The following is a 72089-nucleotide window of genomic DNA, read 5'->3' as shown; positions in this document are numbered from 1 at the left end:
GGAGAGCTTTCTTTCACGCTGTATTTACAAAGTGGTGCAAGGCCCAATGTATGCAAGGGGTCCTTTTCAAGGCAGCGAGCCCCGAATAAATGGTGCATTGAAATTTACAATATTTCACTGTGCCATTTTTTCAGTAATTCTTAACACCTGCTAAAGCAGGTGTTAAAACGACGCACCCATTTTAATCAATGGACCTCCCTGTACTTTGCTGCACTGGCATCAACATTTTTTACGCTAGTGCAGCAAAGCGCCACAATAGCGTCAAACATTTTGACTCTATTGTCCTAACGACCGACATGGTGCACCGTGTTGTAAATATGGCGCAGCCCTGGTGTTGTTAGGTGGGAAAGGGGCGACACACGTAAAGTGGCACATCGGGCCCGATGCGCCACTTTCTTCTAAATATGCCCCATAGTTTTTTTTTTCTCTTGCGCCCATGTTAATCACTTGTTTAATCTTGTTCTGATGTATTTCTGCTGCCAAGGATTTTTATAGGTCTGGGCGGTGTTCACGGAGTTGGACTCTGCCAAATTCTGTGGAGTTGAATAAAAACTCTGTGGAATTCCGCCAAGGCAGAGTTCTGTGACCCCCGGAGAAATGAATGCACCAGATCTCAGAAGCACTAAGCAGGGTCAGGCCTGGTTAGCCAGGCACGAGACTGCCTAGCACTTCTGAGATCGGGCGCATTCAGGGGGGTCATAGGCAGTGTAAGCTGTTTTTTCAGGCCTCTTGTGCACCGTCTTGTCCTGTGTGCAGTGCACACGGGGCAGGCTGGTATACAAGAGGCCTGAAACAACAGCTTTCTTTCGCTGTCTACGGCCCTGGTCTGAGTTCAGGCCAGGATCGCAGGCAACGAAAGCTGCCAGGGCTGATGTGCACCGGCCTTCCCCATGTGCACTGCAAACGGGAGAGGCCAGTGCATAAGGGGCCAGAACCAGCAGCTTTAACTGCCTGCGGCCCTGGCCTGAACCCAGCCAGGACCGTAGGCTGAGAAAGCTGCCGTTTCAGTCCTTGTTTGTGCACCAGTGTGCACAAACAACAACAAAAGAAAGAGAAGAGCTTACCTGAGTCTGCCAGGGGTACTCTTCTTTGTCCAACAGTGACGAGTCAGCAATGGCTGCCTCCCTCTGGCCTCTGCTTCCGGGATCCGGTGCACGCTGCAGCCCAGTTATGGACTGCACAGAGCAAGCACAGACAGTCTGTGCTTGCACTGTGCAGCCCATAACTGGGCTGTAGCACTCAGCAGGTAAGCTCGGCTCTGCTGGCAGGGCTAGTGGAGTTTTTGAACTAACTCTGTGCTCTGAGCAGAGCAAAGTGTTCCAAAACCTCTGTTAGCTCTGCCAGCAGAGCGGAGCTCCCACACACCCCTAGATGTTAATGCTAATAGAAAGAGCAAGGGGAGGGTCAGGGAATCCTCCATGGTGCCCATCAATATGTTAAAGGAGAAAGATGCGCATCCATTGCAGGCCATCATCGCTGATGGATCCCTTTGTATCTATTTCACTTTCCCAATAAAACATACATTCATCCAAACAATTTAACCCAATTCAATGAGCCAAACGCGGATTGCGCATCAAGTAATACAGCAGTTGTTTCTACCACAGTTTGCGAGGCAACCTTTTTCATTGTGAGGTGGAATACTGGCTGAGGACAGATCCAGCCTGAGAGGGGTGTAACAGGTGCGATATAATGGTTTTAGGTATGGTGGACAGTATTTTGGTTAGTATTTTTATATCTATAGTTAGTGGTGAGACTGACCTGCAGGTTAAGCAACTAAATGGGTGTTTTTTGCCTTCTACAATTGTTGATATGCTGGACATTTTGTGTTCCGGGGACGATTCTCTCCCCTCAGTCATTTTTTGAACATCTTACTCATCAGGAATACATGTTTTGAGGTATTTATTTTATACATTTACTGAGGGAACTATTGATTTCAAGTCCTATCCACTGGGGAGGTCCTGCGATGACACTCTAATTTCAGCCTCTGTTATGTTCTCTCTAGTGCCTGGTTTTTCCACCAAGTGTGTTCAAATTGTATTCACCATCTAATCTTTTATATTTAAATTGAAATGTTCAGGTTATATTCCAATATACAGAGCCTGTGTTGTTCTTCGTACAATGGATGCAAGCTTCCTTATTTCTTTCGACCACTGAGGGATTAGAGGAAATCCTGTTTCACATGATTTATCAAATTTCTTCGGGGGAAACAATCTTCTTCATTGTAAATGTTTCCATGAAACGCCAGCAGGAAAGCCTTGTTTTTTTTTCAAAAGACTGTTATTTGCTAAAGCAGACAGGTGACAAAGCACTGCTGTAACTTGTGAATCTAGGGTTCCAATTACAAAATTATAGAGCAGCCTGTGGGGAATCTGCCTATTGTTAACCTTGAGTAATACCAACACAGTGGAATATCCCAACCAAGTGTACGTGGAACTGCAATTACACATTACCACGTTGGTGTTTTTCTGCTGAGCGGCGCGAGGGGATTGTGTCATTTACCGCTGTTGCCTCTGCCTTCATTTGAACCAGGATGTCTTGCAAGCATTGACAACCATGTTGTTTCTAAGAGTCCCTATAATATGTAGGAGACCGTAATCTTCTTATAATGTATTGTATTTAAGTTTTGTATCATAGACACGTTCTAAAATCAGTAGTTTATAATATGTTAATAAAAACAACCCGGACGTGTTCCCACGGCGTCAAAAAAGTTGTGCTTGAACCCAAACTCCGTTTGTGTTTGTTCCAGCAGCGGTTTGTAAAATACACTTTCACATCACAGAGACGTGCCAGGGGGCCCAGAGTCCAGCTCCCCTCATTGGAAGAAATGCGGGTTATCATGGACAGCCTAAATTATTTTTGTTTCTTGGCTGGGCCAGAGCTGCTGATTCCAGGAGGCTGCTTAGGCACAGCTGCCAGGAGACCCCACATCATGTGTGACATCTACAGCAAGTCCTTCCTTTTCATCCAGCCTATAATGGGTCGTATTCTGGGACTTTTAGTTTTGTGTGGGCTAAAAATACAGGCTTAGCAGAAGTCGAGCATAACACGAGACCAATTGACAGCTCTAAACCAAGGTTTCCACCCGTCAGCACAGCTGGTGGCAACATTGTCACCCACTTGTAATCGAGCTGGCGGCAATGCTGCCACCGCAAAGTGCACCAGCACCCTCATAGAAGACAGTAAGCACTGCGAGGGTGCTGGGCTGGGGGACCCCTGCACTGCCGATCCCAAGTGGGGCTTTGACAGCAGCTCCCTGCTTGCTAATGCATTTCATCTCTGTCCCCAGCATATGTGCAGCTGAGAGAGATGAACTTTTGGATTTTGACAGCAGCACCTATTTTATAGGTGCTTCTGTCAAAACCCGAAGCGTTTGCTGTGGCTTGGCTGGTAAAGAAACCTTGTATCCTTCACTATTCCTGAAAAAGCTATAGCTGTGTAAAGTTTTGTGGAGATTCATCAACCTGGCGTGTTATAAGCAATATAAAATCCATAGACTTCTTATACCTGCCACTATCTCTCTCTCTCTCTCTCTCTCTCTCTTACACTGTGTGTGTATATACCTATATACTTATACACATTTAATAAAGGCATCTGTGTGTAAAGGTTTGCATGGTAAAGGCATGCGTGGAAAAGTCTGCATGGTGAAAGATGTTTCTGGAAACACCCACCTGGCAAAATAGTATTTTCCCTGCGTCTCCCTGAGTTATCTCTCATAGTTTTTGCCACCTGTTCAGTTCCAATGTTTCAGAGACATTTTACTTTGCCTAGTGGTATTTTTGTACATGTAATTAATAATAGTATCTGCATGTAACATAGTGGGTTTCATGGGAGTGAAAGTGAAATCCTACCCAACTAGTGAGCAGCCCTATGTGGTTTGCAGGTTCAAATTCCCTAATGCAAAAAAAACACTTGTGAAGGTGGTGAGCAAAGCAAACTAAACAAAAGATGCAAACATTGATGATGAGGTGTATAAATGCATTGATTGTATATTGTAAACATTCACAAAACACAGTACATTGTTCGAACAATATGAAAAATAGCCATCCATTTGTACAGTTTTTTGCAAAAATAAAAAAAATGTATGAAAGACATTCACAAACCAGTATCTTGAAATCTCATTAAATTGAAACAGCAGACGTGTTTCATGGATGGTTTATGTGATGTCTTAAGCCTTAAAAGTACAGAAATATGAAAGAAGACAAACATAGATTACAGGACAAAAAAACAAAAGGAAAACTACTTAAGTACCATTAAATATTTATTGTAAACAATTTCACAACATCTACACATTGCAATATGTTTCCAAAGCCTTAAAAAAATTCTAAAAATGCCATTCAACATCTGTAAATATTTACAATGCATTTGATAACTTTCAGGTAATACTGATAGGGATTAGCCCTAAAAATGCAGTATAGTAATTGTGGTATTTCATTACACTTTTCTAAATTTTGTGAACAATTGTTGTAGATGAAATGTTTGTGAAAAAACTATTTTTGACTTACTCTACTTCCTTTAATTATGAATTAGTAAAGGTCAAGCACATTTTAATAAAAAATGTATTTAAGCTGTGATTTCTTTAGTGATATTGTCTATTTTAGATTTTCAATCTTACACAGCTCAAAATTCTAATAGAGATAGATAAATTCTCCTACGTTTAGAAAAAACATGTCAGGTAATTATAAAATGAAGTGTTTCATTTTACAAGAAACTCCCTTAACTCTAAAGATTTTTCTAAAAATGTTTGTATTGAATTTTTGAAGGCAGGTAACAATCATGCTGAATAAAATTGGAAGGAAACAGCAAGGCAAATGCATACACATAAGCCCAATGAATCTCAGTATTCAGTGCATTAAGCAGTAGCAGCAGCTTCTTCTTTAAGAGTTCTACAGTGTCTCTGGAATAAGCCAGGGTGGTATTAATCAATGTGTGCCTCATTAATACAGTTGGAAGAACAGAAGACAACTGGGATCAAGGGTAGGTGAGATTGTGAGGGGCAAGTGGTCATGTATGTAAGGAAGTGATGGTGATGCAGTGAGTGGGGCAGGTGGGAAATTGGGCAGCAGCATTTGCTTAGAGCAAGATTAAGATGGGTGTGAAGTGGCATCAATGTTGAAATCTCTGGCAGTCTTGTTATGCATTAAGAGTGTGCTGGGCATGTGAAATCATAGCTGTGGGGATCGTTGCAGCTCATGCTAACCTCCTATTGGAAGTGTGTTAATATTGCAGCCCATTGGGGGGAATTGGGTGTTTCACAGGTGGTGCACCTCCTCGTATCGGATGGCATTTTTCATGACCGCGCTCCACTTGTGCACCACCCCATGCCAGGTGGTCACCGGGGAGATGGTAGGGGTCCTCCAATGCAGTTTTAAGGTATGCTTAGTGCGGAGGAGTGCTAAGGATGTGAATCGAGCTCACACTTTTAGCCAATTTCTGCTCTTAAAGATAGCTAGGGAATATACGTCTGTAGATCTGTGAGCTCTGTTACGGCTTGCAGGGTGGTATGAACCGAGCACCAATAGCTCTGGAGAGCTGGGCAGGACAAAACTATATGCTCAAGATAGACCTCCTGAGCCTGGAAGCGGGGGCAGTTTGATTGTGGGTCTGGAAAAAGTGGTTCAATTGCGCTAGTGTTAGGTATGCTCAATGGAGGATAAGGAGCTGTATGTTTCTGAAGCAGGAGTTTCGGGACACACTTTTAGGGAATAGGAGGGCTCTGTCCCACTCCTTGTCTTGTAGTACTCGACCAAAGTCCTCCTCTCACTTTTGGCACGGTGTTGTTAGGGAGATGTGTATGAGCTCATGTTTTGTGCTATTGATCCATGTAATTGGGTGGCAGCCCTCACTAGCAGAATGAAGTGAAGTACTAGGTGTTTGAGGGGCTTTCTTTCTACAGTGTTCCAGAGTGTTAGGAATGTGTGAGTGAGTTGCCTATTCAAGAGGAACTGCCCAGTTGGAAAACCATGCTCTTCCACCAGCTGTTGAAAAGGGAAGAGATGTCCATCTGAAAATAGGTTGCCTACCGTAAGCACTGAGTGGTCAGTCCATATATCAAGGTCCCTGCCCGTATAGAAGCCTGAGTGGCAGGGCAGTTCAATGAGGGGGGAGCGTCGGGGCATATAATGGGGCGTCTCAGGACAGGTGATGTACTCGAATCATGTGTGCACAGGCTACTGTGACTTACAAGGGCCATGTGTAAGAGGGCTGTGGCTTTGGAAAGAGGAGGCCCCGTAGAGCCGAAATTGGAATAGGTCCTAGTGAACTGGTGGCTTCCTCCAGGTAGCGGCATGCCATCCAACAGGAGTGACATTGGACTTCTCCCTAAACTATAAAGATGCCAAATACCTTGTTTTAAAGTATGAACTGCCAACCGGGTGTGTTCTTTTCGGACTTTTCATAAAGTAATTCCAGAGAAAAACTGATTTGACCAAAGATGGAAAAACAGAAGAAGGTGAGGTCTTGAAGGTTCTAAGTATAACTAATACTTTGATGATACAAGCAGGCAGTTGCGATAATTGTTTGTATCTTTAAAATGGCTAGTAAGTTACTACTTGTGTTTTGTACGATATCCATACTACAAAATATCAAAGTTAACAATCCTTTTGAAATAATATAATGAAAATGTTTCACAAACAGAATTATTCAAAATGTAAAGGAATCAATTCAATTTGCAAAATGATAAAAACAATATTTCATTTACACTCAAAGTCAAAATATTGTAGTAGTTAAAGTGAGGCCTACACATCAAATTGACATTTAATTCAAAATTGCCTTAAGAGTTCTATGTTTTTGTATGCCAGATGCACGTTTCTCAGCATTTCTTCTTTTTCTATTTATTTAACCAACACCGCATCTCTGATCGACAACCTCACCAACCTCGGCCTCAGACAACTCGTCACATCACCCACCCACATCGCCGGCCACACGCTTGACCTGATCTTCTCCGCAAGCACCCACGTCACCTTCAACCACACCATCGAACTTCACTGGACCGACCACCACTGCATCCACTCCACATTCAAGAAGAATTTTGAGCACCACCGCACCCAACAACCACCCCGCCGTCACTGGAGCAAAGTCACTGAAGACCAGCTGACCAGCACCCTTGCCCAGAACCCACCCACCGACTCCATCGACCCAGACACCGCCGCACTCAACCTCCGACGGTGGATCAACGACTGCGCCAACACCCTCGCACCACTCAAGAGATCCACTGTCAACCAAGAAAGAAAAAAAGCCGCCTGGTTCACAGACGAACTCCTCACCTCTAAACGCGTCTGCCAGAAACTAAAAAAGAAATGGATCCTCGAACACACACCCGACAGCCTTACAGCCCACAAGGATGCCACTCGCAAAAAGCACCACCAGCTAATCAGACTAGCCAAGCGATCCCACTTCACAGAACGCCTGAACAGCAACGCACATGACAGGAAAAGAGCTCTTCTGCATTGTGAAAGAGCTCTCCAACCCCAGCGCCAACGTCAACGACATCCCACCATCCCAAGAACTCTGCGACGCCCTGTCCACCTTTTTCTATCAAAAGATCGCCGACATCCACAACAGCCTCAACACCACTCCCACGACGAACCCCACCCCCGACAAGTCCACCTGCACCAACCGCTTGACCGCCTGGACCAACGTAGACGACTCAGAAACACGCAAGATCATGAATTACATCCACTCAGGATCTCCATCAGACCCATGCCCCCACCACATTTTCAACAAAGCTGACTCTTCCATCGTCCCCCAACTTCGAAAGATCATAAACATATCCTTCAAAACTGTGACATTCCCGGAAAGCTGGAAGCACGCCGAAATCCACGCCCTCCTTAAAAAACCCAAAGCAGACCCTAACGACCTCAAAAACTTCAGACCGATCTCCCTGCTCCCCTTCCCGGTGAAGGTCACAGAGAAGATTGTAAACACTCAGCTAACCCACCACCTTCAGGACAACTCCACCCTGGACCCCTCCCTGTCTGGTTTCAGACGTAACCACAGCACCGAGACTGCCCTTCTCGCCGCCACAGACGACATCAGACAGCAAATGGACAACGGCAAAACTTCAGCCCTCATCCTTCTGGACCTATCTGCCGCCTTCGACACGGTCTGCCACCGCACCCTGAAAACACGCCTCCACGAAGCCAGAATACAAGGAAAAGCCCTCAACTGGATCTCCTCATTCCTCTCCGGCAGAACCCAGAGAGTCCGCCTCCCACCCTTCTGCTCCGAAGCCACCAAAATCATCTGCGGCGTCCCCCAAGGCTCCTCACTGAGCCCGACGCTGTTCAACATCTACATGGCCCCCCTCGCACAACTGGCCTGTCAGCACAACCTCAACATTCTCTCTTACGCCGACGATACCCAGCTCATCCTCTCCCTCACCAAAGACCAGCGCACCGCCTAAGCCAACCTCCACGAGGTAATGAAGTCCATCGCCGAGTGGATGAGAAGCAGCCACCTAAAGTTGAACTCTGACAAGACGGAGGTCCTCATCATCGGACGCACCCCCTCCGCCTGGGACAACTCCTGGTGGCCCACCTCACTGGGAGCCCCGCCAACACCTTCCGATCACGCTCGCAACCTGGGCTTCATCCTCGACTCCTCCCTCTCCATGTCCAAACAGGTCAACGCAGTTTCTTCCTCCTGCTACAACACCCTCCGCATGCTCTGCAGAATCTACAAAAGGATCCTGACAGAAACAAGAAGATCGGTAACCCAGGCCCTCGTCAGCAGCAGGCTAGACTACGGCAACACACTCTACACAAGGATCCCAGCAAAAAACATACGACGCCTCCAACACATCCAAAACGCCTCCGCCCGACTGGTCCTCGGCGTACCCCGCTGCTGCCACATCTCCCACCACCTGAGAGACCTCCACTGGCTCCCCGTGGACAAGAGGATCACCTTCAAGCTCCTCAACCACGCTCACAAGGCACTCCACAACGCCGGACCAGCCTACCTGAACAACAGACTTAACTTCTACGCCCCCACCCGCCAACTCCGCTCTGCCAACCTCGCCCTCACCATTGTTCCCCGCATCCAGCGTAAGACCTCCGGTGACAGATCCTTCTCCTTCCTCGCCGCCAAGACCTGGAACACCCTCCCGACCTACCTGCGACAGACCCAGGACCTTCTCGCCTTCAGGAGACTTCTTCAGACCTGGCTCTTCGACCAGTAGCAGAACCACCCCCCCCCCCCAGCGCCTTGAAACCCTAACGGGTACGTAGTGCACTCTACAAATATTGTGATTGATTGATTGATTGATTTAACAATGTAAAAAAATACAAGATGCTGTGTCGGCCTAAAATCTACTTCCTTGTGCAAAACTGGGACACTTTTCACAAAGCCAGAAACATCTAAACCATGCATGAAGAGAGTAAAAATGTATTACTCATATAACTTCCTCATGAAAGAGTTACAGTAAAAGAACTGCACCACCAAGGGATACAGTCATTGCAGGGCAGAGAGAAGACTTGAAATAGAAATCTTTTAAAAAACTGTCTGACACATTGGAGTACTTTTGTAGGTATCCTATCACTGTCCTGCACAAACTAACAGGCCTATTTTTGTTTTTAAATGAGAGTCTTTGTTTGTTTCCTGGAGGACATCAAGTATCGGATTGCCAAAGATGAAAGGAAAGTTCAATCTAGAAGATACGATCCAGAAGCAAAGATTCTAGCCTGCTTTACAAGGTAATTGAAAGAGGACTAAGAACGAACACAATAGGAATAGGCATTTTATGGTTGCTCATCAATCCAGACAGCCAGGCAAAAATATAAGTAATTCTTTAACAGGAAAACGAATGCAAGACTATCCTGTCTGCTGCTAGGTAATTGCTTATCCTGCATCCAGTGACCAGATAAACAACTGCTTTCCTGAGATATCTAGAAATGTTGAAACTGAGTAACAGGCAGACCAGCAGAAAATGCATTGCAGTCATCAATCTGGACTGCTGTTCCTACCATGTGTGGCCTATTGGGGACAGATAGAAGAGGCATCATGTTTCTCCTTTGTAAGAACAATATACATACCACTGCACTAACATGGTAACTGGGGGATATGTTTGCCCCAAGAAAACACCTGAATTACACATCTGCCCTGAAAGACTAATATGCTAGCTAAAGAGATCCAGGGTTAAAGATCTCCCCTGTCGGATAGTCTTTCAGTCTCAAATGCAATAAGTATTATGTTAGAGAAGTTTATTTGGGGGATTGTTTGGCTCATCCAGCATTTAATTTCCTCCAACATTAGGAAAGTAGTGATTGAAATCAAGTCCTCAGAAACTCTAACCTTCTCCTGGCTATCATCAACATATGACTGTATGGACACAAGTTGATGATTTGAAAAAATGGCCACAGTTATTCATTAAGCAATACAGGGCAATGGATGGACAGTGGGGAACTTCACACCAAGGAGCAAGGAGATACCTCTTTGCAGGTGAAAGACTCCTGATTGACTCTCTGTGAACTGCCTGTCAACAATTACTGAAGCCAGACCAGCTCCTCAGTATTAATGTCCACTGCTTAGATCAGTGTTAAGAAGGATGTCTTGTTCCACAGTATCAAAGGACACAGAGAGATATATCATCAACAGACTCTCCTTTATCTTCAATCGTGAGAGCATTACCACAAAAATGAAACAATGATAACCAACGTAATTTATGTGTCTGATTAACAGTATGCCTTTTGAATTTCAGGTAAAAGTGATGGACTTTAAAAGTCTCTTTCTATAACCAGCAGGATGTAGGGACAGAGCAATAGAGGAAGGACTTAGCTCATGGAACTCACGCATAACACGTATACGCGCCAATTTAATTCTGTTTGTACTGCGCACCCAACAGATGAGCGTACTCGCGTCCGAAGGCGAACACAGCAACACAATATTGTTAACAATAATAGCTACATCTGGAAGGTAAACGGGTTGGGTGATTCGTAAACACACGGCCAACCTTATTGAGGATGGCTTGTAGATTAGTGATATATCATTGGATATGTAGTTTAAATGGCTGGACATTTTTAAATATAAATGCTGTTGAGTGATAACATTGTCAACATCGGCTATTCAGCTCTTTTTTCCTCTTTACAAGCAACAGGATACTATTATTATTAACGGGCAGTACAATCTGTGATAGTATTATATAATATCGTAGCACTCACGGCATTTTGGCCAATTTAAATTAAATTGTATTTAAAAATAAATTCCAGTCATTTAACTAGGGGGTGATCTATACTGGCAGCAAGTATCTTAAAGACTATTATCAATGCATTGTTAAAGGAAGTTATATTACTATTGATATTTTAGAGAAAAGGAGTGCAAATTATTGTGCACCCGGGTGACCAGTTACCTATGAATTAATAAAGTACGAGGATTTGAGGATTAAATACAGAGAATAAAGATTTTCATGAACAGGAAAGGTCAGTTCATATCAAACTTGGTGATATTCACATTGGTGTGCATGTACACATGATATGCACTACTTTACCTATTATAACTTTCACTTGATGGTATTCATGCGAGTAGCATTTAACAACAGTGTTGTATACATTATACTTTATATTATCACTTATTTTATACATGGGTGATTATTACATATACAGGTATATTTTGTATTCTGGAGAAACTATATTATTACCCACGGAACACCGCATGGTAAATTAATATGATTTAAACCATTGTGGCACTGCATATTTAATTCTTTTTGCTATACACCATCACAGCCCTGATGAAGTCTAGAGGGAGATACCCCTGACGAAACACGTGTTGGCTTAATTGTTGAAGATAAAGCTGTGAGCAAATTGATGAACACAAGGTCTCTTTACATTGGAAATTGGCTTTATTGTGAAACACAAGGCTGGGATCAAATTGATGAACACAAGATTTCTTTTCATTGGAAATTTAATGTGAAAGTCATACTATGTGAGTGGATGAACATTTGATGGAACTGTATTGGATGTACAGTGGACATTACTCACATGGATAGTGTAAAGAATTGCAATAAATATTGTATGGAATAAGGATAATCGATTAATATGATTTGTGTACTCTTAGAGTTACAAACTGTGTTCTAGTGCCGGGTGAGTGCCTGAGAATAGGAATTCATGGTTGAGAAGGTAGGCGAAGAGAGTTCTGGGAATTAAAGTCACTTCCTGATTAGATTGCGAACAAAATAAAAGACGTAAAGATGAAAATTTTCAAGGCTTGAAAGAGCGCTTTGAGGGGAGATGTATATATTACCATGAATGTAGGGGAGGTTACACCGCCAGAGGGTACGCCAGCTTATATTGTAATGGAGGAAAAGGGTGTCGCGCCATGTCTTTGGCTAAAGCAATGATGCAAAGCCACGGAGAAAGAGGGGTGCTTAGCGTTTCCTGAGAACGTAACGTTCAATTTGAGGGTTTTAGAAAATTTGCGGAGGATGCTAAATGAGCTGAAGCCACCTCCGAGACCAGCACAGTTTGAGGCGTTACCAATTTGGGAACTAATGGCAATACGGCAACAGCAACAGAAATTTGAGGGGAGAATGAGGAAAGCAGAAAAGATACTAGCAGAGGCCAAATGGGATAGTGCACAGAGAGTTTGGAGGAGAGAGACAATAGATGGAGTTAGGCTACTTCCAGCGATAACCCCAGAGGTTGAAGACAAAGGGAGGAAAGCTACCAGTAAGACTGACAAAAGTCCCTCCAGAGATAAAGAGGCTAGAAAGCCCTCAATAGGGACAGAGGACTCAGATGATGATGAATTCCTTAATCAGTTACTGAATGATTGACCACCCCCATATGCAATAGATGACAATAGACCGAGTACCAGTACAGGTCCTACAGGTTTGACACAAGAGAAGGTGTCAATGAATACGACACAGGTTAGTCCTGTCTTGACACAAGTCCCAATGCAGAGCAGTTTTGGAGTGTCCACCACCCAGGTTATGCAACCTCAGTTGCAACCGCCACAGGTTCAGAGGATTTACCCTGATGTACCCATTTTAGAGACTACCACAAACCTGATGGTGCCGACAGAGCCAGTATATGGGAGACCAAAGTTGATTCAGACTGAGCCAACTCCACCTTTACTGCCCCAGGTGCAGCCACAAATCATACCGAGATACACTTCGGTCACACGACCGCAGGCAGACATGACACCAGTGATGATCCAGAATATGGGAGTTAGTCTTCCACTGGTTTTGGGAACCAGACAGACACCAGATGCCAAAACTTTGCCTATTACGGTTGGTCCACCAGTACCATTGTATGCGCAGGTGAAAGGAACAACTCCAGTGGAACCGACATTTGAAGGATCTAGGGCCAGATGTAGCAAACGTTTTCGACTCGCAAACGGGCCGAATCGCAATTTGCGACAGTGCAAAATCAGAAATGGGATGCAAAAAGCCAATTTCCGACTCGCAAAAAGCGATGGGACCCGTTTGCGAGTCGCATCCGGTGCGACCCCATTTTGCGACCCGCAAATTGCAAGTCGCAATTTGCGAGTCGCAAACCATATGCAATTGCAACTCGCAAATTGCGACTAGTCGCAAAAAGCCCAGTTTGCATGTCCCATTTACCACTAACTCAGAGCAGGTGGTAACCATTACCAAAGTACAAAAGGGGACCCAGAAGGCATCTGGGTTACTCAAGATGGCGGAGATATACCTGATAGCAGTGAGGAGGAGAGTCTACGCAGCCCAGCAGAGGCGGAGGAGGGGGCCACAGACAGGAGAAGATATATAGAACCAGGCAGACTCTTTTTCAGCAAACTGAAGAGGAGATCTATGACAAATACCGCCTTAGCAGCGCAGCCATTCTAGAATTAATAGATTTACTCAAACCACAGCTAGAACACCAGACTCTGCGTGGCTGCGCCATCCCTACGCATGTGCAAGTACAATGCGCACTGCACCTCTTGGCCTCAGGGAGCTATCAGGGGGTCATTGCCGTGGCAGGTGGGGTATCCCAAAGTGCAGTGTCAAGGTTCCTCAGGGCATTCCTAGATGCCTTAGTCACGCACATGTCTCAATTCATATAATTACCAAGGAATGAGGCAGAAATTAACAGCACCAAGCTGGACTTTTACCGCATTGCCCACTTTCCCCATGTCATAGGGTGTGTAGATGGGACACACATTCAAATATGCCCCCCTGCTAATCTGGAACACATTTTCCGCAACAGAAAGTGTACCCACTCACTCAACATACAGGTTGTTTGTGATGCCCATTATGTCATCACGGACATCGTAGCTAAGTTTCCAGGCAGTACCCATGACTCATACATTTTTAGGCATAGTGGGATACATCAACGCCTGGAACGTGGGAAATTTGGAGACGGTTACCTCCTAGGTAGAGCCACAGACACTTGCAGACAAACACACAGGTCACTGTGCACGACTATCTGGACTTACTAACAGTGTACTTTTGTGCTCAACAGGTGACAGTGCCTATGCTCTCAGGCCTTGGATCATGACTCAGTTTTTAACACCCAGAACTGAATCTGAGAGGCAATACAACAGTGCGCATAAGAGGACCAGGAACCTGATAGAGCGCACCTTCGGACTCCTGAAGGCAAGATTCAGATGCCTCCACCGCAGTGGAGGCGCCCTCCAATACACCCCCATTACCGCATTCAAAATAGTGGTCGCATGCGCCATCCTCCACAACATAGCCACCCGACGTGGGCTACCTCTCACCCCTGCAGACCCAGATCCTGATGATGAAGAGCAAGAACAACCACATCGCCATCATGGGGATAGGAGTCTAGCTAATCAAGGCAGACTGAGACGGGACCACATTGCAACGCAATATTTTGGACGGTATGTGTCAACTCCCACCATACTCACCTATTAACCAAACACTCCATTTGTTAAGTGGAACAAAAATAACTGTTTTATTAATGTAATGAAGAAACTATATACAAGTTGAAATTGTCCATGGGCAGGAAAATGCCAACCAGTCATGTGGCACATTAACGCCATGTGCCACATTTATTTGTCCTGGGTGTCATCTATGATCTCCTGCCACTCCTGCCAGCCTGGCTGGTCCCTGCTGCGTCCGTGGTGCTCTGCCTACCACTCCTGAGCACCCTGCTGTCAGCGGCAGAGACACTGCTCACTGTTGAGCCCTCCTCACTGTCTTGGGGTGTTTCCCCGGTGGCCCTTGACATTTCCCGTGTCTCCATAAGTTCAATTATGTGGGTGAGACGTCCCAGGCCCCTGGCAACATCCCCAGCAAAATGGCCCATCTCTATTTGCAGGCCAACTGTCCTCCTCGACAGGCCTGTTGTATTAATGGCTAGCCTGCCGATCGATGTGGCCATCCTGTCCAGTCGTAGCATTATCTGGCGATCTCTGCGCCGCCCAGCCTCTGCCTGGCCCAGCAGTCCGCCCGCCAGTTCCCTAATGGCAAGGGCAAGGTCCCCAGTGTTCTGGCACATCATGTCCATGCGTCTGTTGAGGTGCTGCATGCTTGCATGGTTGTTTCTAACAAAGCGGTGCAGCACACCACTAATCCTGCCCAATATTCTGTTCTGCAGGCGCTGACCACGCAGCAGATGTGCCTCACTGATGGTTGATGGAAGGATCCCGGATGCAGACTGCAGCCCAGAAGGTCTTGCCCTGCGACGCCTGCGCAGCGGTGGCTGCCCTGTGCTCCCACCTGTATCCTCCCTGCCTGTTGCTGGGGCAGCTTCTGGCGTGATTGTTGCAGCAGGCGTTACTACTGCAGGAATGCTGCTGACTGTGCAGGTGGGGGTGCTGGCGGGTCCTGGGGTGTCCTCCTGGGCCTGGGTGCTTGGGGTGTTCGGGGTGTCTTGCTGGAGACCTGTGGGACATGGGGAACACACTGTCAGTGTCTAGTATCTATTGCACAATTCCTAATAAACATTTGCCTATGAACTGCCTATTTGACTACATTTCCCATAATGCATCATTCTGGCTTTTTCTACCCTGAAATGGAGTTAATTTGGTTGTGCATGCACCTGTGTACATGGTGGGTGGGGTATGACATTGATAGGGGTACAGGCTTATCACATGGTACTCACCGGTTGATGTGCTGGGCTCTGGGGTGTCCAGGTCCCCAAATCCACACACTGCCTCCTGCTCCAATGTTTCCTCCACCCTTTCTTCCAGGGGTGTGGGTGGTGGCACAGATGATGGTCCCCCTCCAGTGCCTCTCATCTCCCGGAGCCTTTCTGCCACCCTCTCCTTGGTCCGGGAGCGGAGGTCATACCACCTCTTCTTAATGTCCTCAATTGTCCTGTGGCTCACACCCAGGGAATTAATTTTTTCTTGAATGTCCTGCCAGAGTTTCTTTTTGGTGGCCTCAGGAACAGTGAGGGCTGCTCTCCCAAAAAGCTCATCATGGTGCTGACAGCATTCCTCTGTCAGCACCTCCAGCTCCCTCTCAGAAAATTTCAGTTTTCTTCTTCGTGGGGTTCCCTCCATGGCTGCTGCTGCTTGTTCAGTGTGAAGACTGGCAGTTATAAAAGGGTGTGGTCCAGCCTCCTCCCAGGTGTATTTGTTAACTTCCTGGCTGTGATGTCATCATCATGTGCCAGGAAGTGTTTCCAGAGTGTTCTGGTGTGCTTTCTGGAGTGTTCTGCTGCACCTGCAAGCCATTTTGAAGGTAATCGCAATTTGCGACACTTACTCGCTAACTGCGAGTTCGTTTTTTGCACACTCGCAAACAGCGACCTCGCAATCTGCGGACTCGCACACAGCGTTGCGAGTCCGGCTGCGAGTCGCAAAATCGGATCGTTTTTTTTTCTGGCATTCCAAATTGCGACTCGCATTTTGCGAGTCACATCAACTCGCAAAATGCGAGTCGCAATTTTTATTTTTGCTACATCTGGCCCTTAGGTCTTTGTTAGATTTCAGTCCGATTGGAGCTCCTCCAAATACCATGAGACAGTCGGGTTTAAGACTGCTGACACCGCAGATCTGGAATGCGAATGTGCCACAGACACCTTTAGTGCAGTCTGGGAATATCTCATTGCAAGGTTTAACAGCACAACAGCTGACCTGCTGGTTAGACAAGCTACTCCTGTAGCAGCAGGGAGAGCGGAAGGAGAAGAGTACCTGAACCATGTGAGGTTGGGTATGGAGGCCAATGAACTTGTTGAAGGGAGCATGTGTGTGAACAGACTAGAGCCATACACGGAAGCAGAATTGAGGTGCTTCTGCCCAAAGATAACTAGAGAAGTGAGCAGGGTGCACCAGAGGTTGGCAAATTTGGCAAAGTATGGCGTAGATTTAGAGAATACCAAACATTTGAAAAGAAGTTACAGATTAGATTTTGAGCCAAAGGATTTTGAACACATGAGGTCTACTGGAATGAAAGCACACCTCAAGGAGATTCTGCAAAGTGCACAAGTTTGGGGAGCTTTAGAGAAGTGGGAAGGCAGATGGGCGAAGAAAAGAGACAAAAGGAAGAGTGATTGCATAGAGCAGTCAGCAAAAACTTTACCAGATACGAGCACAGTGAAGATGTTACCAATGAGAGAGACTGCCGGAGGGGTTCTTGTCCATGTACCATGGACTAGAGGTGATATTCTGTAATTTACTAATGATTTCTCTTTTTGAGATCATAGTTCCAAACTGACTTATAGATTGAGTGCAAAAGGAACGTGGAACTGGCAAGGGACAGAAACACAGGGGCACCGTCTCCTGATTTGATGAAGTATTATTATAAAGTGATTGAGTTTCTGAAAATGAGAGTTTCACCGAAGAATATTGATTGGCAAATGATTAATTGAACGGCTCAGGAAGTCAAGAAGTCGATACATGCCTATTCTGAGAGGTTGTTGAAGGCGTTTAAGCATTACATCGGTACAGAGGTTATTGAGGCGAAGGACATGAATCACCTTGTGTTCAGGTTTGTGGCTGGGTTGAGACCTGAGATTGGCCAGATGATTAAGAATCATTTGATTTGCTGGCAAGCAAAGCCGATTGACGAGGTGTTGCCGTATGCAAAGTACTGCAGCAATGAGATTGAGTTGAAGCAGAGAAAGTTGAAGGAGAAAGCAATGGTGATGCAAATCAAGGCAGCACAGACAGGGATGCAAGGAGGTTTTCTACAACAGATGGTGCAGCAGCCGCAGGGAAACAGGGTGTTTCAGGCGCAAGTGAGAGGTAGAGGTTGAGGAGGTTTTGTGAACCGCAGTCCAGATTTGAACACTGTAGTAGTTCAAAATGATGCACAGGAAATGAAGAAAATGTTACCTTGCGGGGTCGTTGGACACTGGAAGCGGGAGTGCCCAATGATGGTGCAGGATGGTGTTTTTCAACAAAGCAATGATGTCAGTTCATTCCAAAATATGAGAGGGCCATGATTGAGAGGTCCAAATGCAAATTTTCAGAATAATGTGAATCAAATGCAAGGGTTTCAATCCATGCAGCAGGTGCAGATGCCACGTATACAGCCTATACAGTCACAACAAATGCAACAGCAGGTCCCCATGGTACCTAGACAACAAATGCAAGTGCCTCTAGCCCCAACGGAACAGCAATAAGTGATGCTTCCTCAACAGATCACAGGTCAACGAATGAGTCAGAATAACACAGTCCAACAGTACCCATTGCGTGGTGAGAATGGAATAAACGATGAATGGTCGGATGAGAGTTCAGACGGAGAAGAGTGCAGGCTTGCAGCATCCTTAGAGGTAGATCAGAGAGGACCCTATGTTCAGGGGAAGGTTATGGGTCACAAGGTTTCATTCTTGGTTGACCCAGAAGCTACACGCTCCACAGTCAGAAGTGCAGAGGTTCCGAAATTGCCCTTTCAACACAGACAGTTAAGGTAGTAGGAGTAGCAAACCAACTCCTGACTAACCCGATCACAGATCCGGTTCAGGTTGAGTTTGCCACTTTCCAAGGATTGCACAGCTTTGTGGTTTGCGATTCAAGTCCTGTATCCCTATTGGGAAGAGACTTATTGTGCAAGACGAGGTGTTCAATTAACTGCTCCAATGAGGGAATTGATGTACAGATGAACAGTGATGATGAAGAGGAGGAACAGAGTTCAGAGCCTGAAACTGAGAGCACCGATGAGGAATATCCTCTGACTAACTTCTTTCCGATGTTCACAGTGGCTGTTCTCCCGGCAGACTTGCAGAGAACAGTTCAAGAAAAGGTGTGGGATTTGACAGGGAAAGAAATAGGGCTGATAAAAGGAGTAGAGCCAGTCAAAGTCAGTGTGAAGCTAAACGCTGCATTCCCCCAGATACCACAGTATCATATGGCGCAAGATGTCCTTATAAAGGATGCGCACTTAGTTGCAGATTTTGTGAAACAAGGAGTCTTGAAAGAAGTGATGAACAGTCCATGTAATTCACCAATAATGGGACTGAGAAAGCCTTGTGGGAAGGTTCGGATTGTCCAAGATTTGAGGAAGATCAATGACATAGGGGGTCATTCTGACCCTGGCGGTAATTACCGCCATGGCGGAGGTCGGCGGTAGCACCGCCAACAGGCTGGCGGTGCACCGCTGGGCATTCTGACTGCGGCGGTTCAGCCGCGGCCAGAAACGGAAAGTCGGCGGTGTCCCGCCGACTTTCCGCTGCCCTTGAGAATCCTCCATGGCGGCGGAGCGCGCTCCGCCGCCATGGGGATTCTGACACCCCCTACCGCCATCCAGTTCCTGGCGGTTCTCCCGCCGGGAACAGGATGGCGGTAGGGGGTGCCGCAGGGCCCCTGGGGGCCCCTGCAGTGCCCATGCCAATGGCATGGGCACTGCAGGGGCCCCCGTAAGAGGGCCCCAAAAAGAATTTCAGTGTCTACCTAGCAGACACTGAAATTTGCGACGGGTGCAACTGCACCCGTCGCACCTTCCCACACCGCCGGCTCAATTCTGAGCCGGCGTCCTCGTGGGAAGGGTGTTTCCCGCTGGGCTGGCGGGCGGACTTTCGGCGGTCGCCCGCCAGCCCAGTGGGAAAGCCAGAATGACCGCCGCGGTCTTTTGACCGCAGAGCGGTCTTTCGGCGGGAACTGCGTGGCGGGCGGCGACCGCCGTCCGCCACGGTCAGAATCACCCCCATAGTATTGAAATGTTGCCCAGTAGTGCCAAATCCTGCTGTGATTATGTTTCAGAATCCATGTGATGCAGAATGGTTCACAGTAATTGATCTGTCCCAAGAGTTCTTTTCTGTGCCTCTTCATGAGGACAGCTAATTTCTCTTCAGTTTTAAATTTTTGGACAAGGTCTACAGTTGGTGTCGAATTTCTTAAGGGTTTTCGGAATCACCTTCCATATTCAATTAGATACTGAAGAAGAATTTGGAGTCATTGCAACTGCCTTTCCAATTGACTCCAGTGCAGTACATTGATGATTTGTTGATCGCATCCAAAATGAGGGACGAGTGCAAGTATGATTCGATTGCCTTAATGAATCATTTGGGAAAGAATGGGCACAAGGTGTCCCCAAAGAAGTTGCAATATTGTCAGAAAGAGGTGAAGTATTTGGGTCATCAAATTGAGAAAGGGTTGAGGAAGTTATCCAGATTAAGAATAACTGCATTATTACAGATGAATCCCCCGACAACACGGAGAGATGTTAGGATGTTTCTAGGAATGGTCGGATACTGTCATCAGTGGATCCCGAATTTCTCAGTCATCTCCAAGCCATTGGTGAGGCTGACGGTCAAAGAGGGGCCGGATGTTATAGTGTTGGGAGAGAAGGAAATGAGAGTGTTTACTGAGTTAAGAGAGAGTATGTGCAGGGCTCCAGCTTTAGGTATGCCTGTTTACACAAAGTCTTTTGTTCTGTTTTGTCATGAACGTGATGCATGTTCTTTGTCTGTCTTGACACAGGTCCATGGAGGTGTAAAGCGACCAGTAGCATATTTCTCAGCCACTGTGGACCCAGTTGCAGCAGCCTTACTGGGTTGTCTGCGTGCAGTAGCAGCAGTTGGACAAAGCCTCACACAGTGTGAAGGCATAGCGATGGGACATCCTCTAACAGTCATGGTCCCTCACTCAGTTGAAATCCTCCTAGCACGAACGAAAATGTAGCACATGACAAATGCAAGATTAACCAAATATGAAATGATTATATTGGGGTCACCAAATGTAACATTAAAGAGATGTACAGTGTTGAGCCCGGCAACTTTGCTTCCCAGTGAAAATACAGAGGTTGAACATCTGGAAGATGTAGAACATGATTGTCTTGAGGTAACAGAAATGTGCACCAAACCAAGGCCTGATATTAAGGATACCCAATTGGAAGAAAATGACCAAATTATCTTTGTTGATGGCTCATGTTTGAGAGACTCAGTAGGAGTGCTGAGCGCCGGATATGCTGTATGCACGATTTCTGGTATCCTGGAAGCGTTCTGGCTTCAAGGAGTGTATTCCGCCCAAGTAGCTGAGCTGGTAGCTCTTACCAGAGCTTGCCATGTCTCTGCTCAGATGAGAGTCACTATGTACACTGACAGTCGATATGGATTTGGAATTGTTCATGATTTTGGCCAGCTATGGTTACAGAGGGGTTATTTGACCTCTTCTGGTTCGCCAGTGAAAAATGGTGAAAGAATTAAGGAATTGTTGCATGCGATTCAGGTACCTTATGAAATTGCCGTGGTGAAATGCAGTATACACCTGAAGTCACAAGACTTTGTTTCAATGGGAAATGGATATGCGGATCAAGTCGCAAGGTTTTGCGCATTGAACTGTATATCGTTTAAGGGTCAATGGGAATTGTTACCTGAAAAAGAAAATGAGACATTTACAGGTTACGCATTGAGGGTAATCGACACGTTCGAAGAATTGAGATTGTCACAGGGATGTGCCAGCAAAGATGAGAAGCGTTCTTGGGTTAGGATGCAATGCGTACAAAGACCAGATGATTTGTGGGTTTCAGACGAAGGGAAAATGGTCTTGCCGAACAGTCTCTTGTCACAATTTGCAGGGTTTTATCATGGTCAAGCACACATTGGGAGGGATGCCATGATTAGGTTGTGCAAGATTGACTGGTTTAACGCGATATTTAGACAAGCTGCTGAGGTGATTTGCCATCATTGTGTTATCTGGCAACAGATGAATGCGGGGAAAGGGACAGTGGTGAATTTGAGCCACAATGGAAGAGCTGGAAGTCCATTTAGCCGAATGTAATTGGATTTCATTGAGATGCCTGTGTGTGGAGGTTTGAGGTATGTGTTGGTGATTGTGTGTATCTTTAGTCATTGGATTGAAGTATACCCTACATGCAGAAACGACAGCCTTACAGTAGCGAAGTTGCTGCTTATGGAATTGATACCACGTTTCAGTTTTCCGATCTCTTTAGAATCGGATAGGGGAAGGCACTTCAACAATGAGGTGGTTAGGTTACTGTGTACAGCATTGAACATTGAGCAAAAGTTGCATTGTAGCTACCGCCCTGAAGCATCAGGACTAGTGGAACAGATGAATGGTACCCTGAAGTCGAGAATGGCAAAAATGTGTGCAGCCACAAATTTGAAATGGCCCGACGCATTGCCTTTAGTGTTAATGTCAATGAGAAATACACCTAACAAGAAAACAGGACTGTCTCCACATGAGATTCTCATGGGTCGAGCTATGAGACTGCCCGCAGTGCCTGTGAATGCTCTTGTGAATATCATGGATGATATGGTGTTGGACTACTGCAAGGGTCTGGCTGATGTGGTCTGCTCTTTTTCTCACGAGGTGGAACACACCACCCTGCCACCGATTCATGATCCAGGACACAACCTAAGAGCTGGTGATTGGGTTGTCATCAAGAAACACGTAAGGAAGACGTGCTTGGAGCCACGTTGGAAGGGACCTTACCAAGTGATTCTAACGACTACCACTGCTGTGAAGTGTCCAGGAGTTCCGAACTGGTCCATGCCAGTCACACAAAGAAGGTGACGTGTCCAACTGATGAGGAAGTTGAGTTGTTGAAAGTACCAACAACAGACAAGGAAGTCTCAGGGCCGGAGAGTGATCGAAGGGGAACTGAGACAGAAGGAGAGCCCATTGAGGATGGCTTGGTCACTCCAGTAAGAGACGAAGGAAAATAGATCCAGAGGGGTGACGGTGAGCCTATCTCAACTGAGGCAGCAGGACAGCCTAGTTAGAAAGAGGTCCTCCCAGAGATAGACAATTATGAGAATGAGACAGAGCACTTGACAGACCCAGAAGGCGAAGGAGCCGAGGTGGAGGAGAGTCAGAGGGTCCAGACTCCTCCTGAGCAGATTGCAGGTCCATCAAGCGAAAACACTCTAGAGCAAAGAGAGGAAGAAGGGTTGCCACAGGAAAGATCAAAGACTAAAAAGATACAGAAAGGAGACAAGTGGCCAGAGTCGCAAGTGAAAAGGGGAGAAGTGGTTTTCGAAGATGCAATAGAGGAAGAAGTTGACACAACAAGTAAAGAAGATCTAAGTGAAGGAGAGTTGCAAGGTGATCGCAAGTTGAAAAGGAACAGGGTAGCAAATAGAAGGTACGTAGGTCCTGAATGGGTATATGCAATGACAGCTGAATGGCAACAGGAGTTCCTGGCGTTTTGTTTTGATTGAGAAGTCCCAGATCAATACTTTGGCACCTGAGTCTGGCTGAAGAGACTGAATTGGTGTAAAGATTTGAGCAAACATTGAAAATTGAGAAAAGAGACTGAGAATTTACCGGATGAGACTTTGAGAACCTGAATTGAGTTTTTGAAAACTGATTTTGACAAGCTGCTCACCTGAATTGACAAAGGATCTTGGGAGTGAAATTGAAGCTGTAAATAATTGCTGAAAGAAGATTTTGCTTGTTTTTGACTTTGCTGGGAGAGAGGGAATTGTTTTTTAACCATCCTCTGTTGTTGTTGATTTTAATTAACTATCCTTCACGTTCTGATTCTTTACAGATCATGGCTAACACTAGGCAGCATAATAGAGAGAGTAGACGTAAATATTTGAGCATTGGTTTAGGTATTGTGTGTGTGATATTGATCGTGGGTGTGATTGTGGGTATGACACTAATGGATAAGAGTGTGACTAACAATGCTACAGTTCCTGAAACTACTACTGTACTAACAGCTTGGGAGAGGTTTGAGCTGGATGAGAGATGCTTGCATGAAGGAACTAATGCAAAAGGGGAACTTTCTACTAACGTTTTCTATCGCTTGCTGAGTGAGTATGTTGAAACAATGGAAGCACAGGATTGCTTTGTGTGCACGCAGATTCCTGTTTTGGTACAAGAGGGGGTTACCTATCATAGCTTGCCATTAATGTATGGGATAAGCTATAGTCTGCTACTAACACAATTTTATAACCAGGAGGAGATTCAATACTTCTACTCTAATCATGACCTTGTGTTTTCTTATGTGCCTATAATAGAGGATTTGAGTGGTGTAGCTAGATACTACAATATAAAGTTAGTTAAAGGATTCTTTGAGCTGACATTGACAATTAGTACATCTTATGCACATCGCAATAATTTTACATGCTTGCTTACACCTGTAGAGAAAAGGTTTTTAGATCACACGGAGGACAGAAAGAGGGCATTAAAGGGTATATTGGAAAAAGGATTGCAGCAGCAAGCTTTTTCTAGAAGTGAAAGTTATGGTGCAATTAGGGAACACAGGAAGTTAGCTTTAGATGCATTACACGAAGGGAAGCTTTGTATATGTAGGCCGAAATAATATTATGACAATGTGTTTGTAGGAATGTGTGAATGTAAGCATATGTTTTTGTTTCAGAGTAAATAGACGTTCATGTTAAATGGACAGGATCCAGTGATCCCAGGGATCTAATATATATGTGGGCTTAATGCTTATTACCGTCTTCCAAAGGGATGGTATGGGACATATTATTTGGGGATAGTTTTCCCAAAGATATACCAAATTGACGACTTAAAAAAGTTTCCGAAATTGTCTGGATTACATTGTACTAGACAGAGGAGAGAGACCGCTGCTGATGTAGTGGGAGACATATTTGGGGCCATAATTCCTACAGTGGGAGTTATCTTGAGTTCAATAAAGATTCAAACGTTGTTTACTATTGTGGATAACATGCTGACAAATTTTTCAGGGGCTATACTCCTGATGGATACTGAACTTGCTGCGGAGAGGGCTATGACTCTTCAAAACAGGCTTGCTTTAGACATTCTTTTAGCGAAAAATGGCGGAGTTTGTAGGATGCTTAATGAGCGTCATTGTTGCGTATATTTACCAGATAATAGTAATGAGATTAAGAGAATGCTTACTAACTTGACTAAGGATAATACAGACTTGAAGGAATTGAAAGAACCAGGTGTTTGGCAAAAGGTTGGAAAAGGTTTTGCTTCAGTGGGGAATTGGCTTAGCAACATTTGGCATGGGATATTGTCTAAAATAATACAGGGGATAATGATTGTTATAGCTTGACTATTTGGAATGCGGGTGGCATTTACAATTAGCAAAAGAATAAAATTAAATATGGTGAAAAATATTAAGAGGAGGGAAGAAAAAGAAAGGGAAAAACTGTTTGGGGAAAAATCAAAGGGGAAGCCAATAAGGGAAGAGATTGAACTGACAGAATTTTAGCTGATGTAAAATTTGTGGGGAAAGGTTTTATGATGACAAGAGTCATCAGAGGAGGGATTGTTGAAGTGTGTCTTTTCAAAGCAATATTAATACGAAAAGCTTGCAATATATTGTGTGATGAAGCCGGATAGAAAATGTGTTAACATAGAAAAATAATGCACGCGTTTGAAATGTGCCCACGGGGAGTGGCTATCAATGTATACGAAGACTAATGAAAAGGCTTATTAATTCTGAATTATTATGCGATAATGTTTGAATTTGTATTAGTATATCATAGTTAGAGTTATGTGTTAAGAGTTTGCTTTATTAAATCAGAGGGCCTTAGCTTAGCGAAGGTCTGGGCCTAGCTGCCTTGCCTCATATTAAACTGTATTTTTCTGACGTGTGATGTGCTGTTTTCCTGAAGGACACAAAGCTGTACTTTTCCAGGTGATATTTGTGTAGCCGTAGTAAATTCTTTCTTATGAGAACCGGCTTGCCCAAGGCGATGTTCTTGCTAGCTGCAACAGTGTAATTTGTAACAGGTGCAAGGTTAACCGTACTAGGAGAAAATAATGAAGACACTGACTAGAGCTCGAAGTGTAACATTTTCTACCTGACATTTCAACCGTTGAAGACGTCAATAACATGGACCAATCCGTGACAGGAGAACTGTGAATTTTGGAAAATTCTAGCAAGGTGCTTACCAAATTATTGGACAGAGATAACGATGCACCAAACTTTATCCAATGAGGAATTAGAGAATAGTTTGACAGTTTTTACTTTATGTCCCTGCGCAAGGAGAAATCGGACATTCTTCCATTCTTCCTTTTGAGCTACTGACCCACTTCTTGGAGCTATTATTTTTCCAGCATTTGCTCTGATATTTTAAACCATCCTCTATCCCATTCTTGCCCGATTCTAACTTCTCCTCTAGCTGAGGGAAGTAATGTTCCTTAGTTATGCTATCTTGAGTCTTTGCCTTGTCCTATCTTTGCTGATGCCGATTAACTCATGTCCTGAGGACGAAGACTGACGCTGCTTGCTGATCTATTGGATTGGTAACTATCTGATGCAAATTGTGATTGTCTATTTGCCTTTCCTTTCTAGATACCAACTGCTATTTTGATAGAGGCCTTAGTATAAATGTTTTCTAAATTTGTGTTCACTAAAATGTTTTGCATGAAGCCCAACATGCTGATGCTAATTTGAGGTTAGTTAAGGTGTTCACTAATCTTATGCAAATAGACAAATAACTGAGTTCTTGCTTTGTTGAATCATGTACTAATGAGACTCTGCTAAGTTTATCCGTATTAATGATGTGCCTAAATACTGAATGAATATTCTATGCATTTATTAAGTTGTGCTTTAATTACTAATTAATAGTACTTCTGATGTGGTTTATTGATATTGAGATTAACAGACAAGATATTAGATTATTACTAATAGGGAAATAAATATCCTAACACTTGACTAAACTGGTGTGGTTATTCAAGACTGAAAGGTCATGGTGTGTTAAATTATTGATTCTCATTGATTGTTTAGTGATTAGTGATTGTAACTATTGATCATTAAATTTGATTTGTTGATTGATGATGCTAAGAAAATATTTCGTACTGAGAAGTCCCTAAGTGTGGTCCAAAGGTTTGTCGACCTAAACGCGTCTCCTTGTAAGTTTACTTATTAAGGCTCAGACGCGCTAACAAAAGCAACTATAGTTTAAAGCATTAAACATTTTTTGAATAAGTGGCAGTGCATTTGGGTTATGTACAAACGCAATTCTTATGCTTGTGCTCTCTATCGTGCCGGCTTTATGTGCTGCTTGCAGTCTCAGCTAAGCTTTTCATTTTGTAATCTAATCTGTTCTGATATCCTGTCAGGCTAAAATTGGGCTGTATATCTGATAAATTAAAGCAAGCTATGATTGCTGGACTACAGCGGTGTATTCCCCTATGGTCATATACTAGTCTCAAAATGGTTTTGGGGTCTTTTATGTTTGCTTCAAATATGCAGATTTGATGGAGCCTGGTCTCTGGAGCTTTTTAGCAGAGTCGACAATCCTCTGTTGTACTAGTTTATTTCCATGGTGGTAGGTGTAAGAGGGATGGTAAGCAACCCAAGCAATAGTTCAGAAATTATTTTTTAATCTGGGCTTTGGTGGATGTGTCCAGGTATGGTTGCAGGTTTAGCTTTTTAAAAGACGCCATTACAAGCCAAGCATGTCATCTTTGTGCATACGCCTCCTTGTCTGCCAGCAGCAAGTGACTCTTGACTTTTATTTGCAATGGCCTTGACTAGGGAGTAGTTGGAAAATGTTTCTCAGTCCTCTGTTAGTCCAAAAGTTATTAGAGCACCAGTGAGATAATCTCTCTCCGGGGAGTAGTTTCTGGCACACATTTCTTCCCAGTTTCAGGCTTCCCTTTTAGACTACTTTAACTTGTAGCAGAGCTTGATGAGAGTTCCTTGCCTAACTATTGATTACTTTACTAGGCCGAATTCCAGGCGGAGTTGGGCTGGGGACATCAGGGGCGGCAAGAAAAAGACCGACTTGAAGAGTCTAATAATAGCCTTTGGGGCTTCACTTTAATGAGCAATGGTTGGAGCCAGTTTAGTTTGTATTATTTTCAGAAAAAGTTAATAAACTATCATTTTTTTCAGAGCAATTCATTGAATCTGAAATTCTTGGCTTTACCTGGGCTTATGTGTGATATCCATTTCCTTGTACGCTGGTAGAGCTTGTTGGTGTGCACCAGACTGTGCTTGGACAAAGTCTCAAGTAAAGCCATAAGTTTACATACTCATTATTCACTTATCTATTTTGTCCCTGAAGTAGTGGTTAAGTTAAACACATGGCCAGTGTATAAAGAATATCGACTACTTATAGAAGGAGGATTTAAGGAAAAGGAAGCTAGTTTGAAAAGATAATAAGTCAGCCCAAAGCTTTGATGATTGTGTACTTCCAATATTTATTTTTTCCTTGACTAAGGACAAGCTTGTACTTTTCTACAGATCAGAGTAGGGGACTGTTATAGTACCTTTTTTTGTCTATCAATATGAATGATGTTTTCCTGTGGTGTGCATTGAAACTAACAAAATTTCTATACCAGCCCTGGCACTAGTACTGTTTTCTATAACTATATGCAATTAAGATGTATTTTTCATACCAAGCATATGACCATCATGTATATGCTGCAGCATTTTTTATTGTGGTTTTTATTTTTGGAACACCTGCTTGAGATTAAAAAAATTACCCAATGCAGCAGCCTGCAAGACTGTTTGATGTTGACAATGCTTTTTTAAATGGAACCTGGTGATGCAGAGAACTGCATAGGTCTTGCTGTTCAGTAGATGAATGCACCCAGAGCAAGAATGTGTGCCTTAAAAGCAAAAACGTGTCCTAATCTTCATGGGTGCACTCAGCTGTTCATCCTTCAACGGAGAATAATAGTGAGCATTATTTGCATAATAAACAATCATTAGAACTCAACACAGAGGAGTATTGTTTCCTATTCTTTTTACAGATGCAGTTCTGTTCCAATTAAACTAATATGAATGTGAAAAGTCATTTGACCTTGTCTGCTTTTGTCTGGTTTGACATAAGTAATTTAAATTTGAGGTTCCTGTGGAGAGGGACCGAACTCTGAGCAGCTCAGGAGGGGCCCCACCTGTAAGAAGGTCCCCTCTTTCAGCTCAAGGCCTGTGAATCGATCTGATCTATGGAAGTCTTAGGGGCACCTCTGTCGGTATCAGAGGAATCATAATTTTGCGTTACTCCATTGCATCGAGTGCGCTGTGATGTACGAGTCTGAATGAATCTCTGCACTGACTGGCAGGGTTAACGTCTGCTGCATAAGCAGGTCACTGGAATTATGCGATTAAGCACCTGTGATTTTCGCATAATAATAGATTTGCCGCATTTCACACAAAATTGTGTCTATCTCCAACAGTTCAAAAGTTGCTAAAATGCAGCAACCCGTGTTGCAACACAGTGGAATCCTCTTTGCAAATCTGGACTGGTCACCTTTCTGTTGCTTATTGCTATTTTTGGGGTTAAACTGGTACTAATGAGATGCTTAGAGTCAGGGCCGGCTTTAGGGCAGTGTGAGTGGTGTGGCCGCACCCGGTGCTGACCTGGATTGGAGGGCGCTGACCTCAGGGGGGCGTTGTGGTTAGCAACAAAACTTTCAATTTAAAAGCACCAGCTGAAAAGTTCCTTGTGCTTCCAGCCTTCAGGAGACAATTAAAATGTCAAGATTCCTCTTGTAATTAATATTCCTGCTAGGCAGAGAGATGGGAGTTTTGTCTAGTGGCAGCTTTGACTCACCATAAAGTAACACAGAGTGTTCATATTCCTGCTGCAAAGAACAAAACTATATTTTATGTGGATAGCTGAGTGTACTAGTAAAGCCAGCCTTTATGAGCGCTTTAAAACAAATGAATGTATGTCAAAGGGGGGCTATGGAGAGATGAGGGGCACATTTGCTGGGGGGTAGTGAGGGAATCCGAGGAGGTGGTCATGGGGTCGTGGGGCACCACAAGTGCTAAAACCGGCCCTGCTTTGAGTGTCACCAAGTGTAGAAGTGATTAAATAATAAAGTAATACTATTACAAAGTGTGACACATTACGCTGCATAATTTGCCTTTTCTTGCGGTATAATTTACTCAACCCAGCCACATAATTTGGCCCTCTCCTGCCGCACAATACCAGTGCCACTCCCATAGTGCAGAATCTGTTTACTGAACTGTACTTGGATTGTTCTTAAACAACCCTGGCAATCTTCAGCCACGTGGTTTCTGTTTCCGTAAAAACTCGCGGAAGCGTTTGAAACTTCCGCATGTACAATTTACGTTCAATCACATTTTGTTGGGAAATCCCAGACAGAGGTAGAACAATACTTTTAATTATTTAATTATTTTCCAAAAACCGCAACACCTAGTTCACGTGACTTGAAACCTGCTGATGAAATTTTTATCCAATTCTGCCAGCTTTTGTTCCGGAAAGGTAGGGGTTCTTCTGGTTATTGCATCTGTTTATTGCATCTTGTTCTGGGAAGAGAATGTGGTAAAGATATGTTCTCTTCCCAGTACTATAAAATGTTATAATTGCTATGTTGTTGTAAATAATTTTCTTCCAGCGCACAAAATACTTCAGTTGATATATAAATATGGTACAGACTGAGAGTGTCTCTTAACCTGAACAATGGGGCGTCTTTCTGGGCTGCTAACAGGCCATGCTGTACTATTTATTGTGTAATTAATGCTTCCATTGTGTCCCTTTTCACTGTTTCATATGACGGGAACTATTTTATACCTTTGGGATTATGGCAAAATCAAGGTCAGCTTTGCAAACCTGAAACTGATTGAACAATCTTTATTTGGCTAGCTTGAAAATATATCCAAGCTGAGCAGGCAAGGACTCTGAGAACATGTTATTAGACACTGCAGTGCTCCTTGAGTTACTTCAATGGCATTAGAGATTTCTAGGCAAAGCATCCTATTGGCCTTAAAGGACGTCGGACTTCCAGTCCTCTTCATGGACAATTTTGAGTCAGCGTAATTGATACTTTTGGCGGTCTTGGCTGCTTGAGGTAAACAGTTGTGTGTCAGCAACATTTAAGTATGTCAGACAGATATTTCTGTGCATTTATATTTTTATGAATCATTAACATTGTTCATGATGTATTATCGCACTTGATTACACACGTACACGCTTATGTTACTGGTGCTTTTGAAATAGATTTTCTATGATGTGTAGCGGTAGGTTTTCCTGACCTTTGCTAATTACTCCTCAATTTGCGCCTAGCCGAAATGATTTTCAAAATGAATGACACTCTTGTCTTCCCCCTGCACATATCACTGCCAGTCATTTCTTAGTATGTAGTCAAGTATAATATCATTTGTTCATATGCATTGTCATTGTTCATGCTGTTTTCAAAGAGCTTTCCGAGCTCAGTCACAAAAATGCAACTATTTCTTCAAAATCTTTCTGATATTCGGACGAATATGGAAAAATAAAATATTATGGGACAAAATATTGTGTCAAGAATATTGAAAACAGCAATCATGAAGGTAAGTTTCTATGAATATGCAAAGCGTTACTTTATATAACTCCACATCAATGTAGCTTAATATTTATTCCTTCGAGGTACGTGGATGTGGAGTTAAGAATAGTTAACCTATACTTACCTATTTGCACTTACCTTCTCAATATTATGCTCCCCAATATCTTTGACACAATATTCTGTCCACACAATATTTTTATTTCTGATCAATGATCTGTTTTTTGTACTAGATAACGGTGTCCTATTCATTGTTGATTATGCATCAGTTTTTCTAGCATCTTTGGGAGACATTAGCATAGAGGGAGCAGAATAATTATTAAATATAACTTTATTTTGACATACAATGCCAGAAAAGTTATTACACACAACACTAAATAATTAAAACATGCACAATACTACTAAAAATATAAACTATCAATATTAAAAAGGACTCTGGTAACTCCAAAAGGTATCCCATAACCCCATTAAATTGGGCATAATAAGAAACAAAAATAATATTTATATATACAGTACACACACAACAACCAAAATTGCACAATACCACTAAAAATATCAACTGTCAGCATTAAAAAGGACTCTGGCACCTCCAAAAGGTATCCCATAAGCCCCTCAAATTGAACATAATAAGAAACAAAAGGAATATTTAAATATAAAGTACATGTACAACAACCAAAAAAGACACAATTCATTTAAAATGCCAACAAGCAACACCTAAGAATACATTTGAAAACGGACAGAGTTTCAAGAACTTCCTCCTAATACCCCATACATGCCCTAAAAATATAGCAACTACACAGGCAAAGAAAGGGCTTGGATCTGATCTTAGTATTCTCAGAGCCGATGCTTGATCCTGCTGCATGGTTTCAATTGGTTTCAACTACTTAGCACAGAATCCAAACTGTCACAAAGAAGCGGATTGCATTGGCGGGCCTTTGGCTCTTTGGGACTGCTGCTGTATGTCTCATCCTTGGTGCAGAGCTCACATTCCTTGTTGAGGGCAGACTCGATGATGATGCTGGACTCCTTAGCACAGCCTCACAGATCCTTGGAACCAATGTATCAACCCGACTGGGCACCGTATCCTCGATACCTGACTTCACATCACAAGCCTTCATCGATGGGATCCATGATACACTCGAACACTCGCAATGCTCTGCAATCCAGGATTTGAGATACTTTAGCCGGCCCATGCTTCATTGGAGTTGGCCTGAGCTTATGACTTATTCCCAGTCCGGCGCGACCAGATATCTACATTTGGCGCTTTGTGGCTTTTGGCCCTATCTTTACTAAAAACATTAAACCTGCATATCTCCGGTTCTGTTGTGGTTTTGGTCTTGTTTTATTTATTAAAAAATACTCTGTTTTTGTCAACTGGTATGGGATCCTTTTGTGGTATGTTTTCACTGTGCTACTGTTTGAATTGTTGAACAAATATTTTACATATTGCCTCTGAGTTAAACCTGATTGGTCTATGTCAAACTACACAGGAGTTAAGCATAGGTTAATTTAGGGTTTGATTGTGACTTTACACTGAGAAGAATTGTGGTTACTGCTTAAGAAGGGTTTAAGACACCTCAATCACTAACCCAATTTCTTACATGGGCTGTCATTGGTTGGTTGCTGTTAAAGATGCTCTGTGATTGATTGACCTTTGGCATAGCTGCGCTTGGATAGGCTGTTGTTTGCTAATTTGTTTTGTGTGATTTTCAGGTTATTTTTGAGGGAGAATAATGGGTGCTGTTTTGAAAAAAGTGTAAGGCAACCAGCTTTTCTGCTACAGAGGAGTGGGCAGAAATTACCTTCAAAGGGTAGGCTTCTCTATGAAATAATGATGGACATTGGTTTTTATATGTGTACCTAAATTTCTGATTGGCATGAACTTACCTCTTCTGACAAGGACTCACAGTTTCTTTTGAGTGTAAATTTGATATTAGAAAGCTAGATTTCCTGAGACAAACCGCGCATGATAACAATTCAGTGTCTAGACCTACACATTTTGACATATTGAATAAATGGGGTCGTTTGGCTATAGAGAAGGAGAGAAAGAAAATAAAAAGCAGATGAAACATCTATTAAATGGTGTTTAGAAAGCAAGTCGGATTTAGAAGGGAAAGGTTGGAGGGAGGATATGATGGAGAGAGTGAGAGTTTTCCCTGTCATAGTCAAAGATATGACAGATAAAATGAATCCAGATAAGGGAGACAGAAAGAAACAAAACTAAGAAAGAGACTCAGATAAGGAGGATAACTTTTTAAATATTCTATCGAATTCCAGACTTCCTTCATATACAGATGAAATCCAGAGGCGAGGTAGGGTGCTGTAGTACTTGAAACGGGTGCATTTGCAGATGGTACCAGTGTACATTTACAGGGGTTAACATTGCAATTGAACCCTAAGAGGAAGATTCAGGGCCTGATTTAAATTATGGTGGTAACAAGTCTGCTGCCTCTTTTTCAACAGAAAGCCTGCCCGTCTGCTTGGCGATCCGCCCACCCAATTAGATGTTGGCAGCCCCATAGATGATAACCCGCCTGAGTCCCTCTGACTCCGCCCAGGTTCCCTATCCACCACCATGGCGCCATTGGAAGTAAAGGCTGGCAGCGGGACTCTAGCCACACTTACTGCAGTGCAAAAAGTGGCAGTCCAACCTCCACTTCGGACTTGGCGGATTGGGGGAAAAAGTGGTTCCACTTCTGTTTCTGGCTGGGCATGACTGGACAACATCCTCCCTTGCTGCTGCCACTGGACCACAGAGAAAACATGACCCCGCCATTGCTGGAAACAAAGGTAGGGATCCGGCATTGGCTGTGTATGTTGGGGGGTCACTGAACAAGAGTTCAGGACCAGTGCAGAATTATACATGTCACATTCATTTTTGGAAATTACTTTGACATGCATAAGTTGGGTCAAACAATTGAGTCAGACATGGATGGGAACACACAGGTATACAGATTACACAGATACACAACTGTCATTATGGTGTCAGTATTCATTGCCAAATGAATGCTGGCACCACAATGATGGTAGAGTCACACCTGTCAACTGTGTCCATGTGTGCACATTGCAAGGGGACATGTACCTGTCATGTGCTTCAAGTTGTGTGTGTGGGTCAATATGTGTATGTGCGTGTGTGATGCAATTGGATGGGTGAGCTGAAGGAAGGTGTTGTTGGTGATGTGGTTGCGTCAGGATGTGTGCCACTTGCATATGGCATTAATGTTGCTTTGTATGTTGTGTGTTGTGTTGCTGCATGCCATATTTAGGTGAGTGTTGTGTTGTGGTCTTTCTTGTGATGTGTGATGTTGTGTGAGTGTATTTGTGTAGATGAGTTTGCAGTTGTCTTGGTTGTTGTGGGTGTGTTGTGTGTGAGTGGAGCGTCAATAGTGTGTGTATGTTATGTCATAGATGTATGTTGATGTGTGTTTGTGGCATGTATGTGTTTTCTTGTGGTGTAATGGCAATGGCTACTAGTATGTATGTGGCTGTGTCATGTGTGGGTGCAGCATCAATAGTGTGTGTATGTTGTGTCATGGATGTTCGTTAATGTGTATTTGCAGCTTGTATGTGTTGTGTAATGGCAATGGCTACTTGTGTGAATGTGGTGTGTTGTGTCATGTGTGATGCAGGGGGACACATATGGCAAAGGTAAGGTCTGTGTGTGACTTACCTCTAATCAGTGGCCACTGCCATTGTCCAATGTCCATTTGGTCCAGCAACGTCATCCCTTCATCAAACAGCCACCAGTGCACCACCTGCAGAACAGTAACATCCAAATAGGGGTGGCGGGAAACCACCGCCATGATGGCTAGGATGAGCAGTCCATCCTGGTGGCCGGCGGCTCAACCACAATACATCTAGATATAGCGGAAGATGGAACACCGTTGCCTTGACGGTCTTCTTGGATCCGCGGCCGCAGCAGTTTAGCAGTAATACTGTCAAGATCTAAATCAGGTCCTCAGTGTTTAAAATTAAATCACAAGTCAAGAGTTAAGCTATTCACGCTTTTAACTAAAGAGGATTTACCTTATGCAAAGCTAAAGAACAGTTGCTTTCCTATGCTTTATAGCGAAACATTTGTGATTAACTTTCTGTCAATTTTATGTCACCATGTACATTTCATTTCTCCTCCCCTATATTCAATCCTCTTTTGCCTTCCCTTTCCCTCCCCCTTTCTATTGTTGTACTCTTGTTTTTGTGATGACATAAGGTTGAAAGATGACACTTGTCCTTATATTGGTGTGCCTCATAACTGAGCACTTCATAATGTTTCCTCTATGTATTCTTCCTTAACTGCCTTTTACTTTGTAATGCTTACTGCTCATCTCATTGTTGAAATGAATAAATGAATGATGAAAAAAAGATGATTTGCCTCTGAATTTAAGACATGCTTTCAAAGAAGAATTATGGGATTTCTCTGGTTAATTGATAGGATTATTTAAAAGTGCAAAGTCTGTCAAGATAAATGTGGATTCAAATGTGAAAAATGTGAGACTTTCAAAAGAGGCAGAAAAAGGAATGAAGCCGGACAGTGAAAAGTGATTGATGCTTCAAGAAGTGCTTGATAGTCTTTTCAAATCTCCTGTGATGCACAGACGCAGAATAGTATACAGTCATTGACATGCCAAGTGTTCTTCCCCATTCCTCTGCAAGACAACAACCAGTATCTTGCTGCGTTTCAATTCCAAAATAAACTTATTGTTTGGTGTCGAACCCCACAGTGGTAAACTGGAAGTTCTTCAATTTTTAGTCAGATCCTAAAGAATGATTTGAAAGATTTGCAGTTGCGTTATAACTCAGTCCTAGCATAATATGTAAAAACTATTGCACTGTTGAATGGTCATAAGGTTTTGACCCCACAAAGAGGAAGTATTGTAACCAACAAATGATTTGTCTTGGCCATCATGTTGCAAAAGGAGCAAAGAAAATCTCAAAGGAATGTGTTTCTGCAAGTCTGAAAATGAAACCTCCTGCCACCCAGAAGGAGATGAGGAGACTCCTGGGAATTGTTGTCTACTGTTGTCAGTCGATTCTAACATTTTGCTTAATTGGAAAGCTTTTAGTAAGGCTAACTCACGTTGATATCAAAGATCCAGAACAATTGGAAAATTAATAGTTCTGGGTGTTGAGAGAAAATTTGTGTAATGAATCCGACTTTGGAAAGCCTTGTTATAACATGGATTTTCTTATTTATTGCCAAGAGACAGGTGTTTGTGCTTTTTCTGTATTTTCACAGAAACTTGGAGGAGTCCTGAGTCCAGTATCCTATCTGTCAGCTGGGGATCCAGTACCTCCAAGTCATCCTGGTTGTCTGAAAGCAGTGGCAGCTGTTTGCATTTAAATTGAGCAACATGAATTAATTGTAATGGGACATGCTTTAGTTGTGTGTGTTCCACATTCGGCTGAACTGTCGCTGACCCGTACTTGGACTCAGTACATGACAAAGTTGTCTGACCAGTTATGAACAAGTAATACTGGCGGTTGACACTAACTCAATCAACAGATGTAGGGGCAGATATACTTACATTTCACACAACACAGTTAAGTGCATTTCTACTGTCACCTAGCTCTGGTGCACCGTGTGCCTCCTAGCACTAATGCAACATGGTGCAAGGGTACCTGTGTTACAGGACGGACTGTTTTTGTACAGGGTATAATACCTTCCTCTACAAAATCACACCTTAAAGACAATTCCTCTTTCTGTGCATGCTGCAGAATGCAGAATGCAGCATGCATAAAAAGAGGAAGTAACACAGAGAAATTAAGGTATTTCTCCTCTTTAAGCATGATTCAGGAAGGCATAGCATTTTTCTGCATTCCCAAGTTTACAAGTCTTTGAAAATCTGGAAATGCACCCATGCTTTACAGGGGCTTGTAATTTCCTAAATCCTGCAATGCTGCTTCCTGTTCCAAACAATAATGAATACAAAATAGGAGTGATGATAATGATGGTGATGGTGAGCAAGAACACGATTGCAACAGTGTCCCAAATTTAAGTACCAAACCAAATTCAGATATAAAATAAATTCTCCTTGAAATGGGTGATCTGATTCTTTTTGTTGACTGTTGACTGTTGATGTTTAAGAGACTTTCCTGCAGCACTGAAAGCTGCCTGTGAAGTATGTTCTTTTTCTGAAATTCTTGAAGTATCATACCTGAGGAATGTAAATTCAGCACAAGTGGCAGAGTTGGTTGCATTGACAAGTGCTTATTGCCTGTCAGAAAAATGTGAATGTGGCAATTTATACAGACAGACAATATGATTTTGGAATGGTCCATGACTTTGGACAATTGTGGTTGCAATTTTGGCATCTCTTGGAAACTCGATCAGGAACAGTTCTTAAATACTTGGGGCAGATTTAAGAGACCCTTGCGCCACATTGCCACATTAGAATCTTTTTTTATGCTAATGTGGTGATATTATCGCAAAAATGCCGCACCAGATTTAAAAAGTGGCACAATGCATGCATTCTCCCACTTTGTAACCCCTTGCGCCACATTATACCTGTGCCAGGCATAATGTATGCAAGGGGGGTGTTCCCCTGTTAGGGGGGCTAAAATAATGGTGCAAATTAATCTAAATGAAAAGCTCAGAACAGGCGTTGAAAGGGGGCACACCATTATATATAATGGGCCCCTTATGTACTGTTTAGGGTTTGTGCCAAACTTTTGGCGCTAACCCTAAACAGTACATCAATAGCGTAAAAAGTTCTGACGCTATTGCCCCCTACTCTGCGCCATGGTGCGCTGTATTTTAAATCCGGTGCACACATGGTGGCAGTAGTTGGGCACTAAGGGGCACAAGGAAAGTGGTGCTGCACCGGGTACAGCTTCACTTTTCTTAAATCTGCCCCATGATTTCCTGGAAGCAATACAGCAGCTTACAGAAATTCCTATAGTGAAGTTTGCAGCCCATAAAGCTGCAAAAGATGTGGTCTCACTTGGAAGCAAATATGCAGGCCAGATGACCAGATATAGTGCACTTGAAAATGGAACGGTAAGGTCAAATTAACAAATTATAATACAAGGAAGTGAACAAAATCAATCAAATGAAATTGCTGTGGAAGGTACAGAAAATTTAAATTATTCCTTGAAGAATCCAATTCAGACTTCTTTAGTCCTGGCCCATTGATATACTCCAAAAACAATTGTTGTCCAAAGATTTTTATTTTGCTTTGTGTTTTAGTATCATTAGAGACGTAATTTAGCCTGGATAGACATTGCTAATACAGGCAGATTTTTTCTGGGTGACATTTTTGAAAATGGCCGATGTGCTGCAGTGATGATGTAATATATTTCAGGAACCATGATACTAATATGCTTCATTTTCGTGTCAAAACATAGGTTTTGGGGGTCAAGTAGTCTTATAGAGATAGAAAATACCTCCTGAGAGCAACCCTTTCATAATTTTCCATAAATAGCGGCTCTATAATGAGGTGTTTTAGCCATCATAGTGGTAATTCATTTTAATATTGTTATTGTTTCAGGTTTTCTGTTGATTCAAATTTGTAAACATGAGTGAAGCAGGTGGTAGCAGAGGACCTTTACCTTCTGACAGACTGTTGCTAACTACAAAATCTGAGGACTCCTTCAACAAAATAAAATGTGTCATATGCCAAACTAATCTGAAAGAAAAACTAACATCAACTGCTGCTGGACAGAAGAGAGTTTGAAATGCTGCACAAACACAGCAACATGAAGTTCATGAAAGATTGAAACTGATGGATAAAGAGGCTCAAATATTTTATCATTGTAACAACAAGTGCTACCAGTTGTATACAATGGAAGAAGGCCTGGAAAAAATAAGTGAAAATATAGCAGAAACCAGTGAATCAAAACAAGAATCCGAGTTTTCTGAGCAAGAGACGACAACCAAACCCCATGCCCATCCACTTATAAGATCAATGGCTACCACTCATCCACCTCCAACAATTCATCCAAAAGCAGAGGATCTTCAATGTGTTATCTGTGATTTGGCCAGAACAAGGACCAAAGGGATTGATGAAAGAGCAAAGTACAGAGTAAAGGAATCTCAATGGGCAAACATGTTTTTTATCTGCAGCAAGTTTCTTCCAAGATGAAGTTTCTGCCGAGTAGCTGATCTAAACAGCGAGGTGAATGTATTTGCAGCAGGTTTGTATGCCCCCCGAACTGCATGCGTGCATACATTCGAAAATATGAATGCACAATGAGCTCTCAGCAGCACGGTAACCGCCAGCCTTCAGTTAAGTTTGCACTCTTTCAAAAAGCAAATTAAGTTTTAAGGACATTCTTGAGTGCTGGCTAAGGGTTCACACTCAGTGAGATCACAGAAATAATGGTCAACATTATTGAAACTGCATTGATCCATAATAATGAATTTAAGATATTTCTGGTGAGAATATAAAATGACAGAATTCGTTTTTGTCAATCTCCCAAAAAGAATGAACCACTTATGGTGTTCTCACCTGATTTGACTCCTGAAGTTCTTGCTGCCAAAATAAAATCACAGGATGCAGTAAAATCAGCAGGAACCATTTTAAGAAATGTCCTGAAAGGTTTAGATTTTTGACTTAATGACAAATTTTGTGATGCCACAGAGCTCCGCAAATCATGGGAGTCAACAAGAATTCCTGCTGTTGTCTTAACATTTTTTACATCATTGTTTAATAGCTGCAAAGCAAAACTGTTTCAAACTAAAGTTCTTGAGTTCGGAACAGAAGCCAACAATATTGATGATGGCATTGAAGATATAAGTGAAGAAGTGGAAGACAATCCCATGGACTGACAGGCTTATGATATGCAAATGTACTGTCTTTTCCTGATAATTTTTCATGAATTACCTCACAGCAAAAAGAACACTCTGCTAAACATTTTGACTCCCCAAACAATCTATGACAAGTCAAAAAGTGGAGAGTAAATCACTTCAATGAATAAGATTGTTGTATCAACAAGTTAACAGACATAGGGGGTCATTCCGACCCCGGCGGTCAAGGACCGCCGGGGCCGGGGATGCGGGAGCACCGCCAACAGGCTGGCGGTGCCCCGCAGGGCATTCTGACTGCGGCGGTTTGGCCGTGGTCAGAAGAGGAAAACCGGCGGTCTCCCGCCGGTTTTCCGCTGCCCTGGGAATCCCCCATGGCGGCGCAGCTTGCTGCGCCGCCATGGGGGATTCCGACCCCCTCACCGCCATCCTGTTCCTGGCGGCTCCGACCGCCAGGAACAGGATGGCGGTGAGGGGTGTTGTGGGGCCCCAGGGGGCCCCTGCAGTGCCCATGCCAATGGCATGGGCACTGCAGGGGCCCCCGTAAGAGGGCCCCACTTTGTATTTCAGTGTCTGCTTTGCAGACACTGAAATACGTGACGGGTGCCACTGCACCCGTCGCACATACCCACTCCGCCGGCTCCATTCGGAGCCGGCTTCCTCGTGAGGAGGGGTTTCCCGCTGGGCTGGCGGGCAGCCTTCTGGCGGTCGCCCGCCAGCCCAGCGGGAATGCCAGAATGGCCTCCGCGGTCTTTCGACCGCGGAGCGGCCATATGGCGGCTCCCTCCAGGCGGGCGGCTCCCGCCGCCCGCGGGGGTCAGAATGACCCCCATAGTATGGAGTAGGAACTTGTTATCAGCTCATGCTGTAAAATCCTGTGAATCCAACATCACACCACCACCAAGACACTTTACAGGGAAAGCATTTATAGTTGCTGTTCTTGATCATTTTGATTTTGAAGACAGCTCTTCTTTGTCTGGAACATCCAGCACACACAATACTGCGATGGTTCTTTTTTAAGACTGAACCAAGGAAGTAGCTGCTGGAAAAGAAGCTGTGTCAGCTGTAGGCATAATCAAACAAAGGTGCAAACTTATAATCCAATTGGCGTGCCAACATGTGCAAATCACCGCAAGCCATCAACACTTCCCAGTCTACCAGAAAGCTTCAAAGTGACTGAGGACATGGATCTGATGCTGCAGTCCCCTAAGCTGATTTACCAGAACAGTTCCTCCGTGGGCGGGAATTCATGCTCTGATCTCCCAGGATACTGTCTCACTGAAGAAGGTTGGGTTTTTACCAGTAATACCATCTCCAGTCACAAACTATGCAACAGTATACACAGCTATAAAAAAATCTAAAATGTGCGTGCTGAGCTTGAAGACCAGCCTATCCTGACAGTTTTCTGCAATGTATTGTAGTTGACATTTGTATGAGCAATCCAGTAGAATTTGATAATCTTTGTTCAATGATGGGCACTTTCCACATGACAAAAGGTGTGTTGCCATGTGCAACAAGTTACATCAGTGGATTTCGTATAGATGAAGGCTAAAATCTTTGAAAGCAAAACTGTCCAGTCAGTATTTAGTGGAACTCATTATGTTAATTTGTTAAAAGGTTTGCTCATCATATCTGAGGCAATAGAAACATGATGTTGTAATGCTTTATGTAAAAGGAATGACAAATTAGGTTTTGCAGATCTTATCTCAGAAGTTATCAAGCCACATGGTGCACTTCATTCAAAAGGCATGATGCAAAGCCAGGCAATGTTCAAAACACTCAGTTGAAAATCAGAAAACTTGAAAACCAAGTTTGTAGAGTTTGTCAAAGAATATGAAGAAAAATCAGAACTTTGTAAGTACTGGGGAAATGTTTTGCACATTATAGCTCTAGTAAGAAAACATGGTACGTGCTGATCGGGGTTGTGAATGGGAGCTGCACGTGAAGACTGTGGAGTTACCGATTACAAATTCGGTTGTATAAACTACCCTAGAGTTGGGTCCTGGTATGTGGAAAGAGTGAAGAAGCTAGAGGTGGAAAAACCATACCTCTCCAGAAAATTCATCCAAAGACATTTTGTGGTGAAAGACAAAGAGGGAAGGTTCAATGTTGTGCCTCCAGGTATGAAACTGGAACAAACAATCCAGAGATCACAGAAAATCTCCATGGGAGTTATTGATCAGACCCGTAAAATTGAATATGTTGCTGAGTGGCATGTAGTTTACCATGAAGTCCTTCCTATGTGCAGTGTTTTCAGAGAGATGACAAATTCAAAATGAATGGACCATTGGGAAACTGTTCCTCACCAACTTGTGGGAAAGAGACAGGAACGTTTTAATAAACATGTTGACAGCCTTTGAAATAACTGAGCATGTGCGACCAAACAACTTTGTGACCAAACAATATATGGATAACAATATAAAGACTCTTCTTCTAGAAGCTCTGTAACATGGATTGAAACTATATGCAGAACTAAAGCAGGGGAAATATGTATTGAAAGAGAAAAAGCTGTTTGACATAATCACTAAAGTTAAACTTCCATGCTTTAACTGCCATAGTAAGAGTTTCGTCCAACCAGCCACTACAAAAAAGTTACAAAAAAAAACTTTCTCTAGCACACAGAGTGATGGATGTAGCAAGAGAAAGGGGTGAATTTATCAAAGACATTCTGTTGCATGGTCCTCTTCCAACAAATGCATTACTTGATGGAGATGCTGCAACCAAACCAGTGAAGCACAAGCTTGTATAAGAGCTTGAAAAGAAACTTTCACCTGAATAATTTCAATTAAAAAAGGTGTCCTCATTGAAAACTGCTGTTGTTTTGAACTATATGTCACAATTGCAAAGATGTCAAGATTTCATCCATGCAAAACATCAGGGAGGTCGTTCAGACTGTTCTACAGATATCAAAGCCAGTGCACATCTTGCAAGAATGGCACATTGTCTTTGACAGTAATCTTGCTCTATCTGTCAAAGAATGTGAGAGAATCAGACGAATTACCTTGCCTGCATAACAAATTCGATACCTATACCTGTACAACTTAATAGATTCTGGTCATCAACATTGAACAAGATGAACTTGGAGATGTTAGCTCACCAAAACATTGCTGATGCTTCAGTGAACCTTGAAATTCCAATTATTGCAATTTGAATGATTGTCAATGAAGAGTTAGTGCCTGCAGAGATATAGGCCCTCATTACAACCTCGGCGGTCTTTTTCAAAGACCGCTGAGGCTGCAGGTGCCAGAATACTGCCAGTGTTGGCGGTATTTCTGGCTCCCTATGATGACTTTTCCGCTGGCCCAGCGGACGGAAACAGCTGGCCCAGCGGAAAAGTCACATCAACATTGCTGCCGGCTCGTAATAGAGCCAGCGGCAATGCTGATGCAGTAGCACCCATCGTGCATTTCACTGCCCAAAATTCTGGCAGTGAAATGCGCGATGGGGCTGTGCCTGGGAGCCCCTGCACTGACCATGCTAAGTGAATGGGCAGTGCACCCCGAGTCCCCCTTACCGCCAGCCTTTCCATGGCGGTGTTTACTGCCGTGGCCAGGTTGGCGGTCGGGGACTCATAATCCCCAGGGCTGCGGTGCTTGCACTGCTACCCTGGGGATTATGACCGCCTGGCGGAAGCCTGGCAGTATAGTGGAGGGGCCGGTGGTATAGCCGTGGCTATTACGCCACGGTCATACAAGCTGGCGAAACACCGCCAGCCAGTTGGCGGGGTTGCTGCCAGCTTACCGTCGGCCGCCAGGGTCATAATGAGGCCCATAGTCTACAGGTACAGGCCATATTGTTCAAGAATTTAACAGCAAATTGAAAGAAGTTCACCTTCCTGTTATTCCACATGTTGAGTGGGCTGTTCAAAATGGTTCCAATTGAGTCATTGTGCTGTCAAATGATACAGATGTTAATATTGTGCTACTTAGATTTGTTGCAATGTTCATAAAACAAGGAATTTCAAAGTTATGGATACGTTATGGAACAGGCTAGAAAAGGCACCTAATCTTGCTTCATATTCTGTACAAGAAAAATCATCCAGAGATGCCCAGTGTTCTTATCAAGGCACATATTCTTACGGGTGATGAAACTATGAGCAAAATTAGAACACAGCTTGGAGCTTTAACTGCTAAACCTGTGAAGTTTCTAAAAGGATTTGCTGAGAATGAACAAGAATGTGACTTTAGAGAAGTAGAACAATACCTTGTGCGTGGGGAAAATGAGTTCTGACTGTCACACATTTGACGATCATCAGTGCAGTGAGTTCAAGAGATCAGTCCTGCTAAGTAACCTTCCACTGACATCATATTCTGTACGCTCTACTTGATCAAAAGATGTGCAGATGTTTTGGATCATGCATATGTAGCGAAAGATTTGTGTGAATTTGGTTGGGAAGATATTGATCGGGGAAACCTATAAAATTTCTAAAGCCTCTACCTACAGAACTTACATGTACATGTACTAGCAAACCTGTGCTACAAAAAGATTTCCATGTCGATATGCTCCTCTCAAATGCTCAACATTCTGCAAATGTACATGAGCGATTGCCAAAACAAATAAATAAAGTGAACTAGGAAAATGTGTCTAAAGAGGAGTGTCTGGTGTATACATAAAAGGTTTAAAAACATTATTATTTGTTTCATGTCTATATATGTCTCTTCTTCCTCTATTATAGCTGCCATTATGGAAAATAGAGTAAGGGTTGCTCTATGGAGTTATTTTCTGTCTCTTTAAGACTGCTTGACCCCAAAACTTATGTTTTGAAACCAAAATGAAGTATATAGGTTTCATGGTTCTTGAAATGTTAATTCATCACTGAAACACATCTGGCTTTTTTTAAATGTTGTCAAGAAAAATTCAGACCGGATCAGCAATATCTACCCAAGCTAAATTAATTCTCCAGTAATCAAAATATCAAAAATCTAAATCTCTGGACAACAATTTTTTTTAAACGGAGGTAAATCAGGGGGCCAGGATTACTTTGAGTGAATTGAGGGACTTCCAAGAGGAAGCCCCATAATGAGAAAAAAAAGGGAAATGTTGCATTACAAAAAGAATTATCTAGATACACACTTCACTTCTGAGTATAAAAATGTTTTGAATGACACAATGTTGAATTGCTTGGATAGGCATTTTTCATGATAAGTCACAATCAGAGAGAGACATTGTGACATACACATTTAACAATTGCTGGTCAAACTCCAAGTTCAAAAGTGTTAAAGGCGATTTGTGCCAAAAATGCCTAATTTGTCATGGAAATAATCAAGGTAAAAGGGTTCCTATCCTCATAAAACATCATATTGATAAATCAGAGGGCCCAGTTATGAGAGTAGAGGCATATTTAATTGAGTTGCCAGTTTACATTGGCCTTAAATACATTTGTGTGACTGTTTATTCTCTAAATAGGTGGAAGCCTACCCCAACTGAAGATTGGACGCCTTGACAGTTCTTACTAAGAGAATTAGTATGCCGATTTGACCTGCTGACCTTCATTGAGACACATTGTGGTTCCCTTTTTAAAAATTAAATTTTAAAATGAATTTGCACAGCTCTCCAAATTGATCAATAGTTCCATTGTAGCTATTGTCTTAATAATGTGTAAATAATACATTTAAAATGTTTTACTAACATATTGAGACATGCTACAAATTGTTAAATTAATTTGCAACATCACTTTCAAAATGTTGTGTACAGGTACGTAAAAAAAACATATGAAATCTTACAAAGACATAAGATATGCGTTGATTTTAAAAAAAATGTTTCCACATTTAAAGATAAATTTCTATTTTTTCTTAAATCCAGACATATGAACCCAGGGAGACATAGAAGACCGCAGCTTAAAGTGGAAGAAGGAAGGAAGGAAGAAGGCAATAGTATCAAGAAAATCAGATTGAAGCTATTCTTGAGTTATGTCATCAACTGGAGCTAGATCTGCTGCCTCACAATCGGAAATTGGAAACCAATAATCAAAATCATAGCAATTGTAGGACCTGGGCTGTTTGCAGGGTTATCACCAAACTTTTAGCTTTCTTCCTCCTATTTTATTCTGACCTGTTTTTGCTGGCTTTCGGACTCTGGGCACTTTAACACTGCTGACTAGTGCTAAAGTGAAAGTGCTCTCTGTCTAAATTGTATTGGTGATTGGTTCATCTATGATTGGGATATTTTGATTTACTAGTAAGTCCATAGTACAGTACACTGTGTGTACCAAGGGCCTATATATCAAATGCTACTAGTGGGCCTGCAGCACTGATTGTGCCACCCACTCAGCAGCCATTTAAATACGGCTCATGTCTGCTATTGCAGTGTCTGTGAGTGTAGCTTTAAACTGCCATTTCAACCTGGCAAGTGCACCCATTTGCCAGGCCCAAACCTTCCTTTTAATTACCTGTATGTTACCCATAACTTAGGCCCAAGGTAGGCCCTTGGGCAGGGTACAGGGTATTTAAAAGGTAGGACATGTAATAGTGTGTTTTGCATGTCCTGATAGTGAAATACTGCTAATTTTGGTTTTCACTATTGCAAGGCGTATCTCTCCCAGCGGGGTAACATGGGGATTGTCTTGAAATATCTTTAAAATTTAAAAATACATCTTTCAGTGAATTTGGTTTTTAAATTGTAAGTTTGAAAATGCCACTTTTAGAAAATGGGCATTTTCTTGCTTAAACATTTTGTGCTTCTGCCTGGCTGTGGAATACACGTCTGAGTCAGGATGACAGTTGGGCTATTTGACAGTCACACAAAGGGAGCTGAGGTGTTCCCTGCATATCCTGGTGGGTCTTCCTGGGATAGAGTGGTGGGATGAGCTGACACTTGCAGCTGAATAGAGCTGTGTCTGTCCTTACACAAAGCAGTCTCCAACCCTCTGGAGTATGTCTGGAGCCAGGGCAGGAAATGGCAGGGTCTTGTGCACTACAAAGACTTCTCTTTGAAGTTTGCCTGCAGGAGTGGGTTCGGGGGGAGGATCTTTGAGGGGAAGGAATGCCACACAGAAACATGGTGGACATGCACCAACCTACACTTGGTATGGGGCTTGAGGTGCTTTTTAGATGGGCCTGGTTGCTTCAGCCTGGCACAAACTCACTCTGCAGCACTATTTGATCTGACCCCTAGAGACTTCTGTAGGGACGGACTCATGTCTACGGTAGTGCCATTTGTGGCATTATGGCATGATGCCCATTGATATTCAAGCTAAGGGATTGGATGTTATGGTTATTGTTTTTTGGCTATCACAAGGACTAGGCTGAGTGAGAATAAGATGAGGAGGGGGCTTTAGATCTCCCAGGGGGTATGCAACATCCACAGGCCCCAGGTGAGGGGCACCCAATATTTATATGAGGATTACATACAATGTGCTGACCTGGAATATCATGGGGATGGTAACTCTAGTGCATCAGCATAGGAATTATGACTATCTCAGGTGCTGGCACCTACACATAGCTTGCTTTCAGGAGATGCATCTTACTGCCCCAGAGCTAGTGAAGGTAGGCGTGGACAACTCTTTGGGATAGGGTACTCTGCATCTGTTAGGGGGGTCCTGATCTGGATTGCCCCTGGAGTCCCATTTGTGCAGCGCAGGACAGTACTGTACCCAGAGGGCCGCTATATCCTGCTAGAAGGGCTGTTAGATGGGTGCTTGCTCTCTATTGCTTCACTGTATGCACCTAACATGGTCCAGGGTGAGTTATTGCGCACGCTGTCCCTGTCCTAGCTCACTCCCAACATTTGAAGTGGGGACTTTATTTATGTTCATTGTTCCTCATTAGACAGATCGGTGCCCCCTTTACCTGGGACCCAGGGACTACAGGTTACCAAACACTTTCAACAGTGGACATCCATGATGCACCTCCAAGATAACTGGCTCTTCGGACACCCACGTGAGTCAGAATTCTTCTATTATGCTCCTGGTCATCAGGCACACACCAGGCTTGACTATTTCTTTTGCAATGCAGATTTTTGGCCCCGGGTACATAGCTCGGAATACTTAGGTTCATCCACCTCAGATCATAATCTGTTGAAGGTGATATTCCAGTGAGGAGAGGATACAGCCACGATTCCGACCTGGCGACTGCAGATGGAGGCCCTGATGGATCAGTTGTACATTGTTGGGACCCACTTGCAACACTACTTTGAGGAGAACGAGGGCTCTGCTGAGAATAGGGGCATGGCGTGGGACACCATGAAGGTAGTTATGAGATGCCATTGTATAAAGACCTCATGGGAGGAGCGGTAGGCCCTTCTACCCAGTATGCTGGCATTGTAAACTCAGGTGCGAGTCCTTGAGTGGGAGGTGATGACTGTGGTTGATGCATGTGCGCTGTTGCAAGATCTTAGGGGGCAACTGAGGATAAGAAACGTGCCGGATGCACAGTATTGACTATATTGCATCCCTTTCCAAGCACCATGTGGATGGGGACAAGCTGGGCCACAACCTGGCATGGGTCCTGCGCTTTGAATTGCTAAGGGCCATTATTGGTGTGATTCATGCCCCAGATGGAATGGTGGTGAATTCCCAGGCTGACCTCTTTGAGATTTTTGCCCAGTACTACAAACAGCTGTACTCTTCTCCAACTTATCCCGCCCCTGATCACCTCCAGAATTATAAAGCGAGGGCTGCCCATCCTCACCTGAGCCCTTTGCAAATATAGGAACTCGAGCAGCCCCTGCAATTGGAGAGAATCCCTTCCGGCATTAGCCAGATGGCTAGGAATAGGGCTCCTAATACTGACGGGTTTACAATTGAATATTACTGAGAAAACTGGATGACCTTTGCACCCAGATTGCTGGCAATATACAGGGAAGTGCACCTGCGAGGTGAACTGCCCAATTCCCTGCACCCCGCAAGGCAGTGGTGCTGCCCAAATATGGTTGTGATCCTCTGGACATGAGTTCTTACCGTGCATTGTCAATGCTTAATATTGACTACAAGATCTTGAGCAAGACTCTTGCGAACAGGCTATTACTGCTGCTCCCCACTCTGGTGCACTCTGACCAATGTAAGTTTGTCCCCAACAGAGCCACTTACTCTAACATACTTAGGCTCTGTCATATCATGAGGGTGGTTGAGATGTCTGAGGGTCGTGAAAGCCTTCAACACCCTTGCATGATTGTATCTAATGGCTGTCCTGGATGCCTTTGGGATGGGCCTTGAATTCCTGGGTGGGTCCGACTGTTATATAAGACACCCTAAGTCAGAGTGCAGAAGGGCTGCCACATACCCAGTGAATTCCACACATGCAGCGGCACGTGTCAGGGGTAATCTCTCTTCCTGGTGATTTTTGTGCTAGCTACTGAGTCACTGGCTATTCAACTGCAGACAGAGGACCGAAGTTGGGGTAAAACAGTGGGCTCCCACACATCATCTTGCTCTATGCGGACAATGTCCTAGTGTACATGAGGCACCCAGAAAGGAAGCTCCTGGCCCTATTTGCTGCACTAGTTCAGAGACATGGCAGGCTTGTGGGTGAACTGGGGGAATCTTGCGTTTATTCCGTGCTGAAGCTGGAGTGTACAGACATGGAAGAAATTGTGACGGACCAGCTTCCTTGGCAGCTTGACACATTTCACCACCTTGGGGTGCATATCTATTATGCAGACTGGTACCTCCTAGATGGTAATCATGGCAGGGCTCGCTCATTCGGTGAGGCGGTCTGTGGGCATCTGAATTCACCTGTCTCCATCACTGATGGGACTTCAATGCATCGCAAGGATGTTGATACTCCCACGTCTCCTCTACGTCTTTGTGGCAGTGCCTGTGGTCCCCACAAGGGCTTATTTTAGAGACCTGCAGAGCTTAATTTCAACCTTGTAGAGGAAAGAGCATGCAAGCTAGAATCTATCCGTACATTGCAGCGCCCACTCTGGGAGGGTGGCCTGGGAGGGCCTCATCTGGAGTGATATTTTGCAATGGCGTAGTTTTAGTGGCCAATGCATTGGTTAGCAGGTGATGTGATGGGGAAGGCTGCAGCATTGGGTGAAGAGTTGGGAAACATGAAATTGCTAGACTGGCTGGTGTCCCCTGGCAGACCCCCAGGCCTGAGCCGACTGGCACAGGTCATCAAGATTTGCTGGAACAAATATATTCAGCCACAGCAAGCGATGGCACCCTATGCCCCACAGCTCCCGATTTGGTGTATGCCCAACCTAAGGGCACTGTGGGTGGTACATGTTATGGGGCTATGGTGAGAGGTAGAATTATTGAACCTAGGGGATCTGTACCATGATGACACTTTGCTCTCCTTCCTAGTCTTGCAGGATGGCAATGACCTCAATTCTGGCTAGATTTTGACATAGAATGCTCTGGTACTGGAACTCAGATGTATTTGGAGGGCAGGCCAGAATGCCCTAGCTCTGCATCAGTGGCTGCAGTGTGTGCTGACCCATGGATGGGCCAGAGAGCAGTCACAGTTCTCTACAATGTCACTCTTTTGTTGTTGCCCAGGTAGAAGGAATGCATAGGCCCTGTCCTGTCCGAGAAACAATGGGGGATGTCGCTCGAATAGGTCAAGCGAGTGTCCCATAACACATGACTGAAATTTACCAAATTTCATTAGTTGCTCCGCATGTACCTCGCACTCAACCGACTACATAAGATGTTCCTGGGAGTGGCCACAACATGTCTACAATGTGGCCACCAGGATGTGACATTCCTTCATATGGTATATGAGTGCCCCACACTGGCACACAGCTGGGTACGGGTCATGGAGCACATATCAGTGATATTGGAAATGCCTACTCTCCTGATACTTTGTTTTGTTTGCTGGGGATCACTAAGGGGGTCATTCTGACCCTGGCGGTAATTACCGCCATGGCGGAGGTCGGCGGTAGCACCGCCAACAGGCTGGCGGTTCACCGCTGGGCATTCTGACCGCGGCGGTTCAGCCGCGGCCAGAAACGGAAAGTCGGCGGTGTACCGCCGACTTCCCACTGCCCTTGAGAATCCTCCATGGCGGCGGAGCGCGCTCCGCCGCCATGGGGATTCTGACACCCCCTACCGCCATCTGAGACCCGCCAGGAACAGGATGGCGGTAGGGGGTGCCGCGGGGCCCCTGGGGGCCCCTGCAGTGCCCATGCCAATAGCATGGGCACTGCAGGGGCCCCCGTAAGAGGGCCCCACGAAGAATTTCAGTGTCTGCTTTGCAGACACTGAAATTCGCGACGGGTGCAACTGCACCCGTCGCACCTTCCCACTCCGCCGGCTCCATTCTGAGCCGGCGTCCTCGTGGGAAGGGTGTTTCCCGCTGGGCTGGCGGGCGGACTTTCGGCGGTCGCCCGCCAGCCCAGTGGGAAACCCAGAATGACCGCCGCGGTCTTTTGACCGCGGTACGGTCTTCTGGCGGTTCCCGCTTGGCGGGCGGCTACCGCCGCCCGCCAAGCTTAGAATCACCCCCTAAGTGCCGAAAACGCACTTAATCCCTACTGAAATTCATTGATCTGGCAATGGCACTTTTCAAGCACCAGATAGCCACGTCATGGAAGGTGGTCAGCAGCCAGTGATTGTTTGCTGGCTCCAGGTTGTGCTGCGATGTGCGACTGCCTCGACCGACGCCATGACATGAGACAGAAGGGCGAGGGAAGGTGCCATGTTATGGAACACGTATGTGTGATGCCCCTACATAAATAGTACTTCTTAATGGAATGTCAGGGATGATCAGTTGCCAATCTTGGACGGAGCAGGTGCTGCACAGTTACTGACGTGCTCCCTCCCCCATACAGATTGCCCCTACCCCCACACAGACACCTAGATTGATTGACTGTACTCTTGCAACATTGCACCTCAATTAAACTCTCCCCAATGTCCTGGACAGTTCAGTTCATGTTTAGTCTGTGTTTGGAACACCAGGTCACTACACTGTTAAGGCTTTTGTGCATTCAGGTCTACCTACTGGCTGGGGTGACGGGCTCTCCTGGCCTGTCATCCCCCCATTATCTGGCATGTGCTTTAGTTAACAGAGGGAGTCATGACCTGCACAGGCCCACTGATTTTACTCCAGCAGCATTACATGCTGACCTCACATCACTGCGGCTGATGATTATCTACAGACTAATGTACAGCTGTGGTGATCATTATGCATAATCTCTGTGTTTTTTGTTGTACGATCCTGTAAATGCCTACAAAGAAATATTTTTCAAAAAATGAGAAGTAAACCATTCCAAGCTTAGAAAGGCAAAAAATCGGACGAGTATACAACTTAATAGGATTAATGGCATTGGCCATCATGTACATTTATTATTAATACAATGTATATACTGCTTAGAACATAACATGAAATAAACTATTTAAGTCAAAATATGTTGCTTTGTGAAACCAATGACATCACTTCAATGAAATGAGAAGAACATGTTTTTTTCATTGCATAAAATGAAGTCTGAGAAATGTCTACCATTTTGACATATGTGCATATGTGGAAGAAAAGTGAGAATGAGCAAAATCACACTGTAAACATATTTTCCAGATACAAAAAATTGTAAGTTGACCATCCCTAGTACAACATATACAGTGAAAAAATACACACATTTACTAAATTATGACATAGGAGAAATATGTTAAAAGTTCAAATAAGACTTACAACCATCATACCTTCATGGTTTAATAGATGGGCTTTTGAACCTGTTATCTTCACTACAACAAAATTCAATCAGCCAACGAAGTAGATACAAAAAATTATCAATGAAGACCAACACACAAATTGACCACACATATTGCCCAGTAGTAAAAGGAGAGATGGCACCATAATGCTACTAACTTGATAATAATAGATTTGTAAAATTTAAAATTGGGTTTGTATGTTTTACAGGTAAAAAAGTCATTATCAACAGTTAACTTAGGAGCAAAAACCATGTGTATTTTTTGTGAAACATTCATAAGTCTAACTTACCAGTCTCCACTCCACCAAGGAGTCCTGTCGAGACTTCAGAGTGTAGGATCTGCAAGACCTTCTCCTCCCAGGATAATAGTTCTAATGGGGGGCTGGGAGAACCACTACCAGTCCTCCAGGTAATGCTTGGAGGCCAGGGAATGCACTCTCCCCAGCAGGTCATTGCACCTCTTCCTAATTTCCTCCTGTGTGCACAGATTGTTTGCTACAGCATTCACTCTGTCAACTATTCTGTAACACGTTTGCCTTTTCTGAGATATGGTAGTATTTTGTACTTGAGTAAATTGTGGTGCTACTCAAATGATTTCATCCACCATTTCTCACTGTAAAACTGGGATTTCTCCTCCCTACCATTATGAGTAAAATTTAATGTAATGGAGGACCAACAAGTTAAGAAAAAAATCAAACAACTGAAAAAATAACAGAGGGAGAATAAAGCGACTAAACTGACTTCTGTGTGGCAAATTCAGCAGCAACATCATATTGTGCAGTAGAATGGCAAAGGATCAGTGTCTGAAATGTGGGTTTATAGTGTGGTGTGCAGGTGTTCACAGTTATTACATACAAAAGAGGGACAGGGAGATTACTGGTCCAGTGTACAGTCTCCCAAAGTTACCTGTTATATAGAAAGGTACACTGTTCCAAAGACAACAAAACTTCTTAATATATAGAAAAACAGGGACAAAGAGAGTCAGGGATATCATTGATATCAGGAGAGCCCTCAGGCACCCAGTAGGGTGACGGGTTTCATCACTGGGCTATCTCCACGTCAGACCGGTGCTGCAATGTCTGGCGGACCCCCCCAACAATTGGGATGGTGCTCAACCGAAGGCAATTTGCCAGGTGGAGGTCTGCAATGAATACTGACTAAGAGGATAGAGGAGGGTGTAAAAGTGAAGGAGAGTGTAAGTAAGATAAAATTGGCTCTGAGCCTAAAACATCACTTTAATGAATCAGAGGAAAGGTTCAGGCCAAGATTAAAATCATTCGGAGTATTAGCGGGAATAATATCCCGCTATACTCTATAAAGAAGGAAGGGTAATATGCCTAATCCTGTCAATCTGTGGTCAACATGTTTTGCGTCTTTTTATGGTCAATAAATGATCCCGTCACGCTTCGTCAGGACCCAGAAAACTACTTCTTCTATTCAAAAAAATATATATGAAGTGTTGGAATGTCACTTACAAACTGAAGACAAGTTGTCAGTGTCAGTTGGTCAATAAGTCGCCCTGCATAAAAGTGAAAGACAAGTAAAAGTTAGTGCAAACGTGCAAATAAGCACAAAGAATGGTGCAATCACAGCAAATCCAACCCCAAAGTGCCACAAATAAAAATTGATAGAAGGGCTTACCATCCCATATTCAAGATTGTGCTTACTAGGACCGGGCTAGCCTCAACCACGGAGGTATTACTAGTATGGAAACAACATAGTAACAAACAACTGCGCGTCAATATGTACAAAATAGCAGGTCATTGAGGAAGCACCAAAAACATCATATTGAAATAGTCACATCACTCATGAAATAAGATTAGTAATGTCAGAAAATCAAACATCAGTCAATAGAAACTGTAGCCTAAGTGAAACAATCTGATTGCTATATGAGTTCAATCTCAAAGTTAAATACAGGTACTAGGTCCCAGGGAAAAGCTTAGGACCCTGTGCATATAGGAGAACTCACTCAGAATAAAATAAAATGAGGATGGCAAAACAAATGGGGGGTCAAGTAAAGGGCTGGGAGAAGCCTGTGTATGCCAGGTCAGGTGTAGACAACCTGAAGGAAATAGCACGTACATCCATACACAATTTAAGAAGCATAACTGCAACCTAATAAACAACGGGGGCTCCAAAGCCCCGTGCCCCCTGGTAAACTTACTTATACCGTCTCCCCAGTCCAGCAGGAAACCTGCCCCACGCCGCGCACCTGTAGACGCTCGTGCGGCGTATCCGGGCAGCTTAAATATGTTTCCAGAGACGCGTCTAATCGGTTCTTGATCTGGAAGCAACCAGCCGGTTGCCGCGGATCGTCAAAATAGAAAACGGACAATTACTCTGGCCCGGCGGCCATCTTAAAGGAGTCAAATGAGTCAGCAATGTTGAAACGGCAATTCAATAACGCTCAAAGGAGAGGTAAACACCTATTATTGCTCAGACCAGTTCTGAATTCAAAACGATCATGACAGCTCATGGATATTGTTAGATGGAGGTGATAAAATCATCTGGTAATAAAGAAAGGAAATACATGGTTGATGTGAAAAATGGTAGGTGGGCACAGAGATAAAGAATGGACACCGAGTATACTGCGAAGGCGGCCATCTTACTAGGGGTGGTGTAACCCAAAGCAAATACATCTGCAATGCCAGGATCAACTTGAAATTCAAGCGTAAGCAATCAAATTATAACCACCCTACCAAACATGTGTCTCATTGCTACATTCAGAAATCTGGATATCAAGCTCACTTCCAGGGGAGGGGAGTCTGAGTCCACAAGAAACTCGGAATAGAAGTACCCCCACCCAGTGTGGGTATTATGGTTATTTAGTCTATCCAGAGATCATAAAAAGATACATAAGTCATCAGAAATCATGGGTTAACAAGAAACCAGTAATTGGTGACAAACAGAAAAATTGTCTTTTATTGAAACTGAAGTTACATTCTAGGGTGTCAAAGAATTCCAGGGGATTTCATCATTTAGACCTTCACTATAGGCCTTAAGTCTAAACACCCATCGTTGTTCAATTTTAAATAAAAAATTGGGATTGTTACTATTGTATCTCGATACCTGTAACACAATCCACCACATGTCATCAGGACCATGATTAGCTTCTAGAAAGTGTGAACTTAGTTTTGTTGTAATACGGGAGCATCTAATGTTGCTCCGGTGTTCATTAATTCTCTGTTTTACCGGACGAGTTGTCATTCCAATATATTTCAAATTACAAGCCCCGGAAATCAAGTAAATACATTGGCGTGTGTTACAATTGGTATGCTTATTCAAATGCCAGGTACCAAAATGATCCAGGCCCAATCAGTCAATGCGCTTAGTGAGTGGACAGACATTACAAGAGCCACACGGGTGATATCCAGTGACCGGAAGCAAGTTCCACAAAGTAGTTTGTTTAACCGAGTTAAGTTGTAAGCGAGGACGAGTATGGACAATTAAATCTCGTGTATTAGGAGATCTTTTAAAAGCAAACAGGGGCCTCGGGATCTGAATGCCGCCACTCTGTAGGATATTCCAACGTTTATTAATGAGTTTCTTAACAGAGTTGGACAACGAGGTGTACGTGGAAACACGTCAGTCGATTTTCCGGTTCTCTAAGCATGGGTGCCAATAGAGCATCTCTATGATTATTACGAGCCCTTTTGTAAGCAGGATTAATGATCTTTTTAGGATAGCGTTGATCAAAAAGTTTCTGTTTAAGGTCAAGAGACTGGATGTCAAAGGCTTGGATCGAACTGCAGTTGCGACGTAACCTAAGGAATTGGCCAACACAGGTAGGTTATCACGCAGTGCCTTAGGGTGATGGCTGTCATACAAAAGTAAACTATTGTGGTCAGTACTTTTGTGAAAGGTGTTGGTTGTGAGCTTGCCGTTGTCTATCTTGATCACAAGGTCCAGGAAGGAAACTTGTGTAGATGAAGAGTGGGCAGTAAATTTAAAAAATGGGTCCAGGGTATTGACCCAGTGAGTAAAGTTGTCTGTATCCTCTTGTGACCCTTTCCAAATAATGAGAATATCATCTATGTACCTCCGCCACAGTGTGATATTATCATGAAAAGGATTCGATGGTGGTAATATAAACATCCTCTCAAAGTTATACATAAACAGACAGGCCAAACTGGGTGCAAACGTGCTGCCCATTGATGTCCCTTGAATCTGATGGAAAAGGGAATCTTCAAATTGAAAAAAGTTCCTTTTCATAGCTAATGTCGCACATTGCATCACAAAGTGGACCGGGGTAGGCAATGGCCATGAACTCGCCAGGAGAGCTGACTCTACCACTTGTAAAGTAGCTTCCTGAGGAATGTTGGTATATAAAGCCTCTACATCTAGAGTGATGAGGGCTTGAACTTGGGTATTAGAGTTGATGTCTTCAGTCAGGTTCAGGACGTGTGTTGTGTCCTTGAGGAAAGTGCTAGAATCTTTCACCAATGGTTGGAGAAAGAAATCGCAGAAAACAGACAGAGGTTCTAACACTGAACCAATGCCTGATACAATGGGTCGCCCTGGAGGAGGAAAGGTACCTTTGTGTATCATGGGCAGGCAGTAGAAATACGGAGTACGAGGATGTACCGTGTCGAGGAACTCAGCTTCTTTAGGGGAGATCCATGAATTACTCCGGGCCTCTTCAATCATACTCCTGATTTGTGTTTGAAGATTGTTAGTAGGGTCATGAGCAAGGGGGGCATAATGAGTCGTGTCACTTAGAAGACGGAGTCACTCATGCCTATAGTCTGAGGTGTTCATAATTAAAATTGCACCTTCCTTGTCTGCTGGTTTAATCACTATTGATTGGTCTAAAGATAGATCTTTTAAGGTCTTCCTCTCTGTGGACTGTAAATTCATAAATGGCCTCTTGGGGCAGACTAAATCAAGGTCCGCCATAACAGCTTTTTCAAAAGCCAGTACCTCAAGTGGGAGAGAGTGTGATGGAGGAACAAAAGTGGATGGTTTTCTTAGACCAGTGTCATCACTCCCAGATGTCACAGGACATTCCAAAAAGAAAAAATTAAGTTGTGTTTTCCTAAAGAACTGGGAGAGTTCACAGTTCAGACGAAAAGGATCCTCAGAGGGTGTAGGGACAAAACCTAAGCCTTTGATCGTTTATTCGTATATTGAAAGTCGTCTGTTTGATAAGTTGACCACTAGGTCCTCAGTGGGTGGTTCTGGCCCTGACTCCGAGTGAGCATTTGTGGTTCTTCTCTGCTCCAATGGACCCGTCTGCTGTGCCTCTCCTTCTGCCTCTTCCTCTGCCCTGACCGCGGCCTGAAAAAGGCACATAAGGTAACATAGGGCGAGGTTGAAAAAACGGGTAAGGGAGTTGCCAGAAAAAAGGTTGGTTAGGAGGGTATTGTGGTTGATTATAAAGGGGTGGTTGCATACTATCGTCAGTGCAGTGTTCACAGTTAGCCAATAGAGATCAAGGCCCTCATTATGAGTTTGGCGGTCTTTTGGGAAGACTGCTGTAGTGGCGGCTGCCAAAAGACCACCAGAGTTGATGGTATCCCACCCACCAAATAAAGAGTCCACAATGAAGACTGACAGAAAACAGCCACAAATATGGCACTGCCAGGACACTGAGGGGTGGGAAAGATGCAGTTCCACCACCAGCACTACCACGCGGACTACTTTTCCCCCTCAAGATTATGATCCACAAATCAGCACAGCAGTTCTTGCACAGCAAATAACCATTGCCTATGGAGGAGGGCATATCCAGAGATGTGCAGACACCTGAATCTTGCCTTCAGTAGACCAAATGTCCTTTCTATTACATGCCTGATTCTGCAGTGGGCCTCATGGAAACTGTGTACCTCATCTGTGGCAGGGTACCTCACTGGTGTTAACAGCCAGGGAAGGTTAGGATAGCCTGAGTCACTGTGTGAATAAAGGTAGGAACTGTTACAATGCAGGTACAACCACAGGGAAGATTGTGAAGACAGGTGCCACAACAGAGACACACATCCAAATGTATACATACCAATGAGCCAAAACCTCTCTCTCTGTAGTTGTGCCATCATGTGTGGGACATTGCTGTTCCTCAGAATGTAGGTTTCATGGACAGATCATGGAAACTTAGCTGCAACTTGGGAAATATACTTGTCCACCAGACACACCACCTGAACATTTATGGAGTGATAGATTTTCCTGTTTCTATACACTTGTTCATTTGCACTGGGAGGGACCAAAGCAATATGGGTGCCATCAATGGCCCCTATCACATGAGGGATGTATCTAATATCATAGAAGTCTGCCTTCACAGTGGGCATACCTGCAGATTGGGGGGACCTGATTTAGCTGTGCAGGTGTTCCAGAAAAGCACACAGTACATCCTTGAACACAAGACTGACCATGGGCTGTGACATCCCTGCTGCCAAGCCCACTGTAAGAAAGTGTATCACTGACAAGACTTATACTGTGGAAGGGATGGCATAGGGATTACGCATGGCAAGCAATAAAGCTGGCACCAACTGGGTACATAGATCCATGATGGTCAGACGATTCAGACGATAGGTCTAATAATCTTAGTTGCATTATTGATGTGCCTACTTTCTCTGAGGAAATATGTCTCTACAGAAGTTAAATTACTTATTGTACATCATGATGATAAATTCAATACATTGACATAGAAAAAAGCTTAGTTAGTGGATTTCATGATGATATTTACCGCAAATTGTTGAGTAAATATGCAAATATTATGGGGGGAAGAGATTGTCTTGTGCATACTTTGCTTCACTCTCCTGCGGGATAAGGTGCAGCCTACCAACAACTTCCTATGATGTATAGTTTTTCTTGTACAGTGTTTGTTAGAATTTTTATGAATTTCTGTTGCTTTATCTGTTGGGTTTTAATGCCTCGTTGTAAGACCTGCCTGTCTCTGAAAATACCAAGAATGTGTTAAAATGTAGAAACTTTCGGAATAAAATTGCACAAGTTAACTATAATACTAATCATACTAAACTGTAGTATGTATGCTGTTTAAGTGAAGAAGAGCATGAATTTGTAGGGAATATAACGAGAGAAGGGTGTAAATTGTGAAGGATCAGAAAGAGTAGAAGAAGATGAGATAGCAGTTGAAGGCTGATAAAGAATTTATATTTTCAATTTGAATCCTATATTGATAATAAAGCAGGAAAGATAGGGTATATTATGCATGGTGGTTAGTGATCCCACAGTTGCTATGTCAATTGAATATGTGGGTGGAAGTGAATGTGTAGGGAGTTATGTTATAAATGATGATTTTCTGGGTGGTAAAGAACCAATTCTGAGAGGCATCTATTATATGTATGTTAGGATTGCATATTTCAACCTGCCAGATAATTGGGTGGGTTCATGCTATCTTGCTTTATTATTTTCTAGAGTTTATCACTCTGGTGGAGTAAATGATGCTGTTAATTTGAAGAGAGTGAAGCGTGGTTTTGGAAAGATAGTAGGAGGTATATTTGGAGCAATAATTCCATCTATAGGTGTGGCTATAAATGGTATGAAGAATTCTCATGTATCTACATTTGAGGACTGGCTTGCGACACTGCCGGCGCTTAAACCAACTTAATTTGAGAGTTATTTGCTATGCATGCAATGGTAATGCAAAACCGCTTAGCTCTAGATATCCTTCTTGTGTGTTTGCAAGGTACTGAAGGTAAGGGAATGATGCACTTTCATACTTGATAACAGTAGGGTTATTAATGCATATGTGAACAGTATAACTAATATTTCTTGTGAAGTCTAAGATTCAGAAGAGCATGACTTGTGCAAAACAGTAGGTTCCAGATGTACAATGCGATTTTGTGGTTTCAAATGTCGAAAATCGCCGTTTGCGACTGCTAAATGGCCTTGCACAATGTACCATCCTTATTTTGCTAGTCAGTATCCAGTTACTGACTCGCAAAATAGGGATTTCGACTCACACTTTGAAGTGGTGTCCCAAGGGTGTCCCTTTCTAATTGCAACTTGCAGGGGGATGTATGATTGTTTTGTGACTGTGAATGCAGTTGCAAAACAATTGCAGTTAACACCAATTACAAATTGGTGTTAACTCATTCACAAACGGGAAGGGGTCCCCACTGGATCCCCTCCCCTTTGTGAATGGTAGCAACCACTGTCTACTCTGAAAATATGAAAAGAAAACTTTTCTTTTTTAGTCTTGAAATGCATCCCACTTTCCTAGAAGGAAAACGGACCTCATAAAAAAAAACTGCTTTATTGAAAAGCAGTCACATAAATGACGGTCTACTGACCCCAACAGTATGATGCCTGTGAGTGCAGCCATTCCCAAATGGGTCGCAAATTGGGAACTGCCTCATGAATATTCATGAGACAGGTACCTTGCGACCTATTTGGGAATCCCAAACAGTACGGTTAACACTGTTGCACACTTTGTTTTGTGACTCACAATTTGCAATTCGCAAACAGATCGTAAATTTTGAGTCACAAAACAAAAGATCATATATCTGGCCCTTGGCACCTTGGTTAGTGAGATGGAAAAGGGTTTTTAGCAAGGTTGGTGAATGGTTTGCTTGACTGGAAGGGGGTATGATTAGACTAATCATAACACCTGTAATAATAGCATTGATTTGTGCAATTGAACAGTTTCTCTTGTCCACTGTTTCTGATTATTTGTTTCTATTATGTGGGTGTAAAGGCAAAGGGTAATCATTATAAAGAGAGAGAAAATATTTTGAGCTGAAGGATGCCAAGGATCTTGTTTACAACTCGCCAATACTGATGGAGGAATTAGTAGGGAAAAGGTGGAAAGTGATGCACACTTTTATAATTGCTGGCTAATTTAATTTGATAAATTGGGTGTTTTTAGTGCATGTAGAATAGTCAGATTGGGGAAGTTCTTAAAGAGAGCTATGCATTTATATTTTTGTGCATCATTAAAAGTGTTTGGGATGTATTTTCACACTTCATATATGTGCACACTAATATAGTATAGTTGCTTTTGAAATACATTTTCTATGGTCTGTAGAAGTATGATTTCCTGACTTTGCTAACTATGATTTGCAAAATGGATGCCAACATTTTCTTTCCCCTACACGTCTCACTACCTGTCATTTCTGCAGCATGTAATCAAGTGGAATATTATTTTTTTATATCCGTTGTCATTGTTTTCAATGAACTTCCTCTGGCTCAGTCACAAAACTGCAACTATTTTTCAAGGTCTTTTCACTAGATCACTATGCCCTATTCATTCATATAGCTCACTACTGTTTATGTATCCATTTTGTTCTAGCTTCTTTGGGTGGCATTAGCATAGAGCATGCCGAATAATTATTCTTATAACAGCTTAGTGCTTAGGTGCTAAAGGAATATCACATTTTATGAGGCAGTGATCTGATTTGCTAGTAAAATGATACATTTGCTCACATGGTAATGATTCTGTAATTCTGTTACTTTCATGTGAAAAGATAATGTATAAAACACTCGATTTTTTAATGAGCCTGGGAATTTCCTGTTCTACTACAGATCAGTATCATCTTATTGATCTTGGGGACCCCTGGCAAGACATATTTTAGATGCCATTATGTAACAAATTAGATTTTTTTTAAACTTTGTACTGCTAATTGAAGAACTCATGATGCAGAACAACACTAAACTCTAAGGTAAACTTTTACAGGGTCACACAAAAATAGCTGAAATATAGCTTGCCTAGGACCCACAAAATCCTTAACAGGACACAGCTTAGATAGATAGAGAGAATCAGAGGAAGAGGTAGGCAGAGATGTTAACATGTTTAGATAGCAGAATAGAATACACAGAAGTAGAAGTGAGAGAAACTTCACTTTTCCTGGGGGGCCTTTGGAAGTAGGGGGCCTAGACAATTGCCCACTTTCCCCTGCCTTACAACATCCCTGTTATGAATGCTGTCCATTAGCCTCTTGATTTTGCTATCCACTTGGGCCTTAGGTTAGTTTTTGATTTCACATTCCTCTGCATTGCCCTATTTACTGAGAACATTCATGGCATTGATTCTGTATCATCTTACCTTTGAATGTCTTAATAAAACCTTTTAACTATTCCACTGATTGAGTGTCTCCTTTAATTTTATTGACTATATTTCTGATATTTTTGATTTGCTGGTAGATGCCTTGCCTTGGGGATATATTGCCTTTTGAAACTGAGGTATAACTCCTCCTTTGATTCATCAAAATTGTGGGCGTTCTGTTGTGGTCACTTTTGGGGTGTCAAGCAATAAAAGGTGTCTGAGAAATTTAAATTTGTCACACAAAGGATATCTTATTGAAATATCACTGAAAACAATGAAAATTAAAGTTCAATGTGGTGCTAGCATGACCAATTACCGTTTTTAGTACTGGCATATTCAATTATAGCCAACAAAAATCTGTTTACACAATACTTGCCCTTGAAAGGCAACCTACGTTCTGCAGCATGGCTATCTCATGTAGAAAGCCATCATGAACAGCAACTACCTGAACAAGCTTACCACCTTTCTTGGTTCTTGGTATACCCACAGCCAGAGCACCACCTGACTTCAAGACAAAAATTGCAAAAAGACAAAACCATAGTCCTCCATCTGTGCATCCAGGACTAAAGCTCTAGGGGGTTGCAAACTTGGTTACATGTTTGCAAACCCCTCTGGTTGTCCAACAGGGTTTCTAGACCACTTGCAGTTGGTTCATGAACCCTTGATGATCAAAGCATTCAAAAGGCATACTGTATGAAGCAGTAAATATAAAAAAGGAACTCATGTGATTTAATAAGGAAATTTATAATACGGGAGTAGGAACTGGAGGAGATATAAGGATGTTGCAGAAAGGGAAAAAAAACAACTAAGAAGGAATGAAATCAGCCGCCAGAAGCACTATATCAATCCTTTTCAGTGGTTGTTGTTACAATAGAAAGAAAATTATTATCTTTATGGATAGAACAGAGGCCATATCCACAGTAGGGTTGGAATATGAAACTATCTTAACAATACAGAATAATATAAACAATCCCAATTTCAGATCCTTGCTCCTAATGTTATGTCATTGGCTTTACCTTCTCTCTGTATCATTTCCCTTCACACCCCAAGTCCTCAAAGTTGGATCCAATGACACTTCTCTCATTTTGTCAGTGTCTTGCTTCTGTGTTGTGGGGTTTGAAAAGAAGAGGGTAAAGCAGGTAGGTGTGAGTATGGGTATTTGCTGTTGCTTTATACAATGTCATAAGTCTAGCCCCAGGTCCATCTTCTTCATCTGTACATGATCTGCTCATAGGAAGTTATCTTATATAACTTGCTCGACCATTTCCCACATGTATATGAGTCACGCGAGAGCCAGTGTTTCAGCACCTTAGCCACCACAAGTGCGGTTGACAACCATTGCTTTTGATACAAGAGATATTCAGGCATATCGAAATTTCATATGAAAGATCTAACCTGTCAAGTGGAGCCAATGGATATTCTGTCAAACTGATTAGTGTTTTTCATGCTATTTTCCAGGATTGGCCTATACCTGGGCAAAGCCATAACTTGTGCAGTAGATCACAATTCAGGCTATGTACATCTCCAACATATGATGTTTCTATTTAGTTTGGGTCTGTTTAGCTTTATTGGAATCAAGTACCAATTTTGCAGTAATTCAGTTGAGCTTCCTTGATGCCTGCATCGTGTGCTGTCATAAATTCAGACCACTGCGATGTGCTAAACTCCTGACTATTGAGGACTTGCAATGTGCAAGATAAGGTCTTGTTTTGCAGATTAAGACTTAATGCAGCTAAACCACCACCCTCTTGTGTTGGCCAAATCTGACTAGATATTCTAGTATCAGGGAGTGAACTTTGTGAGTTGTGTATGTCACCATTGTTGGGATCTAGTCCTTATGTAGTAAATGAAATAATTTCATTTCACCGTTTATGAATATCTGCCCTAGTGTGCCCATACTTGCTTTGGCTCATGCTGAATAGTATGGTCGCCAGTATGGCTGGCTGTGTTGTGCAATATAGGAACATGAATATGGAGAAAAGGAACCACCTTCAAGCAATTATGTTTCAATTTCCATATCTGCATTACTGTTTGGAAAGAATGGCTTGCTGAGTTGCCAAATATAGATGTCTCTCAGGATATTTATATTGGTATTTCCTTGGACTAGGGGAGCGAATGAGTCATCTCCCATTGATGTAGTGGTAATAAGACTCCTATGGCCTCATTTACAAGAAAACGGCACAATGCTGATGTGTTGGCGCAGAATGGCGCAATGAAATATTGTCCATTTTTATTGCGCCATTTCTGCTACCCTTTTTTGTTGGGGAATGCCTACCTTGCATACATTATACCTGGTGCAGGTATAATGTGGTGTAAGGCTTTGAAAACTGGAGCAGTGGTACCATTGTGCCAGTTTGTAAATGTGGTACTATGTGGGGGACTGTTTGCACCACCATATCGTGAAGGAAAATGGTGCTATGGAGGTGCAAGGGGCTTGTAAATGTGCCTCCTAATATGGTAGGATAGATCTAACCAAGAGTCTATTTGGTACTAAATTAGAAGTGTTCAAACACATTCTCATGTTCCCCAAATCAAGGACTTCATATCACTGTCAGTGTTACTGAGCTCTGAAATTGTTATTGTCAATGGTAGCGTTCCTAGGATATAACTAAAGTGTGGTACAACAACCAGGTTAATTGTCTGCATCCCACCCTAAAGATACATTCGTAAGGACCAACATGCATAATCATTGTCAGTTTTCATGATCAATGGGCGTAAATTGTTTTCTCTCATGTGTTCTAGTCCTCTATGGATTTGAAAGCCAAGGTATGTAAGTTTCCCATGTCTCCATTTAGGTTGGACATGACACCTCTGAAATGTACTTTGTTTTTTACGTTGCGGTACTCTAAAGCATATTAGGCAATATTTTGGTAATATTTCAAAATCAAAGTATATCAGTGAGATGCAGCAGTACCCGGAGCTGTGCAGAAGACATTTAGCACTTTCCAGTAGGACAGAAATCAAAGCTTTGGGAGTGATGATAGCATGCCAGAAACGCCTCCTCTAAACGTCTCAAAGGGCATTTACCATCTGTGCTTGTTTCTACATATAAAATTCACCATGGAATACGTCCTTTCCAGGGCCTTATTTATTATAGGGCGCTCATTGATGGATTATAAGATTTGTTTTCAATATTTTTCACCCTCCAAGAGCTTTTTCTCATTGTGCCTTAGTGTGTGAATATTAGACCATTGAAGAACCATTTTTCTTCCTCCAATGTACCAGATGTCTCTGAACTGTACAAATCCCTGTAGCAGTCAGCAAATGTGATGGATATTTCCTGTGGGAGCATTCGCAAAACTAACTATACGTCATATCATTCGCAATACGAACTATACGGCATATATGGAAGGGTATTGCCATAACTGCTCCCTCTCTATTGAAATTGAACGCCTAGGAATCTGCCGGCCTTCTCATCATGCTCATAATGATACCCTTTGAAAGAGCTTTCACCATATTTGGGTTTCGATGTATAGGAGATGAGAGCTAGTTTCACTTTTTTGTGTTCCCACCTGTTGGTTCGAGTGGGTGGTTTATAAGAGGAGTGTGCCCATGTCCTAATAGTCATATTGCTGACTTCCTATTTTAAAATATCAAAGGGTCTAGGCGTTTGATGAGGCAATCTATACACCCTCATTTTCAACATCCTTTGACATTCCTTTGGCAGTAGATTCTATTCCCTTTGTAGCTTATACTAATTTTTAGAATTGTATTGCTCAAAAAGGTGTTGCAGTATGTACACGTTTGAGACTCAATGGCTTGGACCCTTTTGCATCTAAGCAATCTATTCACGGAACAACAGGAGTTTTGGGTTACATACAGAACTTAAGGAGCAGAATGCAGGCTGTAGCTGAAGAGACAAGACATGTAAAGGGAATGTTGCTGATTATCTTCAATAATCTCATAACTTGTGTTCCTCGTGTCCTCATTACTTAAAACTGGTTATGAGGATGGGATTGTGAGGACAGGAGAACAAGTACCATTACCGTCTTCAGGAAATTCAATGGTTTGACTTTTAGAAATGAAGAACCTCTGGGTCTTGCTCAAAACCCTGAGGGGGGAGTATCTTCAACAAGGTATTGGCTGAAGATGGCCTACAGCTAGGTGAGCCTGTACTCGTGACTTGGCATTGTGAGAGCTTGTGGAGGACTGGACTTTTGGGGGTCCATGGTGAGATTGCCTGGAAGTTAGTCATGCACGGGCCTGGACTGTTTTGGTGGATTGTGTGAAGGGAGTTGTTTCCCCTTTGGCGCATCTGTAGTGGATCTCTGAAAGAGGGGAGAGTCTCTAACTGGATGCACACCTCATGTTAAGGGAGAATATTGAAAGACGCACTGCCTTAGTAAATGCTCTGTGCATGCTTACCGGTACTGATGTTTGGACGCACGCTGGTATTTTTCAAAGGTCAGTTCTTCTCCTCGCGATCTGTGAGAATGCGACGAGCAGAAGGATGTGCAGTGCGCTGAGGTTGCTACGACAACAGACTCCATTCTAAAGGGAGTGAGATGGCAGGTAATGTTTACGTGGTGCATGAGAAGCGGTATTTCTGGACTGTGATTGGGGGTACTATCAAGCCTTAACTTGTTCTGCCGTATAAGCAAGGAAATGCACAGTTCCTGGGCAGACAGTAGTGACTACTTTCTTTATTTTAGATACTTGTTTTGCAGTGACAGGAAGCAGTGACTGTTTATTTGTTTGACTGTCTGTATATTTCATTTTGAAAATATTCCTCATCTGAAATCCATACCAAAAAAAAATGACATGGGGGACTGTTACATGGTTAGTTATTTCTTTGATGTCTGCTCTCGCTTCCATTGTTTCATCGGAGCGCGAGCCTGTAAGTTACGGTTGTTTGAATTTGAAGGCCACCGTTCCAGATGGAATGCCATTCACTGATGGACACTGTTGGTGGTGGATGGTATTCCTGACCTGGCCTTGGGCTCTGTATTTTCCTGTGAAAGAATAAACGTTCATTTTAAGAAACTCGTAGTTTCGTGTGCAGTGAAGATGTAATGCTTACCACAGGGACACTGATTCGAATGGGAGCATTTTGGTTGTAAACAAATTGCTAGTAAGTTAAACGGTGGAATTTATAGTAATGGTCGGTGGGTGTATCTTGATACAGCGGGCACGTAGCTATGATGTTCAGGACATCAGTCAAATCACCATCAGTCAAGATTTAACTAAAGGGACAAAAGGGGACACTTCCCTCATAAGGAGGATAAGTGTAAATGGGCTGTCTAAGGGTGAGGATGGTTTCTAATAAGTCTCAAGTCACCAAACAGAGTGACAGAGTTTCTGGATAAAATCAATAGCATTCCCTACCTCTTCTTTTCAACCTTTCTGTGACATGAGTTTTTATCCCTTTTCGTAGTACATTCCCCCAAATTTCTATTGGACATTTACTATACCCCACTATCTTTAACCTATCAAATTTAGCATTTGGTAATCCCAATTGTCACCCCACATTAATTCACTGGTCTTTGATTGGTCTTCATAGTTGACGTCTTCAGAGGTGGCACGTCCGGCGTTACTTAATTCCTTGGCACGTCTTTTGGGTCAGCAGATTCATTTTCCATCGGTCTAAGTGACCTTGTACATTTCATTAATCTACATTTGTTTCAATTCACTCATAACTTTTAAATCAAGGCACTGAATATGCGCTTGGGAACGGATTTAACATGGTTACATTAATCTTCCAAGTCTTGAAGAAAAAGAACATTTACAGGGTCATGGCCCCTTGTGAGTCAGCACACTGGGAAAACAGAAAAATACATTTAATATGAGAGCCAGGCAGCTAAACTGCAGCTCACGCTAACTTAAGGCCTATAAAGATTTTCAATACAGATTCAACAGTATGGATGTTAATATAAGTTTAATTGAACATAACATAAACACTTTATTCGTCACTATTAGTTTGCGTATACATTGGTGGGCATTCTTCGTGGTCATAATTCAGGTGCGCGTTTAAGCAAATCGCTATTATTATAGTTTTCTATGCAGCATCATCACACATTGATATAAACATTTCATTTTAATATAGGTTATGTAAGCTACGTTCTCTCAATGGCTTCATCAATAGAAGCTCCTCCTAAATTTTGACTGAGTCCTGTCTCCCCGGTCATGCTGTTGGAGGACTGGCGGGAGTCCTTTTGAGACTTACCTCGAAGCCAAAGGTGGTGAAGTATTCCCATCTTCGTGCAAGTTGCCAATATTAAAACAGAGCCTGGGCATCAAAGGGAGGAAGGTTTCAAAAACACTACCCAACCCAATGCACGCTACGCAAACTAATTAAGTGGGGGAAGGAGAGGAACATCAGATTCTGCAGAAGCGAACAATGATGATTACAGGGCCACCGTGAAGGCACTAGAAGACAACTATGGAAAAAAATAAACTTGGTAGTGGAGAGACATAGGTTTTTTCAAAGTGACAACTACCGGGGGAGAGTGTTGTAACAGTACATATCTGTATAAGGAACATTGGCTGACACGAGTAAATTGAAAGGCCTACATGAAGAAATAATAAGAGACCAATTTTTAGAACAATTAGCGTCAAGATCCAAGAAAAGTTGATAGAATTAAAAAACTCTTCAAACATTGAGAGACAAATAGAAAACACATCTAAGTATGTGAAGGAACTAAGGGGGTCATTCTGACCCTGGCGGTCATGGACCGCCAGGGCCAACGACCGCGGAAGCACCGCCAACAGGCTGGCGGTGCTTCCGGGGGCATTCTGACCGCGGCGGTAAAGCCGCGGTCAGAAAAGGGAAGCCGGCGGTTTCCCGCCGGCTTCCCGCTGCCCCAGGGAATCCTCCACGGCGGCGCTGCAAGCAGCGCCGCCATGGGGATTCCGACCCCCGTCCCGCCATCCTGTTTCTGGCGGTTTACACCGCCAGAACCAGGATGGCGGGAACGGGTGTCGTGGGGCCCCTGGGGGCCCCTGCAGTGCCCATGCCACTGGCATGGGCACTGCAGGGGCCCCCTAACAGGGCCCCATTAAGATTTTCAGTGTCTGCTTGGCAGACACTGAAAATCGCGACGGGTGCAACTGCACCTGTCGCACACCAGCAACTCCGCCGGCTCCATTCGGAGCTGGCATCCTCGTTGCTGGGGCTTTCCCGCTGGGCGGGTTGGCGGCCTTTTGGCGGTCGAAAGTCAGAAAGTCAGTGAATGTGGCACAGAAAACAAGGAACTGTAAAGGAGAATCAGGCAAGGGTCCCAATAATAAGGAGAAAAGGTAATGCCACAGGTGTGGGAGCATAAGGTACATGGCAGATGCAGAAATCTGGCCTGCTGCAAAGGCAAAATGCTTCAAGTGTAAAAGAGTGGGCCATGTTTGATGGGTGTGTAAATCGGACGCCCGTAGTGTTGGTAGGAAAATAGGGAACGTGGTGATTGATTGTTGTGTTAACGTTAAGATGAGGATGTGTCAAAGCCCAGCTCACCTGAGTTCTTGTTCAGTTCTGATGGAGGTTGAAGACAATCCGACCCCACCCTGAAACTGCTTGTTCCAGCACACTAGTTTTTAAAACAGTGCACTAAGAACAGAAGCTCAATGGAAGGGGGGAAGTGGATAAAATAAAAAAAGAGAGACAACACCGTTCTTGCGTTTCCACTGTTGAAGTGCTGCACAAATCTGCGGCCCTTTCTGACTTCTGTAGAAACTGGTGCCTAATGAAACATAAACAAAGAACAGATAAGTGCAACCTATTCCTAAATGGGTTCCTGACTATCCCTTTATTTATTAGAAATTCTCTTCTAAAAGTACCTCTTGGATCCTGGTCTCTAGTTTCCAGGTTTGGAATGTGTTACTGCTCTGGGATGTGTTTTCTATTACTGTAAAACTTTTTTCCCATATTTCCAGAATCTTTTATAAAACAAATACTGTACTTTTACATCAAAATACAGCATGTAATTTGTGCAAGTCCTTGATTTACTGTTTGCCTTGCTGTTAATGGTTTCCACTGTTCGATTCTTAAAAGTTCCATGAGAAAAAACAATGTTTGCTTCACAAAGTTCTGCAAAATATTCTTGTAACAAAGAGTTTGAATCACAATGTTCGTGGAAGGTATTTCGTTTCAAATTGTCTATACACGAATCCAGAAATTGTTGTCAAAGTTCTTTCAGGTAATAAAAGGTTTTGCACTTACTTGTTGCTGGCAAGAGATACTGATCAGTCTAACCTTGTCTTCTTTCTCTTTTGCAGGTTACTCATAGGAGAGAGGCTGAAGCAAGGAGGAACCGGAAACCGGAAGAAGGAAGAGCCTGAAGCTGCGCCCATTGAAGTCAATGAAAGTCTGTAAAGAGCAGGAGTGCCAGCGCCGAGGGATCTGTTCTCAGGTAAGCGGGAGGTAGACGAGCACAAGCACTGGGTGAGGCTCGGGGGATGCCTTTTATAGACAGGGCTGGGTGTGGTTTGAAGGGCTGGGTGTGGTCCTCACATGCTGCACATTTTCTTGAAAGGTGTGCAGAGTTTCAGTTATTATGCAACTGAGTTGGATTAACACATGGCCTAGGGAGGAGTGTTTTAAAGAAGCCTTGGTAAAAGCAAGGCCCAATGTGTAAACAAAACAGCACATTAAACAACATACACAGAAGCCTAGGGGGGGGGGGAAGGTGAGATAACAAGAAAGGCTTTCAATAGTAAGTTTAAAAGGGAGCTATTACAGAACCCACTAGTGCAGTGAGATGGGACATGCTCTTTGCTGTGTACAAACCCTAACAGGATTATGGTGACAGAGTTGAAGTTTTGGTGAAATTGTAGTGTGAGCAGACTTGTGTTCCCCATATACCATAATTGATAAAAAGAACATAGGAACAATTGGGTGCTGATGAATTGCATCCTCCTAATGTCGAGGAGGAAGGATACTGGAGGGTGAAATGAACCCTGCTTGGATATTTCAACAGTAAGATCATTTACAAGGACAGACAGGCTGAAGAGAAGGTCTATATGCTGGAAAGGGTAAAAGCATGGCTAGGGTAGAGAGAGCAAAAGACGCTGGGCATCATCCTAAATCCCAACCATCCCAACCACGTTGTGTTGGCTGAATATTTTAGTGGGACGAACGATGAGGGGGTAATATACTCAAAGTGGAATGGAAAGTATCCATTGTTGTCAAGTGATAAAATAGGATGCTTGAAGAAATTCAAATACCATATTATTCTGAAAAAAGGTAGCATTCCCAAAGTGCACAAAGTGAGGAATGTTGTACTTGTGCTAAGAGAGCAACTTAAAGAAGAACTTAAC

This window comes from Pleurodeles waltl, chromosome 1_1 (genome assembly GCF_031143425.1).
Source record: "Pleurodeles waltl isolate 20211129_DDA chromosome 1_1, aPleWal1.hap1.20221129, whole genome shotgun sequence".
Classification (NCBI taxonomy): Eukaryota; Metazoa; Chordata; class Amphibia; order Caudata; family Salamandridae; genus Pleurodeles; species Pleurodeles waltl.
Note: the sequence above shows the minus strand (reverse complement) of the source record.